At 46.7% G+C, this 71,762-nt stretch overlaps 1 protein-coding gene across 1 annotated transcript; it reads right to left on the bottom strand.

Annotated features, from left to right (window-relative positions):
- Positions 1–14,120: 14,120 nt before the first annotated feature.
- On the bottom strand, positions 14,121–65,720 carry Fam124a (family with sequence similarity 124 member A). Its single transcript, XM_075949524.1, has 4 exons — positions 65,362–65,720; positions 58,101–58,132; positions 38,339–39,072; positions 14,121–16,589 (listed from the first exon to the last, which is right to left on the bottom strand). Exons 1-4 carry the CDS (start codon positions 65,421–65,423, stop codon positions 15,795–15,797), a joined length of 1,623 nt encoding a protein of 540 aa, XP_075805639.1. The 5' UTR covers positions 65,424–65,720; the 3' UTR covers positions 14,121–15,794.
- Positions 65,721–71,762: the final 6,042 nt, after the last annotated feature.

The following is a 71,762-nucleotide window of genomic DNA, read 5'->3' as shown; positions in this document are numbered from 1 at the left end:
TTGCCTCATTTCCAGCTCTGTGCACTGCAGCTTCCTTAGAGCCTTAAAGCCACCAAGTACAAAGCGACCTCATTTTGCAGTAATGACAGCCCCCAGGAAGAGTGCAGATTGGATTAGCACACAGCACTGTTATTTCAGCACCCTGGGTAGTCACAGCTGTGGGTCACAGCTGTGAAAAGCTGCCTCAGCCCTGCTCACTTTCTTTAAACCAGCGATGACCTCAACCAATGAACCCCAATGCCTAGGAAAGGCAGCTGGAGTGGGGGCTCTGAAAACTGAAGGCACACAGGGCAGAACGAAAATTTTATGGCTGCCAACAGCTGAAGTTGCCCGGCAGAATTCATTGATTTGGCACTGCAGCCCTCCAGAGCTCAGATTCCTCCCAGAAGCCGCCAGATTGCTTCAATGGGAATGCAGTAGCTATCCAAATCCCCCTAACTTTCTCATGTGATTGAAGTTTGTGCATCTGTTTCTCATATACCATTTTCAAGTCAAACCAGCTCAATGCGAGGCAATGTAGAATTCCTGAGGAATTCATAGACTAGCAAAGAAGTCATATGCTTCCAGCAGCCGGTGAGAGGCATTGAGAAAACTGGAAGTATGGGGTAAGCAGATGAAAAGGAGACGCTAATTCTAACGAGTGTGGGGAGCCATCAGTGAGACATCATTTCTCTCCTGGAGAGAATTTGGGACCTGGGTCTTCTCAGGTTTTATTGCTTCTTTTGTTGGGATTGTGTGAGGCGAGAGAGGGGAACACAAGCAAAGGAAGCGCATTGCTGTCATACTTGAGAGCTGTGGTAAATGCTGCTGAGAAGACCTCCCGAGGCAAAGCTCCACACAGAGGGAGAAAGAAACGAAGCTGAGGTGAAACACAGCAGGATCTCCGTCTTCCTGGAGAATTAGGACTCACCTATGCCAACCACAAACCAGGAGCAGAGTACAGTGCTATGAGACAAACCGTAGTGGCATTTCATTTGTGTTTTAGTAAATAAAGCTTGCCTGGGGATCAGAAAAGTAAAACAGCCACATGGGCCAGCCTTACAGACCAGGCAGTGGTGACACACATCTTTAATCGCAGTAGCCACAATGACACATACACACCTTTAGTCTCAGTAGCCACCATGACACACACCTTTAATCCCAGTAGCCACACTACCTTGCCATAGAAATCAGGTGGTAGTGGTGCACCCCCTTAATCCCAGAACTAGAGAGGATTATGAAGTGGGAGGAGACAGCTCTCAGTCTCATTCTGAGATTCCTGGAAACAGGATCGCCATTTTTGAACTGAGGTTGAGGTATGAGTCAGCGGCTGCCTGCTTTGCTTTTCTGCTCTTCAGGTTGACCCCCAATATCTGTCTCTGAGTTTTTATTGCTTGTGCACCAACAAACCCTGCTAGATACGTGATCCTTGCAGTAACACACTGGCCAAATGGTGATTGGCAGAGACAAACAAATCTCATTTCAGATAGGAACAGTTTGTTTCTGCCAAACTGGGAAAAGCCAGGTGAGCCTCAGTATCCATCCATCTCTGCTTCCCGTCCTGTTCCTCTGAGATGAGAGAGACAAGCTAGCAACACATTCCTGCTGGATTGCCTCCTGCCGGGCCATCTCTAAAACGATGGACTGTCGCTCCTCAAACTGTGAGCTCAAACAAGCTTCATCTCCATGAAATTGTTTCTTGTCAGCTATTTAATCTTATGGGTGAGAAAAGAAATACAGCCCAGGACTGTCCCTATCTCCAAATCCACCCTGTCACCATTGCTATGGCGCTTTATACAAGCAAGGGACAAACTCTGACTGGATTAAAGCAGTGAGATGTCGTAATCTGAGATGAACGTCAGAGATGGTTCAATGTACATAAATCAGTAAATGCAAAACATCACATATACAGGGTGAAAAACTGAACCACATGATCATCTCAGAAAAGGTCTTTGACAAAGCTGTAAAACACCGTTGTAATATGTCACCGTTGTAATATATCTCATAGAGGCCATAAGATTGGAAGAAGCTGCCCAAAGCTCCTCTCCTGGGAGCACCGGTGCATATTACTGTGCACAGGGTGTGCGGGCTTCCCTCTCTGTGGCTTCTACTCACACTTCATAACTTACAAAACATTCTTACAAGGATATTCACTCAAGGAGAGGAAATTACTCAGAGTTCAGTTCCCTTGGGTGTAAAATTATTCTAACAGGATGGCTTTCTCTATTAAATTAACTCTTACAAATTGGAAAGAAGAGCCTTGTAGCTTCACTGAGGCCCATCGATTTGTACCAATAAAAGTGGTATTATTTGAGATACTAAGTCACCTGGTTAATTCTTTCCAAGCTGTCCTTTGGTGCATTGTGGCTCCTGGCAGCTGGGGGCATAAAATTAATATATACATTTAAATACATGTAAATAAATTTAAACATAAATTCAAATACAGTTTTTTTTTTTTATGAGCTATCACTGCTCTGCCTTATTCCCTGCCTAGATATCCTATTCTTCTCTTGGTTTTTCACAAGCCATAGGTCAATGGCCATTTGCTCTGGACGTCAGTGAGTCAGGATGCCTGGTGGGCAACTATAGTTCTCACAAGTTTGCTTGCACCCATAGGTAGCAGTTTTTAATCCAGTTATATTTTTGGAAGCTTAGTTTTCTCATGTGGTAAGTGATGGCTCTTCCCAGCATTTCTCTTCAATGTCTTCATAGTTTGACAGAGATTGAAAGTGCAGATAGTGAGTCTCCTTCTCAGTCTCTGCTGTTACTGGAGGCCCCAACCCCACACCAGGCTCTGTTTTGTCTTCCTGAGACCTGCCCTGAATTCAGAGGCCCATTCCTCCTGTGTGTCATGGGAACACTGGTTACAGTCAAGGAACAGTAAGGCCAGGAATGTGTCAATTTGGGCCTGCAGCAGTCTCATATCATCTGCTTTATGCTCCGTTTAAGGAAACATGATATCCAATCCCATGAAGCCCCGCTAATTTTGTTTAGTTCTCAAGTGAAATGTCTCTCATAGCCATTTTTGCCTCCTTCTTGTCAGTAATAGAGCAGTCTGAGTTTTAGCTAAGCACATGACCTCCAGAACTGAATTACATCTTTCAGTGTCCTTGCAGGCTATGAACAAGTGTGAAACGGGCAGTGTCTGGGCTTTTATTTAAAGCTGATAGTTGTCCTTCCTTGTCTCTTTCACCTCCTCCTAACTAGGGAGAGGTCAAAGACTGGAGCAGCAGGCTACCAGTTGAAGGTTGTGGTGCCCAGCCCCACTCCCCGTACTCCTGAGAGTTTCTTTATCGACTGGAGTCTGGTAAGCAGCTCCACCTATTCTGTGAATAACAAGTGATTATAAGAGTAGAAATGGGTGCCTTTCACTCTTAAAGAGCACAATAAGTTGCACTGATAGCTACATGTTAAGGCAGGAGTACTGTGGCTTGAGCATGAAACGTCCCCCATGGGCTTGTGTGTTGGGCTCACTGCCAAACAGGTAGTGCTGTTCTGGAGGCTTCTGGAACCTTTAAGAGTTGGGGTCTAGTTGAAGGAAGTAGGCCATCAGGTTGTGTCTTTTCAAGGTTATACTTGGTCCCCCATCCCCTCCTTGCCTTCTGTTTCCTGTCAACCATGAGGCCATCAGCTTCCTCCGCATGTTCTCCCCACTGTGGTATTTTGTCCAGATGTACCCTGGGGCCAGGCCACCATAGATTGAACCATTTGAAACCATGAACCTGAACAAATCACCCTTCCCTGAAATTGTTCACACCAGGTATTCTGTCAAGTGATGGAAAAGCAACTGATACAAGGGTCATGATGCCAATCTCCAGCGCATTCTCAAATGGCTTTCCGAGAGGCCAGACTGGGCTACTGGGAAGATGGTCCAGCAGGGGAAGCATGGGGCACTGAATTTGGATCCTCTTCCAGTTTTGTTTTGGTCGCCGTGATAAAAATAGCCTGACAGAAATAACTCTGGGTGGAACAGAGTTTATTTCGGCCTCAAGTTCCTGGTTACAGCCCCTCCTATCAGAGATATCAGAGTCAGAAGTTCAAAGCAACTGGTCACATGAGATTTACAGTTCAGAGCAGAGAGACCTGTTTGCTTTGTTTTTTTATCTCTTGTATAGTTGAGGGCCCTCTGCCTAGGCATGGTGCCACGGTAGGGTCTTCCCTCATCAGTAAACAACTGAGGCAATCCCCTGCATACACGCCCACAGTCAACCTGATCTAGACAGTTCCACAATTAAGTTCTTGCATCTCTATGCCCTCCAACATCTGGCAGAAGTGGAATCCTAACTCATCCCTGTCCCTATGCAAGGGACATGTTATTGATCCGTGCTCCATACATGCTGGGCCAGTTTTAGGGGAGGGTGACATATCCCTCCATGCCCTCCATGTTTGAGTTCCTGTTATGACTTCCTTCAAGGAGAAATGACAATGCATAGTTATAAGACAAATAAACCCTTCCTCCCCAACTTGTCTTTTTGGTCATGGTGCTTCATCATAGCAATAAAACCCTAACTAACACAAGTTGGTACCAGGAGTGAGGTGTTGCTGTGTCAGACCATATTGTTTTGAGGAGAATTGTGGAAGGACTTTAGAACTTTGGCTAGAAAAGCCATTGATTGTTGAGAGCTCAATGGGCTGTTCTGTGGGAGCTTGGAAGATAAGAATGTTAGAAAAATGCGGACAGTGGAGGTCTGGCTTGTGACATTTCAGAGGGAGGTGAAGGTTCTACCAGGCCATTTGTATGATGAATCTGTGGTGTTTTGTAGGAGCCTGCTTGATTCCTGACTGTTCAGCCCTGAGATAACCACATAGAAACTGTATTAATTAAATCACTGCTTGACCCATTAGCCCTAGCTTCTTATTGGCTAACTCTTACATCTTAATTTAACCCATTTCTATTCATCTGTGTATCACTACATGATTGTGGCTTGGGGCTACATAGCTTCTCACTAACTCCTCCTTCTTTCTCCCAGAACTCAGTTTAGTTTTCCCTGCCTACCTCTATTCCCTGTGCAGGCCCAAGACAGTTTCTTTATTAACCAATGGTATTCACAGCAAACAGAGGAAAATTCCACATTAGTGGTGTCTGGTCAGCTAGAGCTGAATTACTGAATGTGGTTAACAAGAGACCAGAAACAGTAAAGTAATGCCTTTGCTTTACTGGGATAATTGATGCTGGTCAGCTGGAGCTAAGAAATTAGCAGGGATTAACAAGAGACTAGCATCGTTAAGGTGAAATCTTTTGGGAAGTGTTTTCTCAGATTCATCACACAGAAGCTTTGTTCCAGAGGTGGTCAAGGTTGCCCCCTGTACTGGCAGCCACAGTTGGTCATGTGTAAGAGTTACCTAGATGGACCTGATTTGGAGGGCATGAAGGGATCATGGAGAGTGGCTGAGACTTGGCATTGGAATAGGTTAGGAGAGGCCATTAGAGAAGATGCTTGCCTCGATAAGAGTTGAAGCCCTAGGACTGAAGGGATCACAGAGAGAAGATGAAGCTTGGCACCACGAAGAAAGCCCAGGAGAGGCTATTGGTGAAAGTGCAGCTCAGCTGCAGCAGAAGACCCCAGAACTTTGAAGATGCCAGTACCATGGGATGGCCGCCTAGAACAGCAGAAGCTGTGGAGTAGAGCTTGACTGAGGGTAGAAGACAAACTGTGTGTGCTGTAGAGGACATTGCTGGGGAAGTGACCCAAGCCCATTGGAGGAGTCCAGAAGGTTGTGAGTGAATTCCAGACATTGGACATTGAATTATTTACACTGTTGAAGTTTGTTTGTTCTTCGTACAGATGTGGCTTTACTATGTGTCTTCCCTCTTGAAGTAAGCATATATTTAATGTATTTTTGATTTTACATAACCCATACTTGAGAGACTGAATTTTTGAGGATATTTTAGGTTTTATTTTTTTATTTTTATTTTTTTTTTTGGTTTTTTGAGACAGGGTTTCTCTGTGGCTTTGGAGCCTGTCCTGGAACTAGCTCTGTAGACCAGGCTGGTCTCGAACTCACAGAGATCCACCTGCCTCTGCCTCCCAAGTGCTGGGATTAAAGGCGTGCGCCACCACCGCCCGGCATATTTTAGGTTTTAAAAGAGACTTTGATTTTTTTTTTAAAAAGACTGAATTTAAAGTGTTTGAATTTGTAAAGACTGTGTAACTTATAAAGTTTGTGAAATGTTTTCTATTGGATATTGATATTAATGTGTCATCTTGGGGGTGAATAAGAAAAGAAAATTGTAGCTTAACAGTGTGTGTCAAGTTGACAAGGGGTCAGTCTGTGCCAGCTAGTTTTATGTCAACTTGACATAAGCTAGATTCATCTGAGAGGAGGGAACCTTGATTAAAAAAAAAATCTCCATATGGTCTAGCTGTTGACAAGCCTGTATTAATCTTTTTCTTAATTGGTGATTGAGTGGGGAGGGCCCAGCCTATTGTTTGTGGTACCATCCCTGGACTGGTGGTTCTGCGTTCTGTAAGAAAGTGGGCTGAGCAAGCCATGGAGAAGAAGCCAATAAGCAGCACCCCTCCATGGCTTCCGCCTGCAGATTCCTGCCCTGTTTGAGTTCCTGTCCTGACTTCCTTCAATGATGGATACAGGAGTAAGTATAAGCCAAATAAACCCTTTCCTCCTCAACTTGCTTTTTGGTCGTCATGTTTCACTGCAGCAATGGAAGTTCTAACTAAAACAGTTATCAAGAGGTCAGGGAAATGTCTCGGGAAAGAAGGTGTGCAAAATACAGACAGAAGTGGGTGGATGCCAGGACCATGACAGCTTGGCCCCACGGCCATGTACTAGGAGATCAAGAACACAGCTCCTAGTGGCGTGAGGTCGTGGGTAGACTCTCAAGCAACAGGCCAGAGGTTAAAGCACACCATGCGTCCTTGAAACCAAATTCATTCCGACCAAAAGTCACTGTCCTGTGTCACTGTGACACTCCACTGTAGTCACAATTATGGGCCCTCTCTCCCAGTGAGAACCTGGGAAGATTACCAAGGAGACATGGGGTGGAGACTCGGTCACTTTGTGTCCCTACTCTTGGCATGGTCATTGTTCCAACGCGGTGACTTCTCAGGTAGATTCTGCACCGTGAAGACACACGGCACAGTGAAGGGTCTGATGTCTTCAGCTGACAGATGAGGAGACTGAGTCGGAGAAGGTTGAGGAACTGGTTATGGTTAAAGACTTGAGGATCCAGGCTTTACCCACTAAGTCTGTGCTGTCTGTGTATCTAGGGTGGGAGGGTGAGGGAGGAACACAGACCTCAAAGTCTAAGAAGAACACAGACAAAAGCCAGGCAGATTTGGTGACGACATCAAGAATAGTTGAAGGGGGCAGGGTAAGTTTCTCCTATTTTACTATCTGTATTTTTAAAATATACAGGTAAAAAAAATGCTTATTATAGAAAATATGTCAAGTTTAAATAAGAAAGTGAATAGAAAAACAAATACTGCTCATGATTCCAGAAGCAGTTTCTACTTTGATGCAGTGCTTCTTGACACTGTGTCTGCCTCTGATTGCTTTTCTATAACCAAGGGACATCTTAGACAGTGTATGCTACTTCCTCTCTATTTGTTTATTAATTTATTCTGAGAAAAACTCTTATGTAGCCAAAGATGACCTCAAACTTGCTACGTAGCCAAGGCTGGCTTTGAACTCATGATCTTTCTACCTCCTCTCTCCAAGTGCTGGGATTGCAAGCAGGTACCACACCTGCATTATGCATTCTTTTTTTTTCCCTTCGAGACAGGGTTTCTCTAGCTTTGGAGCCTGTCCTAGAACTCGACCAGGCTGACCTCGAACTCACAGAGATCTACCTGCCTCTGCTGCCTGAGTGCTGGGATTAAAGACATGCACCACCACCACCAGGCAACATACTGATATTTTTTAACCTTAAAATTTTATCAGGCTTTCTTTTTTTGTTGTTAACATCCTTTGAGGCATTGTTTCTTGTATTTGTGCCCCTAATTTCCTTTTCTTTCCAAATGTGTGAGTCAAGCAATATTCAGGTTTAGCACCCTCCTCCCGCCTCTATGGCTTGATACTATAAACTGTTCTGTGATGAGTGTATATAAGCCTTTAGCTCTGTTTAGTTTCTTGGGATAGAGTCCTGGAAACAGAATAGTGGGGTATTCCAAAAACAGGGGTGATAATCAGTGCTGAAGCCACAGACACACATTAAATTGAGTATTTTTTTTAAAAAAAAAAACCTTGGCTAACTTGAAAGGCAGAGGAAAGCCGTGTCTGACTGGTGGAAAGGCCTTCATTTTTGAGCATATTTATCTGGATGGCGGAGGTTTCTGGCCCATTCTGGAAGCTTGCCCCTAATACAAGCACCACTCTTTCTTCACCGGAGTCCTGGCTGGATCCCCACAACTCAGCAAAGGAGGAAAGCAAGACCAAGGCCAGGGAGTGACTTAATGAGGGCCACACAACGAGTGAGTTCATCTCCTCTGGCTCCACAGCTCCATCAACTTCGCTGTCTTAGTGCTTCTTAGTATTTGAAGTGAATGAGGACCAGGAGGAGGAGCTGAGAGGGGCTGAGGGAGAACTCTTTGTGATTCATAGTTGGTGGTGGTGCTTGGTGGGGTGGATTTAGAGGCAGGGGAAAATGTCGTGACATGGGTGTGCGGCAGGCTGCTGAAAATGGAGGTGTAGCTCCCACAAAAGCGTGATGTGTGGGAAAGACGGAGGCAGGGACACAGGACCGCACAAGAAGACCGAGACGTACAGAGTGGGCAGAGTGGGAAATCTCAGAGCGCGGGCTGGGGTAGGTGCAGGACAGAACGGGATCGGTAGAGTTGCCTGGGATGATCAGTGTGACCCAGCTGCTAGGGCTAGGAGGGAGGGTGGCAAGGCTACTGGTTCTGGCAAGCGCAATACTGGGCAGAGGAGACAATTTTGATTGCAGGGTAGAGCCATGAACACTGAACCTCACCAGAAAGGCTAGTGGGTCCCCACAGGTCTGCAGAAACAGCTTGAATGATGAACACAGACCCAGGAAGTCACTGAGTTTTATGACCAAGGATACCTCCAGGGCCCCCCAGGCAGGGGCAAGCAGGCTGGTATTGGATAGAGGAGGGGGGTGAGCAGGCTGGTCTTGGGTAGAGGAGGCCCATTTCACAGCTTGTGGAATGTAACTTTTGGAGAAGGCAAGGAATCTGTGGCTCAAATCAGCTCCCTCTTCTCCACCAGCTTGTGTTTCCGGCTTCCAACCACTGGCAAAGATGAAGGCTTTAGCTGTAGACCCGATTTACTCATTATCCTTGTTCCTTCGTGTCTTTGTGTCTTATTCAACAATGAGGCACTTGGATGAAGGGATGGGCAATCCTCACCCTGGTTGAGTAGGGCTGGGTTAGCTTCTGAAAGTCAAGCAATGCTAGATGACTTGGGGCCATTTGGGGAGTAAAATAGGTTTGGATCATGGAAACCTGTAAGAGGCTGAAGATCAGAGACTCGAGTGAAGACTGAGCTCAGTGTTGCCTGAAGTTATGGGATGGGAACAAAACACCTTATGGGAGGGCTGGGAGCAGATGAAGGTCATAGGTCAGAGGGTTAAAGGTTGCTACAGGGCAGCAGACAATGGCACCTTAGGCCCCTAGCGGGTTAGGCAGGGAGATGGTTCAGAGATGGCAAACAGCTTCTATAGACAGGAGAGAGCAAGAAGGAAATGGTTAGAGGAGGAATGCTCAGAGGTGGGGGTTTGGGAAGGAACAGTATAGAAGAGCGGTGTCCCAGGGGCTGGCTTCACTTCTGACGGCTTGGGTGGTGAGGTGGTTATCACAGCTGCGACGTCCTGTCTGTAGGAAGGTGGAGCGGGGCGCTAGGAGAGCTGGCTTATGAGAACCTTGTTTACCCACATCCTCAAGCTTGGAAACGGGGGCCATTCTTTAGAAAAGAAACGCCACGTTTCTGAAACCCTTGTAGGTAAAACCTAGGGGCTTTGATACAAATTACATAGCTGAAGATTCAAAATGACCCACCGAGGTCCATATGTTACAGGTGATGGACCACTTCTGTTCACAGTGAACGACAGCTCGGATACGGGAGGCAGACGTTTTTGATACTAAAATTCTAGACTCCATTTGTGAATTAAACAGAGGTTAGTTATGTTAAATGTGTAAGGAGATGATTCTAAAACCTATGTTTACATGGTAAAGAGTGAATGAATGAAATAATCGAATACCCTCGTTGTTGAAGAAAGGAGTGTGGGGATTCGTGTTCCTCTGGACTTCCAGGTAGGTCAGCAAGGCAGTGGTGGGGATTTCCAACGCCCGTCTCTCTTCTAGCTGGGGGAGACTAGAGAATAACCGTGGGCAGCTGCAGAGGGGGGCTGGAGAGATGGGAGCCCTCCACCCACACAGGCTGAGACAGTGGCTCTTGGTAGAAGTTCAGCTGAAGGATGCACATCTGTCACAATAGAGAGGTGTTCCTCTGTGCTGGAGAGGCACACACGTTGTCCCCTGCCCCCGCGCCAGCCACTATCTTGGACCAATGCAGTAACCCAGGTGAGAAGGTGACTTTCGGAATCTTTTCTAAACATTTCTTGGTTTTCTCCGAGAGTCTGTACCACGGTGACAAATCGCCACTAGTTTCCTCAGTCATATATAAATGTGTGTGTGTGTGTGTATGTGTATAATGTGTATACTAAGATGTACGTGTATGCGTGTATATGTATGTGTCTATATATTTATTGTGAATGTATATATATATGTGTGTGTGTGTGTATAGTTACATTTATAGCTCTAGAAGCTGCTTACCTTTCTATTTTGCTGGCTTTCAGGACAATTCAATTAGAGCAGTTATAATTTCCTTTATATTGCTAGATATGTTTGTACACTTCTGTTTTGGTCCTAACTTTCTATTTCTATTTATATAATTTAACTTGTCCCAGTGATTCGTAGGAAAACAAACTAGAAAGTGACCCTCAGAAGAATAAATGAAAGAGGAACGCCTTCTCCCTATTGTGATAGATGGAATCTTCTTGCTTGAAAGGGGCACTGGGTTTGTTGTGCTTGGGAGCAGTGGCCACCAGGCGGCACCAGAGCCCTCCATAGTCTTCTTCATGGAGGCCCTTTGGCCTGAAGTGTCTCCCTGCAGGGGTCATTTCTGGCAGGCCATACATACATGGGGTGGCCTCAGCACAGCAGCTCTGGGCTCAGGGCTGGAGGCAGGCACATCTGACTTAAGGGGACTTCAGGGTTTTTGTCATAGATATTCCCAAAGGAATGGAACTGATGGGTGGGAGCTGATTCTGGTGCCTGGAGGTGTGGCTTTGTCCCTGTGCTGGTTAGGTTTATCAACTTCACACATACCGGTGCCACCTGGGAAGTGGGGACCTCAATGACAAAATGCCTCCATCAGATTGCCTGTAGGCAAGTCTGTGGGACACTTTCTTGGTTAATGATTAATGTAGGAGGCTCAGCCCACTGTGGGACCTGGGTGGTTTAAAAAAGGCTGAGTAAGCCATGGAGAGCAAGCCAGTAAGCAGCATCCCTCCATGGTCTCTGTATCAGCTCCTGCCTCCAGCTTCCTGCCTTGAGTTTCCACTCTGACTTCCCTTCATAATGGGCTGGGACTGGGACATGTAAGCTAAGTAAACCATATCCTCCCAAGCTGCTTTTGGTCATTGGTTATTACAGCAAGAGAATGCTAAGACAGCCCCAAATGGAGCACTCAGGGAGGGTGCCACGGGGCACAGGAGGAGCCTTTGCACTGTCACTGAGTGTTCCTTGGAAGTCTGTCTGAAAGGAATATACTACTCCACCTCTACAATAGAAAACAAGTGACTGGGGTCCTCCCTTAGAGATCCGAGGGTGCCAATGCCATAGCTCATGCTTGCCTGCATTATTTCCGAGGAGGGATTATGGCATTTAGAGCCATTTTGTAACTAGCCCTCTATGCCCCTAAACTAGAAGAAGCCTTTGGTAAAAATTAGAATAATATACTTATGTATAATTTTTATATTCAGGTTCCTGACCCTTCCTAAATCCATTTGTTGCAGTAACTAATGGTGACAAAGTGTATTTGCCCTGAGAATTTTTTTTCCAACATTAGCTTTGCCTGTTACTCTCTCAAGCGTTTCCAGGGTATCCAGAAGAGGGGAAACCCAGCAAAGAGCAGATACATGGAGCAACTATAGGACCCTGAGTAAGTGGGGGGCACTGTCCTCTTATTCCCAGAGCTCCCCTGACATCCAGGCCTGGAGTTCACCAGCAAGAACTATGATTGGTGCTATTGTCGGGGTTTGCAATGGAGGAGCACTCCACAGTTTGTTTAAATTTTTATTATTTTTAGATTTATTTATTTAATGTGCACGAGTATTTTGCCTGTGTGTATGTATGTATATCACATGCATGCCTGGTGCCTATGAAGGCCAGGGATGGCTTCTGATACCCTGGACCTGGAGTTATGGGTGGTTGCGAGCCACCATATGAGTGCTGGGAACCAAACCCAGGTCCTCTGAAAGAAGAAACCTGCCTCCCTTTTCTCATTTTTTGATGCTGTGATTGGTTCCTGTGCCCCATGTGTACGAGGTGAATGGGTACTACTGAGCTATGTCTACCGACCCCCATGGTTGGCTTCATTTGCCCTAATTTCCTTTTCCTGTATTTCTGTGAGTCTGCTTAGTTGTCTGATAGCTGATATACTAGAGAATTCATTCATGACAGAGAGAAGGGGCTAGAGAAACAGACATTTCTCCTCGTTTTCCTGGAATAAAGACGCCAGCCATGTACTTGAGGCATTCTTGGTGAAAAGCAGACATCTGGTCTCCCCTGGGACACCCTAGAAGAGGAGTGGGATCCTGTCCTGTGACGGCCCTGCTCTGTGGAGACTCAGGCGACACTAGCACCAAAGCCAGTTTGTTCCGACAAATATCACCCCCTTCCTCCTTCACAAAGGGGTCCAACAAATATCACCCCCTTCCTCCTTCCTCCTTCACAAAGGGGTCATCCCTGCCCCCACGAGTCCCTCTCTTGCACATTTAACCAACTGATGCAGCTCAAGTGACGTTTGTAGTTTCTCAGTTCAGCTGGGGACACAATGAGCAATATTTGATATTTAAAGCAGTCACTAGGTGTGCTTAGTGTCAGACAAGGCGACACCCTAAGCAGTAGCTAAGAATCAAGGCAAATAGGGCTGGAATGTAAACTTGACCGTAGCATTTACTAGTCAGGCTGGGGGTGGGGTGGTCTAAGGTCAAGAACACAAGAGATTGGGTCTCAGTGGGCCATGTAAAGCAAAGGATAAAATGGATACGTCTTACATCCGTAAGCCTAATTTAGAAGAGAAATGGCTTATGTGATCATCTCAGTATCTTTCAGCTGAACAAATTTGTCACTTGCATCCATACTGGATTCCAGTATGTATCCTAAGGTACAGTAACTCCAAGAACCGGGAGCCACTGGCGGGTGTCAGAAGGAAAGCACTTGTCAGCACAGCCCAAAGCCAAGGTTTGCCAGAATGAAACTGTGCCAGGGACTCCTCTGAAGCCTCCCTCCATCTCCCACGCCAGCTCACGGGAGCCTGGGAGTGGTCTGAAGCAGAAGGGTGGCATTCGCAAGCCTTTCTTCTATGTGGTATCTCTGACATATTTCAGGCGTCAGTCAGTTTGGGAGACAAGATTGTGCGGGGGGATGTTTCATGGAGAAAGAGTAGTCATGCTGACACTGGAGTTGGGCTCCAAAGCATCCCTCGTGGGGCAAGTATACTAAAGAGGGGTGCTGTGGAAAATGGGAACAAGCCACACAGGGATGTAGGGTGCTCACTTTTGCCTCACTGGCATTTGGCAGCGATGAGCTGACTTCCTGTCCCTGGAGACCTGCCATGACCCCAGTGTTATTTTTCCTCCTCTCTGATGTTAGCATGCTGTTTATCGTTGCCAGCTATTGACCTGAGAAGCACGTTTCTTGGTGTCATGCAGCAGCAGCAGCAGCAGCAGCAGCAGCAGCAGCAGCAGCAGCAGCAGCAGCAGCAGCAGCAGCAGCAGCAGCATAAGCTTGGAAAATCTAAGCTGACAGCCAGCTGGAATCTTGAATCAACCTACCACAGCCATCTTGAGGGCTCCCCAGTTGCCGCTTGAGCCAATACTTAGAAACGAATACTTAGAAATACTTAGAAACGAAGTTTGATTGCGACTCAGCCGCTCTCATTCATATACCTTTTATTTTTCATGCTACAATAGAAGCAACAGCAACATATTTGGATAAAATTTAAAACATGATGGACAAGGTTTAAAATATTTATTATCTAGCCCTTTTCAGAAGTTGGCTTACTCATGGTCCAGAATCAGAAGAGACCATGTTTTTATTTATTTACATTGGAGCAGAATTCAGAGTCCTAGGAAGTCCAAAGTGTTTGAGGCAAGGCAGAGCCTCAGGTTCTCCTTGCGAGGATGGCGAACCCGAGGCTGACCGATTGGTGATGGATGCTAAGGGAGCCTGAAGGTCCTGCTGGAAAGGCTCTGAGGCTGTGTCTGAGCTGGTGTAGGCCCTTCCGGAGAGGAGAAAACTCAGCCATGAGTAATTTAGTCAAGAAGCACCATACTAGGCAGGAAAAGTACACTCCCGTGCTTTTCTTTCCCAAGGAGAAACAGAATGTAGGGACAGTTTGGCATTGCCACCAACGCCAGCACTTGGCATTGGTGAGGTTGGGTTGTAGAAGTAGCCTCACCAGGAGGCTGAACCACCATTCACACAGTGGCAGCAATGGACAATGGACGGGGAAAGCGAGTGTGGCCACAGCGCCCACTTTCCCTAAGGCTTCTATGCACTGGAGGTTGGCTGTGTGGGGCAGCAAGGCGTGCAGTTTCCAGCTTTGGGGAGCGGGGCTTTTGCTCACAGGAACAGTCAAAAGGTGAGCCAAAAATGTCCCAAACACTTTAACCGTTTCCTGGAGACGGTGCTGCAAAAGATGGCTCTGGGCATTTATGGAGAGTGTGCTTTTATTAGAGTGTGCTTCTTAAAGTCAGAGAATCTCGCACGCTTCATAACCTATTACTTGCAGCTGCGGGCAATGAGTACGCTTACACGAATCAGTCCAGAAAGGAGGGTCTACAGGTTTGCTTACTCCCGTGAACCGGCTGTGGAAGAGCGTGCAAAACGAGTTTTCTTAACTCAGATTATTTTGGAAGTGTGTAAGGTGTTTGTTGCTCATGCTAAATCCTTCTAAGGCTTATCAGCCAGTTGTGTGTAAACCTGGATTTTCAAGTGCTGATGGCTTCAGAGCAAGCCATGCTGCTGTATGACGCAGCTTGACAGCTGCCCCACGAAGTTATCACAGCCACTGGAAGCAGGGCTTCAGGGTTCCAGGGTCTCTGGTCCCTGTGTGACTGTCTGTGGGGAGTGAGGAAGCCATGCATTCTGTATTGTACACTGAGCTCTGAGAGGAGTCACTTGGTGTCCTTGTCCTGTTCAACATTTTGGCTTTTGTTATTTTACTTTCACAGTATGAACAATGAATTGTCAAGTCAACTCTGGCTGGCTATGTCTTTTTTTCTTTAAATTTCAAATATTCATTTGAAGCATTAAATTGTATAATTGAGCATTCAAAAATAGATTTTATGAATTAAGTGTGTTGAAAATTTATTTCCATAAAATGTCAGTTTTTTTCTTTCTTTTTTTTTTTCTGAGACGTTAGAAATAATGTCACCTATCAGTTCTGGATAGGTGGCATGGCCAACATGCTAACCATCTTCCAAGATAGATAATTAAGTACTAGTCAGAGTTGGCAAACGGGACCGAGGTCACCCCGTGAACAAGAGCAGGGGGCAGTGGTGCCGGAGTTTCTGTGACCGAGCTTGCCTGAAAACCAGGACATGCTCAGATGTAGAACTCCTCCATGTCGTTATCTTCGGGGCTAGATGTTGTTGGGGGCGGTAGCGTTTCTTGGCCACTCTGTGTGGCTTTGGAGTCATGACAAGGGAGCTGTGGGGATGGCTGTGCAAGCGAGGAGACCCCAGAAGCAGAGAGGGCAGCAGTAGTTACGTCTGTGGGACTGGGAGACCCTTTGGTGAATTCAGGGTGGGAATCCCAGGAGGTAGCTGGGCTCACCTCACCGGCAGCAGGCAGTGGTCCTTCCTTGGGACTCTTGGGTGCTGGCCAGTGGCTGCTACATCTCTTGGTGGGGAGGGATGACTCCACTGTGTTGCAAAACCTACTGGGTGCAGAATATGCAGAGACCACAGACAGGTCTGAAGAGGACAGCCGCAGGCCCGTGTCCACATCTGTCTCCTGGGCCCCCTCTAAGTCATCAACAGACAGGAGGTGGCCGGGCCTCCATTCTGAGGCACTGTGTCTCTGGGAACCAGTCAGGAGCGGCTGTGGTTCAGCGGGGGAGGGGCCTCCACTGGGCAAACAAAACAAAGACTTGCTTCTCTGGAAAGACCGGGCAGGGCTGGAGGTGCTTGACTGTGGGGGACACTCCTGCTTGTTCCTCCTGGGAGGCAGGGCCACCTGGCTAGGTCCCAGGAACGGGCTGTTCTGCGGGGCTGTCTTGCTGCTGCCCTGGGCTGTGCTCGGCGTGTCGACGGTTGTGGATGGAGCGGAAGGAGGCTTCTTCTCGGAGGAGCGGTGGGCTCGGCTACACTTGGGGACCTTCTTGTGTGTCCTCTGTGCCTGCGGAGAGAGGGATTCATTACTCAGAGGATATACTGGGGCTCATTGTTAAATGTAGCATGAAACATATTGCCATTCATCAGAAACTTCCAGCTCTCTCTGAGAAATACAGGGCATCGCATTGTGTAGAGACCGAGGAATGGGGCCTGGAGAGGCAGACGAATAGAGATGAGGATCCTTACAAGTCTCCCTGCACTCCTCAAAGCTCTGCTACCCCTGTTTTTGCTCTTCGGCTTAGAGCACACAGCAAGGCTTTGGCAGAGGGAAAGATAAATGACACCTACACGCTTACATTTCTAAGGGATTCTTATTCTTCGCACTAGTCTGTTGGGTACATTCACCTGTTGACTTTAAGTAATTTGATTTCCTGTCACACCGAGGAATGAGTTGTAGTCCCCCCCCACCCCCACATTGAGATATGCTCAAACGATTTGAGATCACGTCAGCATGGGCCAGATGCCAACACGTGTGGTTTCCTAGGTGTCTTGTGACTCTTCCTCGAGAGACAAGAACAAACATCTAACCCAGATACGGCACTGATGACAGATTAAGGAAATGGTCCCACCCAAGTCCGGCGTGGTGAGCCACTGAGTTTACTGGGGTAATTTAGAGTAGCATAAGTCACTCTATGGTTGCGGAATCACCAAAGAAGCCCAGATCAGCATGGGCAGTGGATGACTCATGGAAAGCAGCATCCTTTGCAACCCCTACCCACATTGTAGGCAGCTCCCCAGAAGAGAATCTCTCCCCAGCAACTGTTTACTCTTTTTACAACCTTGGAAAGGGCCTTGTGACTCTTTTTAACTTTCTGAGTTTCCTGAGACTTTTAACTTTGTTTGGGTAACTTCCCGAGGCTCTCTGATTCTATTCAGAGAAAATAGTTCAACGCCAAGACACAATCTAGCGTGGACAGTACACAATCTAGCGTGGGCAGTAAGTATGCTTTCCACAAGAGATAGGGTGTTGTGTGTGTGTGTGGGGGGGGTCAGCACTTATTAACACACCGGTAGGAACTACGGGTTCCTTTCTCCTTTTTGCCTTTTAGGAATCAGGTACCAGAAGGGGACTTGTTACTTCCCGAGGAATCATGAGGATGTTTGGTAGAGAAGACAGGGTAGCTCTTCAATGCCTCAGTGCTCACTTTCCCACACCAGCCCTGCTCATCTGAGCAGTGCACCGGGATCCGGGGTGAGCAGTGCACCAGGATCCGGGGTGAGCCGGGCAACTCTGCTCACCCACGTCTCACCTCCTCTGCTTCTCTCCTCTGGCCCAGAACGCAGATGATAACACAGAGTTTCAATCAGGCAACAGATCTGAGGGCAGTGGGTCTGGATTTATTTAGGAAAGGCACACCTAATTTATGAATCCCTTAAAAACCAGAAAGTTTCTGCCAGGGTTTCTCGTGCCAGAGGCTGGCCTCAGACCTGTCTGCTGTCTCTTCTAGTAGCTAGAAGGGACAGGCCTTTCCTTCTAGAAGGTTGAGACACTCACCTTCACAACACACCCTCTCCCTCCCCCATTAATGAACCTGGTTCCCACAAGCCACCTAGCAGCTATTGTTCAGTGGAATATGTATCCATTGAGTACTTCTCAGGGACAAAGGAGAGGGAGCTACAGTGAAAACGATTCTGGTCTGACCACGTGAATTTAGTTGAAAGGAAAGAGACCAGAGGGTGTGATGGTTGGCACCTGAGGGGACTGGGGGAGCCTAGCCAGAAGCCACTGCACTGATGCTCCAGTTCTTATGTCCTGGGACACCTAAGCTCCACCTGCATGACACACACAGCCACCCCTTGGCCATTGGCTCAGAGGAGCAGAATCTCCGTCCGGGGACTGTCTGCCTGGCATTTCTCTCTGTATAGATATTCTCAGTCTGCGGCCTCTTTGGCTTTCGTCCCGATGGCTTGCTGATTCCATCCCGTCGCCTAGGCTCTGCATGCCAAAGTGGCAGCTCTCATTAAGGCTGTTTTTATTAAGTGTAGCTTAAGTCAGTCAGTCACAACAAGACCTCTGCAGGGCTGCAGAGATGGCGCAGGTGGCAAAGTGCTTGCTGCACAATTACGGGGACCTGAGTTAGGATCCTTGTCAGCCATATACAAAGACAAGCATGTGCCTGTCACCCTAGTGCTGGGGACGGAGATGGGAAGATCCCTGGAGCTCACTGGTTAGTCAGCCTAGCTGAACTGGTGAGCTCGAGGTTCAGTGAGAGACCCTGTCTCAAAAAATAAGGTGGGAAGTTTGTAGAAGACACTCAGCATTGACCTATGGTCTTCACATGCATGTGCACACACGGACATGCACCCTAATGCACATATACATACACACAACACACATACAAACACACATACATATACACTGCACGCACAACAAAAAATATTTTTCTTCAAGCCAAAATCATACAAGTCCCAAGTGCACGTGAGAAGGGTCATAGCTGGTGGCTGTTATGAGACAAACCAATTTTCACCATCACTTAAGTTTGGCTGAGTAAGAGAAGTCAGGATGAGCTTGTGGGGGAAGGAAGACCCAAGGGATGGAGACTTCTTCAAAGTCTGGAAAGGCATGGTTCCCCCGGGCTCCCGAGTGATGTTTGCTTACTAACCAGTATGAGTCACAGTACAGGCACAGTTTCAGTGCCTCTACAGTTCTTGGTGAGCCAGCCTGCAGTCTGGAACTGCTTGAGAAGGGAAGCCAGTGGACACTGTTTCAGGGGATACTGAAGATCAAGGTTCCTGGTCAAGTGACTGCTGAGGGATAAACAAATCTGTCACTCTTAAGAAGCAGGGTGGAGTTAAATTTGGCTTAAAGTCCAGCAGGCAGGTGGACCGTGGGCTTCAGCGGAGGAGTTCATGCTTCCACAAGCCCACGTGTGTTCTTGCTAGTTTCTGTGGCACCACGAAGGTGGGAGGCCAGAGAAATCCCACATCCTGCTGCTCCGAAGGAAGCTGGCAGCCGCTCTGGTTTGCTGGGGGGTGGACCGTGTACAGTGGAGGTGCCTGCAGGGCATGTGTAACTCAGGCTGGCACAGTGCTGTGGATAACAGCAGGCATCCTGGGGGAAGGAGGCTGCGGAGCCTCTCCCACGCCACCATCTCTAGAGCCAGGGCTGATGAACATGGTGTATCTAGCCGGCCTCAGAATTACCCAGTGGGATCTCATCTGACCGAGGACAGCTCACCCATACCAAGGATGGAGCTCTTGCTGTGCTCCCGCGGGACTGACTCTGTTTCCTGCCTCCCCTGTCTGCTTGACTGGAACAATAGGGGCTGACAGTGAATCCAGACACTCTGCCCTGGCGGGAGGTTTACCGGAGTGAAACGAGAGCTTGGGCCTTCAGTGCTTGGCTGCCAGCTCTCGGGGATGCCCCGGGGAGCCCCAGCAGTGACAGCAACGATGCTGTGAAGACAGCCTGCCTTCCTCCCCTCTGGAGCAGTGTGGGCTGGATGCCCCACTGGAATTCACAAGGTTCTTTCCTCGCTATTTAAGGAACTCTCCCAAAGAGCGGAACAGCATGCATAAATTCTCTGCCTGCCTGCCGAGGGCAACCAGCCAGGGAGACCTGGGTAGGCTTCTCCTGTCACTAGGAAATTGGAATCCAGCTGCGAGCTCATCCTGAGACCTCAGCACAGGCAAACAAAGCTGTCTCCTGAGGTGAAGCCCCTTTCTCAAAGGGTCTTAAGAGGCTCACTCCTACGTGGTTCCTTCTGTAAGCGCTAGCAGAGGTGATTGGGTCTCTCCCTGGGGCCTGGGACGTCTCCCAGGTTGTTCAAGGTCAGGGAGTCCTGCCTCTGCTTCCTCTTTCCGAATAAGACTCTCCTCTTCTGTCCTTGGCCAAAAACACGACCAGCATAGCACTGCCTGCTGCCTAATAAATCAGAGATAGACCTTTAAACTCAGGGATTAACAACAACGAGACACATCTCAGGGAAAGTGGGTAGCGGAGTCACGAGAATCTGAGACTTTCCTCTGCAGCATGGGTTCCACGGAAGGCGGCAGAGCTGTGCTCTCTCTTGGCTACCTTCTAGGAGGTGTCCATTTTCTTTCTAAGGGTATCGTCCATGGCCAAAGCCTAGGTCCCCTTTTGAATGGACAGGAGGAAAAGGCGGAGTCAGAGGAGAAGGACAAGGTCACCTTAGGTGGAGGCAGCCAGGTACAACTGGCAACCCATGGCATTTTGAGGGGGAGGCTGGAAGATTGTGGAGGGGATTATGGGCTATATAAGTAATTGGCACTTTAAGGGGACCGGGGAGATGACTCCACAGTTAAGAGCACAGGCTGCTCTCTCTAGGACCCACATCTGAAGCCTAGCACCCATATGGCAGCTAAGTACAGACCCAGGGGCTCAACACCCCCTCCTGGTCTCTGCAGCATCAGACACTCACGCAGTGCACAGACTTACATGCAGATGAAACACCCATGCCCATAAAATAAAAATTAAGAGAAAAAACTTGGTGGCTTAAGGCAATTTATCTGGAGTGTCATTCCCTACCCCTTTCCCACTCCACCATTATGGAACGGTGAAGCTTCCTGTAAAACCACGGATTCAAGCAATGGCGGTGGCAATGACTCAGGTCCAGAGAGAGGCGCGCACTCCCCAGCTTTGGTCAAATGTCATCAAAGTAGTGACAACTCACCCCAGCTGCACTCGGAACAGGCTCTGGCTTCCCCCACAGCTGACTGGACTCCTGAGAGTGGCCCTAGGCTACCGCCCTCCTTAGCAAGCGAGCTCTAAGACTCTGCCTTTCTATCAGCTGTGCTTTCTGAAATCCCTACCTGTGTGCTCTGGCCTTTGGGAATTTCCATTTCTATTCTGAAACACAACAGCTTCATTGCGTCTTCCCAAATGCTGCTTTCTATCTCTGCTTAGACGCCTGCCCATCCTCTGAGGCAAAGTGTAATGGGATATTAAGAAAACTGACCCGGCAACCTTTCTTCTGCAGAGTAGGAAGCACCCAGTCCCTGGGCACATTAATAGGGGCAGAATTTCTAGACACTGGGTGAGTATATTTTTAATTTTAATAGGTACTTTTAAACACTCCAGAATTGATGCTAAAAAATGTATAATTCTACCAGGAATTTAAATGTATTTCAATTACTTCACACTTCACAAAGATCTGGTATTATCATTGTATTTAGTTGTAGCCCTTCTGGTGGGCAACAGTACCTCATCATTACATTAATTTGTATTTCCCTGATGACCTCTCCACTCCTGTCTCCAGGGTCTTACTATGTAGTCCAGGCTGGCTTCAAATTCAGGGTCCTTCTGCTGCGGCCCCGTGGGGTTGGAATTACAGGCCTGTACCACCATGCCTGACTCCGGGCATCTTCCCATGCTCATCGGCTGTGAAGACAACTCTATGTGTGAAGTGCCTGCCCTTTGTATATGTTCTGGACTGAATACTTTAAAGAAGGTATAAGCACCACAGATATTCACCAATTGTTTTTACAATTAAACACTTCTATTTATTTTTAAGCACTTTTAGTTTTAATGAAGACATTTACATGCTTTTTTGCTGCTGCTACTGTGCTATGTTAAGAAGGAGTTGTTGCAGGTGCCAACGAGGCTACGATTTGCTATGCGAGCCTGAAGCCTAGGGCTCGTTCCCGGAACCTATAGTGAAAAGAGGCAACTGAGTCCTGAAAGGTGTCCTCCGACCCTCACCCCTGTGGCACCTGTGCAGCTGGGTGTGTAGGCATGCACGTGCACACACACACACACACACACACACTGACACACTTACACACTCACACGCTCAAGCATGCATGTAGGCACATGCTTCTGAAACTCGTATTAAGGTCATTTAAAATGATTTATATGTCTGCTAAAATAAACCATAAGACAGTTATTTTGTTTTTTGTTTGTTTTGTTTTTCAAGACAGAGTTTCTCTGTGTAGCCCTCAAACTCAGAGACCCACCTGCCTCTGCCTCCCCACTGCTGGGATTGAAGGTGTGCACCACCACACCTGGCCTGCCATTTGGTTTTGGGAGGGAAAAGTTGCAAAGCTTCTGGTATTTAAGAAAGACAGCAGGTATAACTAATGCTTGAGAACAATAATTTCTATGTGAGAAAGTTCTGCGAGTCACCTCAGGAACCTGCTTTATGTAACAATAGCTGGAACCAATGGGGAAATGGGGCAAGGGTCTGGGAGACACTAAAGGGGGAGAGAGCTTTTAGGAGCGCTGGGAACCATCTCACACACACACACACACACACACACACACACACACACACACACACACTCACGCATGCACCATGAATGTTCAGTATGCGCATATGGAGAGCAACCAGCCTTTCAATTGTCCCTGGGGCTCTTCTCTCTCTTGCCAGCACCAGTATAAGGAATCCTACTACTTGCATCTTGAAGCCTGTCAGGGGAGATGGGGCTTGTGGGATCACCGTGACTCCAGGAGTGGCATGTAGGCCTTGCCCTTCCTGGCTCAATGTGGCATTCCCACCCTTACCCATTTGCTTGAGCTTTCGGGTCTAGTGTGGCGGGGCCACATTTGTAGAGAACGAGCCTTTGCCTCTACCCCCTTGACTGTTAGTCTGTCTATCTGTTAGTGCCTATGTGTGTGGAGAAATATTTGCAAAATCAGTCAACAGTTTGGTTAGTCCAACTGCCTTGTGTGTATATGCATTGATATAACTTAATATTAGACAAATGACAATATGAGGGTTCCATTGTTGTGTGTATGTGTATTCTAATAAAAATTTACTCACAAAAGTAGACAGTGGGCCATATTTGGCCTATGGCCTTTAACTTGTTGACTTTGGCCGGTTGCATTTTCTATAAACTTTAAAATCAGTGTTCTAATTTTATCAGCCTCTCACCTACGCATGAATTAGGATTACTGTCTTCCTGTCTTCCTTTTAGTTTGGTCATCTTCCTCTGACCCCTCCTTAATGCCATGGCAACACCAGCCTGGAACACTGACTCTTGGCCATCTCATGGTTCACCATGGTAAAGGCACTAGGCAGTCAGCAAGGACAGGAAGGGGACACGGTTCACTCCTAAAGATATCCTGCCCACACAATGCATCCAGTTCCTCACGTGGAGCTGGGGTGGGAGGAGGGCAGGTTCTGTTCAACTTGACCAGTCAGGCTGCCTCAAAGAGGAAAGGGGCGAGTCTAATAGACAGAGCTTTGATCTCAGGGGGCTTCGTGTTGTTTGTTTGTTATTATTGTAGTAGGGTTTTCCTGGACTTGAAAGCATAAATTCATAGATAGCTGAGTTACTACCATCTTCTATAGATTATAAATATGCCATTAGAATTCCAAGGCAGCATTGCTGGAAGACTGAGCCAGCTGACCACACTGGAAAAGGAATACCAATGAAGCAGGCCAGCCAAACATCTTCTAAACCTCCCCTGGCCTTGGCCAGGCTTATAGCATGGCTTAGATGACAGCTGGTAAACTCTTTCCCTTCCTAACACCTTAAGCTTGGACAGCCCACAGCACCATTTGGAAACATGGCTCTATGTTTTTGCCAGAAATGATACTGAAGAAAATGTCTCAAGACTGAGGTTGTCACCAACACACGCTAGACGGAACAGAAATTACTAAAATTTATTCCATAAGGGTCAAGCGCTTCACAACCCTGAGTGCACCTGAGAGGCTTTTTAAAAGTACCCAACTCCTTGGCAGCAGAAACAGCCTCTTTGGGGGCCCAGGCAGGGCATATGGAGCTCCTTGGGTGACCTTAATGTCCAGCCAGAGCTGTGACTTCTTTGACTTGCTGACAGCCCCTCCTGCCTCACCTTTTTTTCTTGTAAAGGTTCCAAACCTGTTTCTATGGCCACTGAAAGTACTATTTTGAATGGCTACATGTTTTTGGGACTACAAATGACCTTATCAGAGCTGTAAGAACACTTCTGTTGATCTACATGAAGTAAGTGTTTGCAACTTGACAGCTCTAAAAGTTGGCTCTGGAACACTGAGACCCAGAGAGCAATGCGGAGGGGACCATACCTTTCCTCTTTGTCTAGTCTCCAATTGATCAGTCACTCCTCCGTTTTTATACAAGTATTTTGGCTAAGTCACAGGGAACTTGTCTTCTTCATTCACTGTCTGGGAAGCGATCTCACAATGGGAATTTCATTGCCACATCCCCTCTACCGTAACTTTATACTTTGTTCTTATCTATGAATCTGGTTTTACAACAAAAAGTACTTGTTGGCCCTGAGCCTCATCAGTTCCAACCATTTCTAGAGCTTTAGGAGTTTGTGGCTGTGATACCATCTGTTCATTCCCTTAAAACAGAGAGCCAGCGGATACATACACTTACAGTGTGGATGCCAGGAACACCAAGACTGCTTACTTCAGAGGAGGTCAATGGGTTCTCACAGAACAAAGAACTCTCCCAGAACTCTCCCAGCCCAAGCTAGACTGAAACTTCAGTGGCCTTCCTCAGAGCACAGGTAGCCATGGTTATTGGATAGATTGAAGAGTAAAGACAGACCTAATTTTCCCCATAAACCTGCTGGGAGAGAGTGCTGGCTATTGAACTCAGACTAATAACAGTGCCTCTATGCTACAGAATTGGGGTAAGCACCCCAAAGTTTCCTGTGTCAATATGAGGTGCCCCAGGAGTGTGTCAGGAACTCCCACCACTCCACCCTACGGTCCTCTCCTGACCAGAAACCTGTGTGGGATTTCCTAGGTGGTAAACTGTAAAGAAAAACATTAAATAACAACTTGGAACTCTCATCCCTGAGGGGCTCATTCTTTAAGATGTAGATGTAGAAACCGAAGGACCTAGAGATGGAAGAACTCGATACTCAGAAAGGATGGTAATTCTCACCAAGGACAAGGTCAAATGCAAGCAGCTTTGTATGGCACAAATGATGAATGCATTTTCAGTCGTGGTAATGATCTGACATTTGGTAAGTTGGCATTTGTCTGAAGACACATCAGCCATTTTTACCGCCTGAGGACATGAAGGCTGGAAGACCAATCTGGGCCTGGGGTCTCTGAGTGGAATTAGGACAATCCTGAAGTTGCAAATAACCTTCAAGGGGGGTGTGGCCGATACCCACTCTTAGAGACTCGCTTTGGGAACATGGTGAGTTAGAACAGGATGTGGGAGCTGTTCACTGATCCTAGTCACTGTGTTCTTAGACCTTCTCCAGGGCTGGGAACCAACCTTGGCTCTACCTGGACCAGTTCTAACTAGAATTTAAATTTATCTCTCATTTTCCAGAGTGAGGATTGATTTTAGATGATCAGTTCAGACTCTGGAGCATCAATGCAAGGGCTCTTGATCTGCTTATACACACACACACCGAACAAACAAACAAGCAAACAAAACACCCCTCAAAAACCCAAAGCTCCTTTTAATAGCATTGTGGTTGCTGTGTGTTTGTGCATGTGTGCGTGTGTGTGCATGTGTGTGTGTGTGTGTGCACATGCCACAGTACATGTGTGGAGAACAGTGGACAACTTCTCTCCTACTATGTGGGTCCCAACATCATCATGCTTGGTAGCAAGTGCCTTTATCGGCTATTTGAGTTAAGGTTTCTATTCCTGTGAGGAGACACCATGAACATGATAACTCTTGATAAAGAAGACATTTAATAGAGCTGGCTTACATTTTCAGAAGTTTAGTCCCTTATCATCAGGGTGGGAAACATGGCAGTATGCAGACAGCCACGGTGCTGAAGAAGGAGCTGAGAGTTCTACTGGTGCTGAAGGAGCTGAGAGTTCTACATCTTGATCCGGAGGCTTGAGCTTCTGAGACCTCAAAGCCCATCCCCTACCCCAACAAGGCCATCTAGTAGAGCCACTCTCTATGGGCCAAGTGTTCAAACACATGAGCCTATGGGGGCCATTCCTATTCAAACCACCACATCTGCTAAGTCATCTTGCCAGCCCTCAGAAGCCACTTTTAAAGCTGAATATCCAGAGCAAGGAACATAGCTCGGTGGTAGGGCATTTGCCTGGTGAGCATGAAGCCATGTGTTCACTCTCTAGTCCCGCAGAATAATAATGATCATGACATGGAGTTCATTAGAGCTGTCAGTTTTTATTGGCCGTGTCGTATCTGCATGTGGTGGTCAGAGCAGGGTTTTATATGTCTTTCTTTATCCTTGAGACAGGTCCTCCAAGTAACCAGAAGCTTGCTCTTTGTGCTAGGTTGGCTGACCGGCAAGCTCTAGGAATCCACCAGTCTCTATCTGCCAATCCTGGGGTTATAGACATATATGCAGCCATGCACAGCTTTTTATGTGAGTGCTGGGATTCAAACTCACATCTTCATGGTTGCACAGCAAGCGTTCTGAGCCCTCAGCCATCTCCCCAGCCCCCAAAGCTATCTATTTCCCTTGTAGTTAGTTTCAGTTCAATTTGCAAATCTTATTACATTATTAACAAGTCTGCAAATGTTAGCAATGATTGCTTTAAAAGGTCCTTTTGAGGCTGAGTTAATTTCCTTTAACACATTATAAATGCATTGGATGCATTTATATATTTAGTGGATTGGCTTGGTTGTTTTTTTCTTCTTCTCAGAGATGTTGGCGATGGAGCCCAGGGCCTCACGGATGCTAGGTAAGCAGTCTATTACTCAACTTACCCCCAGCAGTCCTATTAACAAAATCTACAATAAAAATGCTTCAATAACTTGTACGTTCAATCAACTAAACATTTAAACAAGTGATCATTATCCTCTTAAATGCTTTAATTTTATACATTTACTAAAATTCAACTCATATGCTCCAACTTAAACGTTCCTTTTTTTCCCCTAGGGTTTGGACAGAGGGGCTTACACCATGATAGGCAAGGAACCTATATTGATTGTAAATGACATTTTAAAATCAGAATAACAAGTTCTGGTTCCTGGTTTAAAGATTAAATTCTCTATGTGGTGGTCTGAATGAAAATGGCCCCCATAGAACTCATCGGGAGTGGTATTATTGGAGGTGTGGACTTGTTGGAGGAAATAGGTCACTGTCAGGCAGGCTTCGAGGTTTCAGAAGCTCAAACCTGACCTAGTGGTTCACTCTCTCTTCCTGCCGCCTGCCGATCCAGATGTAGAACTCTCAGCTCCTTCTCGGCATCATGTCTGCCTGCATGCTGCCATGCTCCCCACCACAAGGATGATGGACTAAACCTCTAAAACTGTAAGCCAGCCCCAATTAAAAAGTTTTCCTTATTAAGAGTTACCATGGCTATGGTGTCTTTTCACAGTGATAGAAACCCTAACCAAGATACTCCAAAATTCACCAAGTTCTTAAAATAACCAAACAAAAATATTTTTCTTTTTCTTCTTTCTTTCTTTTCCCTCTTCTTTCTTTCTTTCTTTCTTTCTTTCTTTCTTTCTTTCTTTCTTTCTTTCTTCCTTCCTTCCTTCCTTCCTTCCTTCCTTCCTTTCTTTCTTTCTTTCCTTCTTTTTTTCTTTCTTTTTGGTTTTTAGAGACAGGGCTTCTCTGTAGCTTTGGAGCCTGTCCTGTAACTCTTGTAGATCAGGCTGGCCTTGAACTCACAGAGATCCACTGGCCTCTACCTCCCTAGTGCTGGGATTTAAGGTGCGCGCCACCACTGCCCGGCTTCAAAAATATTTTTTAAATTACCATAAAAATGCCAATACTGTGAGTTTAATTCATCAGTCTTAATTCTAAATATCCTGTGGTCAGGCTAGAGTTCACCAGGTGTTTTCCTGTTCCATTCCAAGCAGTTTGGAATGCTTTTCTAGCTAACTGAGTGTGGGAGGTGTCCCAACAAGGAGGGGCAAGAATCCCTTTTATGGGAGCTGTAACTGGGAGTCCTCCAACATAGGGGGGGTTGGCTATATCGCCCATCTCCTTGACCTTACATCGGTATCTAATTCCACCCTCTTCAGACTCTGCAACCCTCACGGCTAATTCCCACCACTCCTTATCTGTGTTTCTCTACTGATACTTACATACTTCACTGAATTTTATAACTCTCAAAACTTCATTGCCTTTACAGCCCTCTGGTAACTGGGTGCTCTTAGGCTTGTGGGAGAAGAAGAAGGCATTGAATTTAGAAGATTTAGACATTTGGAATGTTCCCCTCAGGTGCAGTACTAAAGGCGTGATTTGTCCCCATTTTCTCATGTGAATTAGAGCCCTTCGTTTAAGAACATTGGGAGGTTGTAAAATTGTCTTTAAGAGTGACCAAGTTCCAACTTTCTCTTTGTTCTTATTAATATTTCTTCAACTGTTTGAATCCTTCCTCTTTGTGTGTGTGGGGCGGAGGGTGTATTTTACCTTACTGTTTTATAATAAATCATGAAGGGAAGTCAGGGCAGGAACCTGCTGAAGCAGAGGCCATGGAAGAATACTGCTTACTGGCTTTCTCTGTTTACTTTCTTATATACCCCACGACCACCTGCCCAGCGATAGCTCCACCCACAGTGGGCTGGGCTCTTCCAAATCAATTAATTAAGAAAATGCCCTAAAAAATTACCTAAGGCTACTTTGATGGGGAAATTTTCTCAATTGAGGTTCCCGTGTTTGAGAAGACTCCAGCTTCTGTCAAGTTGACACAAAGCTAACCAGTGCAGCAGGGAATCAGGCAAACCAGAACAAGGGCTATGTCTAAATCAAAGTCCATTAGACTCCCTTGATGGGCTCACAAGAGCGTCCATCTGCTTGTGCGCCCCACTGTTCTTGGTTTACAAGGCCGGACTCAGCAGAGATGAACCCAGAATCTGTTCTTAGTCACTTTGATAGCTCTTAAGATAGCTAGAGGGACCCTGTGATGTCCCTCCCAGATGGCTGCTACAGACGAAGGGAGAGAAGACACTGTCATTTTTTGTTGTTGTTGTTGTTGTTGTTTTGTTTTTAGGTTAGAAATGATAGTGGGCCCAGGAAGGTACTGCAGTATTGAAGTAAGCTCAGGTCTGAAGTATTATATCTAGGCAGCATTTCTCTTATCAAGAAGAAAAATCATAGGCCAGGCAGTGGTGGCACATGCCTTTAATGCCAGCACTTGGGAGGCTTTAGGCAGGCAGAACTCAGGGAGTTCAAGTTCAACCTGGTCTACAAAGAGAGTTCAGGACAGTCAAGACTGTTACACAGAGAAACTCTGTCTCAAAAAACCAAAATAGAAAAAAAGAAAAGAAAAATTATTAGTAAGACATGGTTGTCTGATAGTTGTCTAAATGACATCTTATATAGACTGATGTGTGATATCTGGGGAGTGCAGTCCATTGGACTATTAAAAAATATACTAATCATTTTAGCTTTGTTCATATTTTCCTGCTTGATGTTTAAGACCAGTAGGTGGCCATTAACTAACTTTGTTTTGTGAGACAAGATCTACGTCCCCTGGCTGTCCTGGAACTCTCTATCTAGACTAGGCTGTCCTTGAACTCAATGAGATCCACCTGCTTCTGCCTTTAGACTGTTGGGATTAAAGGCACGCGCCACTGCTTCTGGATGGCCACTGTTTTTCCTGCAAAGGCCAGTTTAGGATCAGGTCCTCGGTGGCCACTTGGGTTTGTGAGGGACCTTTGACTCCTCTGAACCTCCTTTTGCTAGCTATTCCCTGCATGTGGAGAAAAATCAAGGGCCTTGCTTGACCATGGTTTTGCTTGGAAGCACTGAGAACACATTCTTCTGTGGTGACCCTCTGCTTGTAGACTCTACACTGGTTAGAATCACCAGGTGGGGTCTCCTTGGCTCTTCTGAACAAGCAAATAGATGCAGCACCCCAGACACAGGACACTTGAGATGTGCTATAGTCCCCTGGGACCTCACTGAATCCCTCCTTCTGAATTCCTCTGACACATCAGCACAGCCTCCAGTTATGGCTGTGGACCACAGAGAAGATTACCTATTCCAATCTGGTACTCGTCACTTCTGTGCAATAGTTAGAGAAAGCTTGGGCCAAACAAACATTTTCAACTAAACTTGATTAAGCATATGTTTCCTGTGGGATGATCTTTCTGTGTGCTGTGAATATTCCTCTCATTGGTTAATACCAAAAGCTGTTTGACCATTATTCAGGCAGGATAAGGTTAGGTAGAACAATCAAGCTGAGAACTCAGAGGAGGAGGGGCAGAGCAGCTGCTAAACAAGCAGGACATGTAGAAGATGAGGTAGCAAGCCATGTGGCAAAACATAGGTAGAAATATGGGTTACTTTAAATGTAAGAGTTAACTACTAATAAGCCCGAGCTACTGGTTGGGCATTAATAATTAATATAAGCCTCTGAGTGATTATTTGGAAGTGGCTATGGGATGGGGCAGGACAGAGAAACCTCCATTTAGATATGTTTTTGTCTCAACAAGAAACAATCATCAGTAGCTCCACTGATTTGAGCACAGGTTTGACATCAGTACATTGGACTTTGACTTTAGAAATTTTAATACCATCTACATCAGCTCCAAGTCACATTTTTTTCACCCTTTGGCTTACTCAGACTTCTGTAACTTGCCTGTGTTTTCTCTATATACAAACCCACTTTTGCTAAAATCATTTACTTTTTTCCCCCCTTAACACCACAAGGCATAGTGGCATTAACAAATGCATTTATCACCTGCTGTGAGTCCTCCCCGGGGAGTGGAGAAGACTAGGCATTGTGTGTACTCTCCTCATGAAGTCCCAATGACAAGCCTAGGTTTGATTTCACCCTGGGGAACCAACAAGCTCACTGGACTTACTTCTAGAACATGGGCAAAAGGTTTCTGCAGAAGCCTGAGGGACCCCAAAGCTGCTGCACCAGAAAGTCTTTACACAGCGTGAATGGCGGCATCCTCACAGACATGGTGGATTCCCCGCTCCCTAGCCTATGTATTCTAACTGCTCCCCAAACCACAAGGCCGTGTGTAATTAGGGCACAATTACATACAACCGGCTAAGAAGAGCGGCTAGATATTGAGGTGGGATAATGACCCTGCCCAAACTATCATTTTATAAAGGAGCATCAACAGTCAGGACATCCAGCTGTGGAGACCTTCTGCAAGCTGATACAGCTGAGTCAGAAGATGGCAGTTTGGCTCACGGCAGTGATTTTCAACCTTCCTAGTGCTGTGACCCCTTAGTACAGTTCCTCCTGTTGTGGTGACCCCCAACTGTAAAACTTCGTGGCTACTTCATGGCTGTAATTTTGCTACTGTTATGAATCATAATGTAAATATCTGATATATGCTACCCTCAAAAGGCCGCTGCCCACAGGTTGAGAATCACTGGCTTAGAGGCTAAGGCTGTGCCATGTCAGCTTAATAAAAGAAAGCTGAGCCAAAACTAAACGCATAGGATAATGTAGTACGTTAATGTTATCTGTACACGTACATTTAGACTATGAGGCTGGGGAAGTTCCCAGGTAAACTTTATGGGCTTTCTAACTTTATATAGCAAGGTAGAGTCATTTACCTAACTGTGCTTTGGGCTTTGAAGGGAGTCTACGTAGCAGGTAGAAAGAAGCAGCAGAATAATAACAGAAATCATTAGACTGATGTTTGTAACATCCTGCAGAACTCAACCTAGAAAATACCGTGAAAACTGCAGTGTGGAGTCACTATAGAGATATTTGTTTAGGAAGAGGGTCCTCTCTCCCCTCCCCATGAGTGTGCATTCCATCAGTTGGTTTTACTGTAGACATCTTCATACCATGAGATAAATAATGATAACCTCTGTTGGAAATAATCTCTCCCTTAGGTGTTCTTGGGGCATAGTGTCTTCATTCTTGGGATGTTTGGTTAGTCTCCTTTTTTTAAAAAGCATTTTAAAAATATTTTTATGGTTTATTTAACTTTTTTATGTGCATTGGTGTGAAGGTGTCAAATCCCCTGCAACTGGATCTTCGGACAGTTGTGAGCTGCCATGTGGGTGCTGGGAATTGAACCCGGGTCCTCTGGAAGAACAGTTGGTGCTCTTAACCACTGAGCCATATCTCCAGCCCCCTGGTTAGTCTCCTTTATCTCTGTCTCTAACCCTTGTTCCAGAAGATCGAATGCCCTTCCCTGGCATCTGTGGGCACTTACATATGGGGTTCACAGACCTGAATCCAGGGAAAGCATCCAAACACACAAAAATACATAAAATTAAAAAATATTTAAAAATAAACCTTGACTTTTCAGGGTCATCTCTGATATCTCTACATGGTACAAGGTCCTGGGTGTGTGGCAGACAGCACACATGGCTTCTCTGAGGACCAGGTCAACAGAAGTATCTGCTTTCACTGAAATCTAGCTGAGACCTTCCCTGGCTAGATTTGGATGACTAGGTCGGAAGCCTGTACCTATAGTCATTTTTTAATGTGTCTGCATGTGGAGGCAAACACTTTGTAAAATTTAGTAAGAAGTTCCATTTCTCTTATCAGATTGTAGGACAATACAGTACATTGCTCTTTGTCCACAGAGACCACCTTTTAACCTGCAGTGTCCAGGCCAGGCCGATGTGTATTTTTTTTTTTAAATGCTCGCCATCCCTCCTCTCTTACAGATGGTTCTCTAGAAGCACTGAGTTTTGCCTATGAAAACTAAGGGCACTCCTCCTTTGGCTATCAAGAACAAATACCCTATACACACTACGAAGAAGGGAGATTTCCTTTATTTGAGATTAAACCACATTTGCACTGAGCATTGTGTTTTGAATGTGAAATGTCCCGGCAGGCTCATGTGTTTTCACACTTGGTCCCCAGCCGATGACAGTGTTTGGGATCGTTACAAAATGTTTAGGAGGTAAGGCCTCTTTGGATGAAGTGGGTCACTGGGCGTGGACTTTGAGGTCGAGACCCTTACTTCCCTTTCTGTTCATTCTCTGCTTTCTGACTGCGGAGGCAATGTCACCAGCCACTTCTTGATTTTGTCACCCCACCATGGCGGACTGTATCCCCTTGAACTGTAAGAATAAACCCTTCCTCCTCTACAAGTCACTTCTTGGCAGCACTCTGCCACAACCGTGACAAAAGCAGCCCATACACTGAGGGGACACCTAGAGCCACGAGATTGCAGCTCCAAGATATGAGGAGCTCCAGGTCTACAGGAGACCTTGTCTTACAATTCTCCAGCCTCTTCTCTGCAGGTCAGAGCCGTTCCCTCCGCTCAAAGTGGGACACTTTTCCCTCTTTGCTGGAAAATGCAGCTGCTGCCTCAGCCCAAGGTTTACATGTGGGGTTTTCAGCCACCAGAAAGGAGAGTAACTTTTCTTTCCAATTTTTAGTTCCAAATGTCTATACGATGCCAGGCCCACAGGTATCCGGAACACACCAGCTACAGCCAGGGAAGCCTGACTGGGTCAGCCCAACATGGTAGGTACATCCGTTACAGCCAAGGAGGCTGGATTAGATCAGCCTAACACAGCACAGAAGTTATAGTCAAATAGGCTGGGCTGGGTCAGCCTAACATGGTACAACAGCTATAGCCAGGGATGTCAGACTGGGTCCGTTCAACACTATAGGTTAGCTACAGCCAAGGAGGCTGGACTGAGTCAACCCAAAATAATATATCAACTATAGCTGTGAATGGTAGAGGGGTTTTCAGCCAAGGTCTGTTGAGGAGAAGATATCTCGGCAAAACATAGAACTGCCCAGCCCCTGCCACAAAAGGGGCGGCCTCACCTTTTTCAATCCCCTCCGTAGAAGCAGTTTCTTATAAACAGCTAAGTTCTATTTCTGTTACACGAACACCACCCATTCAGAGAAGGAGAACGCTGAAGCTATCTTGTTTACATGGAATTTATATAACAAGAAACGCGTGCAACTTCACACTTAGAAAGTCACAGGGAATAAACAGCAGCTCACGATGACTAAATGCAGCCTGGCCGTGAAGCTCCAGGTATTTTCTTTGCTTTTCAGGGAATTCTTCTCCTTTGTAGCAGTCTAAGCAGTTACAGATCGACTCAGCTTCCACAACAAAGATGGTTTCAGCTAAGCAATAAATACACTAGGTTCAGACACAAAGGACCTACATTTAGGAATTTTCAAAAGACTGTATTTTGTATAATAAATATATACTATGCACAGACAGAAAAGTGAAAAGGGCGTTTCATGGTGAAGGATGGTTATATGTGTTTCCCAAGTTTTTGGCATATGTCAGCAGGAAATCTTGGTGTACACAAGGATAGTTCTTGCTTGACTAACGTTAACTGAGAACTTTTAGACTCTGATGGATCAATAACCACTGCTTTTATGAATAGATTCAACCTCATAATGGAACTTTTAGAAGATAAGTAGAATCTCCAGTACCTCTTAACATATTCTATAATTTTTTATTATATTTCCTTCTTTTTGTTTGTTTTCTGCCTCCACTCCTAGAAGATAATTTTACCAAGGAAGGGACTTCTGGTTGGCTGCATTCAGAGATCACAGTGCCTGGCACGCAGAAGGTGGTCTATGAATTGTCTGAATGACCAATTAGTTAAAGTTAGGCATGATCTAATTTCCTCATGATTATATCCTAAAGATTCCAGGTGAGTGTGTTTCGAGCAATGCTGGGAAGGTCAGGTATAGTGTGGATGGTGTGGCTGGATTAGTACTCCAGGAGCGAGTGTCTAGTCAACGCGCAGGCTGAACGAAATTGACTCAAGAGCCACTGTGCCCATGATCGCATCTCTCAGGGAAGGCAGTCTCAGGACTCTGCCTCGAAGCTCATTTGGACATGCAGCAACTCTTGGTGGCAGGATGTCTTGCTTTTTAAATCTTAGAAACATTCATTCTTGTTTGTACGAGAATATGTTTGCACATGGATAGGAGCACGGGCGTGAAGATGCCCTCAGAAGTCAGAGGTGTTGGACTCACAGGAGCTGGACTTACAAGTTGTTATGAACCACCCGGTGTGGATGCTATGAGCCAAACTGGTGGTCCTTCGTAGGAGCAGCAAGGCCTCGTAACCACTGAGCCACGCCAACATTCCTCTCTACTTCAGATTCTTCTGTATCTAGTTGCTATTACTCTTCTTGCTAAGTGTGTATGTTTATCGGCATCTTAAGTCTTTTTAAAACTGTGATATCTACTTATGAGCATACAGAAAGGAAGACACTGTGCCATTCTGAACCTTGTTTTGACTAGATATCTTCCCTTCTGGAGTAATATAGAGTTTCAGGGAGGGGCTGAGTTATTTACAGCAGAAACAAAACCCAAATATTCTCTTCTCCTCTAGAAGACTGGTAAGAGGAAGAGGCTCCTATACAGAGTCTGGATAAAATGGAGGGAAGAAGGAAAAAGTGACCTCAATCTGAACAAGGCAACTGAAAAACAATGCAGTCGAGACTTTCCATGGTGTATCCACAGAACAAACGTTTTATCTTAAAAAGTATATTTGAAGAGTTTTAGGGAACTGTAATGGCTAATTTTGATTGTCAACTTGATTGGATTAAGAAATGCCTGGAGGGGGGCTGGGGAGATGGCTCAGTGGTTAAGAGCATTGCCTGCTCTTCCAAACGTCCTGAGTTCGATTCCCAGCAACCACATGGTGGCTCACAACCATCTTGTAAAGAGGTCTGGCGCCCTCTTCTGGCCTTCAGGCATACAGACAGAATATTGTATACATAATAAATAAATAAATATTTAAAAAAAATGCCTGGAGGTGCCTGTGGAGGTGTCTGTGAGAACATTTCTAGAGAGAGTTGACCGACGAGGGAAGACTCACGCTGAATGTGGTGGCACCGTTGTCTGTGATGGGGTACCATGCTAAAGGAAAAGAGGACAAGGAGAAAGCCACCTGAGCAACGGCCTTCACTTCTTGGTGCTTTCTGATCTGCCGAGGTGTGTGCGGGCAGCCTTGTGCTCCTGAGGCCACAGCTTCAAGCTCCTTGCTACCAGGCCCTCCCTGACATAGTCCTCTCACACCGCGCGGGTCAAACGAGTCCTCCCTTAAGCTGCTCTGTCACACCAATGAGAAAAGTAACTAATGTAGGAATAGTTGGTGCCAACCGAGCAAACAAACAAACTGTGCACAAGAGGTATTTTCTTCAGTGCCCGTCCCCTTGTGGCCTGAATATCTTACTTCTGTTGAAGACTGAAATATCTATTTTTACTTCGGAAAGTAACTTATAGAGATGGACAGTGTGTACCTTGTTTTAGAGCGGGAGGCTGTTCTCTCCACCAAAACAGGTCAACAGCGACCATTCTCCAAAACTGGGAGGGGCTTCTGCCTGTGGTAGTAACATTCTGCTACTAACCCGACTTAGAGAGAACTTCTGCATTCCTAAGTCCCAAGGTAAGAATCTCTTCTCTTTCTCTTTCAGCAATCCCTCCTCTTCGAAGCCTGCACTGAGAAGATTTTATAGTCGCTGACCCATGTAGATCACCTTTGACATCTCCTTTCGGTGTTTCCTTTGAGCCAGAGCCCAGGCCGAGCTTTCTACGCTGTTCTTTCATTTATACTATTAGAAGGCTCCAGAGAGGACAATTCATGACTCTGGAGAGGAAGCGATCTCTTCAGCAGCCATCTCTCTTTTAGTACAAATACAATCCTTTGCGCTTGGTTAACTTTTACTAGTGCAACCGTCACACTTTGCACAACTGGCAGTCTCCAGACGCAGAACTGTTTTTCACGCATCTCAAGGCAGGTTAGAGAGCAAAGGTTAACTTGCAGTTACTCGATAACAGAGCCACATTCCTTGATTTCTTCAAAAGGAAGTCTGAAAATCAAGGAGTTCCTATAAATGACAGCCATCTCAAGGTGACCCCCTCCCTTGAGCAAGGTGCCCTGGATGTAGTTTGGGCCAGTTAAGATGTACCATTTCACCTCATTGTGTGTGTGTGTGTGTGTGTGTGTGTGTGTAGATCTGGTGCTTAAAGTCAGTCCAAATGATGAAACTTTACCTGTGATCCCAGCAGGCATAATTTATCTCCAGGGTCACGGAGTCCCCGAATGGCTACTGGTTCTTTCTCTTCAGGTAGTCAAACATGAAAAGTGGGACCATAGCAGCTGAGGCCTTACTGGTGATAAGGACAGAGGCAGAGTCTGGAGCATGGAAGGAAGCATTCTAACCCTGAGCTACATCTCCAACCCAAAGCAGTGCCACAAACAGAGCTCCCTTCTCCTGGGACTGACTGACCTGCCGACTCAGGAGGCCTGGCTTTGAAAGCTGTGGTCGGGTAAAGCCAGGGGTAGGGCATTCTTTAACTTCTGTGTTCAGTTTCGAGTTTTAGACTGTAACCGCTTGTCCCTGATGAGCGTGGGACACACCATGCTGGGGTGCCGGACAAAGGAAGCTTGTGAGGTAAGCAGTCTGGAAAAGTTGGCGTCAATACAGGCTCACTAAAAGGCACCCACGTGGTGGTGGGGGCTACATCAAAGGCATTGCCCACTCCTTCAAATGCTGACAAGGGGCCACGGTCCAACACTGATCTTAACAACCTCCCATGGTAGCAATTGTGTAAAGTCGAGGGTGGGGGCAGCAGAAAGAAATCTGAAATCTTCTCTATAGACTCAGAACAATTTTCAAACACCGGGACTTCTCGAGTAGGAAAACCTCCCCAGGTGTGAAAGATCGGATTTAGGGCTATCAGCAAGTTCCCCAGGTGAGAAGCCTGTGTGTTTCCACCTCAGAGAGCTGTGAGTGTCAGGAGGGCTCAACCTTGGGTGACACCTGGAAGAACTGCGCATGCGTCTACAGAGGCCCGGACTGCTGCAGGGATGCTAAAGAAACCGGAGGAAGAGATCTTTCCACCTCTGCTCTCCCTCAGAAGAGTATGGGATGCCCCATCCTGGTCTAGGATGGACAAGGCCCTTGCACTCTTCTTTGCCCTAACTCATGGCTCTGTAACATCTACATGGCTTTCTGGCACAACCCGCAGACAGACAGACAGACAGACGACAGATGTCAGACGACCTCTGTACCTGCAGAAGGATCTTGTTGCCATCGTGGTCCTCAGTCTGCCAGCGCCCCTCGCTGATGGGGCTGCAGGGGTTGGGAAGGAGGGGCACCAGCTGCCCAATGTCCTTCACTCGGAACTCCAGCACGGAGGAGTCGGTGGGCACCGGGTTCTGGTCGCGGGGCAGTCTTTTCAAGGAGAACTGGATGTCCACATCCAGGTTGGAGAAGATGGGGAAGATGCAGAAGTCCGCTTTCCGCTGGCTGGGGCTCCGACGTAGGATCAGCTCATAGAAGCGGAGGCTGTCTGCATAGCTATCGTGGCGGCAGTAGATGGTGAAGCGCACAATCTCCTTCCCATAGTGCACCGGCCGAATGGCCCATAGAGGGGTCCCGGGAGCCAGAGTGAAGAAGTCCTGGCTGCAGGGCAGGTAGGGTAGAAAGCGGCCGTGCACACGTTCTGTGTGGTGATGGCGCCAAGGCGGCTGTTGCAGCACCCGGTGCACCTGCAGGATCTGCTCCTCTCCATACTCTTCCTGCAGGAACAGCACCACGGCCAGCGCCGGCTGAGCACTCTTGGGGGACTTCCGTCTTCGCCTGCTTGTGCGCCGCTCAGACACTCGGAACAGGGGGAGGTCAGGGTGAACCCACGCCAAAACCTTGTCGATGGCCTCCTGCAGTGGCTGGGATGCCCCTGGATCTGCGATGATGTGGATGCTGACCAGAAAAGGGTCCTGTGTCTCCTCCACAGAAAGCTCACCTGGGAGCACACAGGAATGAATGAATGGGTGAGTGGGTGGGTGGGCAGACAGATGGACGGACAGACAGATGGATGGGTGGGAAGATGGATGGATAGGTGGGCCAATGGTTGAGTGGATGGATGGGTGGGTGGGTGGACAAATGGGCGTGTGAGTGGACGGATAGATAAATGGGTACATGAATGAATAGACAGATGGATGAGCAGATGGAGGTGTGGATGAGTGAGTGGCTGGATGGCTGAGTGTATGAAGTGATAATTATTCCATTAAAAAACAGTAATGATATATATTGCCTTAACAAGAAGAGAAGCAAAATTCCAACTGAATGGAATCCATGATCTTAGATTTTGGGATTCCCATGTTCAAGAGAGGAAAAAAAGGGCTGTTGCTTTATCTTGGACAGTGTCAGAAAAACCTTGGTTCCATCCAGCAGGGTGCATAGTTTCTTCTAGATGGGGGGTGTCAAGCCTCTTGACTCAGAAAGCCCTAGTGGGCCCACGAGCCCCTTACACATGTGCCTGTTGTCGCAGGGCTTTGACAATGTTGGATCACAGCTTGTCTGAGTTCGTCATCTCAACTCTGCTATCTGTCTTGAGAACAGCTGAGTTCGCTGTTCCCACTCTCTCACCCTCACATTATTCGGGCAGCTAACATCTGCTAGGGAGTTGGTAGGGAGACAAGGAGGACTCGAGGGGTTGAGAAGACTCTGAGCAAACAGAGCTCCCTTAGAGGCATGTGATCTACAACCCGTGTCACCTCAGGCTGTGGCCTTCTAAACAACCATACCCATGGGTGAGAATGAAATGCTTTAGAGGGGAAATGCAGATATAAATATGTAAATTCAATGTGATATGTGTCCCCGATGAATGAAATAGAATTGCATCTTGGGGTGGGAGTCAACAAGAAGTTAGGGCTACCTATAGAAAATACAACCACTGGAATCTTTCTGAACTTCTTTTTAAATATATATATATATATATATATATATATATATATATATATATATATATATTTTGTGTGTGAGGTGAAGTCTAGGGGACAGTCTGCTGCATGCTGGAGAGTCGGTTCTCCCGTTCTACTATATGGGTCCCAGGAATCATATGCTGTCCTATGAGTCTGGCACCGAGTGGGCAAAGAGCACCCAGTATGTGTGGGATGGGGCATTCGCTCTAGCCTGCAGCTAAGACATTCAGCACATGGCCCACTCTCACTGGAAGAACTGGAACTGTGCTGTTGGAGATACAGAAAGGACCATTCAGAGGTGAGCACAGCACCCTGGGGTTGTGGGTAGGAGCCAGGTAAAGAGGCAAGGCAGGTATGCTCAGGCAAAGCTACTTCGCTACACCCAGAATTCCACAGATCTTGAATGGGTCAATCACCCTTCCTGTGTCCTCAGGCAGATACCTCTGGGGTGGTTTGAAGAATGGCCCCCTAGTCTCATATGTTTGGATGCTTGGTTCCCAGTTGGTGGAACTGTTTGGGAAGGATTAGGAGGTGTGTCCTTGGGAGGAGGTGTGTCACTGGGGGTGAGTTTGAGGTTTCAAAGCTTAAGCCCAATCCCAGCATGTGAGCTTTCTCTCCCCGCTTCTTGTCCCCCTTCCTTGTGCTTGTGTCAGACGTAAGCTCTCAGCTACTGCTCCAGTGTCATGCCTGCCTGCTGGCTGCCATGCTTCTAACTATGACGATCATGATAATGAACCCTCTAGAACCAAGAGCCCCCCAATTAAATGCTTTCTTTTATAAGTTGCCTTGGTTATGGTGTTTTGTCATGGCAACAGGAAAGTAAGAAAGACAACCCCCAACTCCAAGGATGAGAGTTTTAACCTGGCAATATGTTGCACTGGGGTGAGGCAGTTTGCTGGCAAAAGTGGTGTGTGCCCAGTTCAGAAACCATTCCTGAGAAAGTGGCTTGGCCATCAGAATGGACCGTGTGCCTTGGCTTAAATGAGATGGATCCTAGATGAACGTGCTATGTGTGCTTTACCTGTGTGGGATTGCTCTCAGGTGAATCCAGACATCTCTTGACCAAGTGTGAGGGGGATGGAGTGGGGTAGGCAGATTTATCTGGAATCAGACGTGTCCTTACAATGTCACCCGGTGTGAGGCCCAGAGTAAGCAGTGGCCTATGCTGTCCAAGCAATGCAGTGGGGTTTTAGGATGTTTTCTAGGAGAAAACACTTCACGGAGTCTGGGAAGGGAACGGGGCAGGGTTACCCTAGCTGAGCCCAGGCTAGACCAGACAAAGACAGATGGTAGGGGAGATATGGCTCAGTCGGGGTTAGATTGCTGACCCGAGACACACGGGAAGTAACAAAAGGGTGAGGTGTCAGGACACGGCAGTTGTGTAGCAGTACTGAAGATGCAGGTGGAACTGGAAAGTGGAAGAAGAGGTATTTTGTCACAGGCTGCTTTGGAGGCATGAGGAGTAAGTAGCCTTGGAGGCCATAGCCACAGAGCAGTACATGCGAAGCAGAGAGTGGAGCGCTCTCATGTTTCTGGGATGCTTTGTGTAACTGAGAGGCAACTGAAGAGCAGGGCAGGCTCAAGAAGGGAGAGGACCAAGAGCGCCATGAAGCCACCTGGCCTGGCATGGCAGTTCCTTCCAGGAGGCTGTCCCGTGGTTAGTGGACTTAGATGCTGCTGCAGTGGTGGCTGAAGCTAAGGGCAGACCTGCCACTTTTAGACAGTGTCTGGCCCCTGCATGGTTATCTGATGTGTGTGTTTCCATTCAGAGCTGAATTATGAAGATCCATCGTGATGGCTCAGGGAGCACTCAGGGGGGTTTTCTGGCCCGTTTTCCTGCCTAACTGGCTCCCTCCGGTCCATTTCACATTAGCACAGCCCGGGCAGCCAGCAGCTGCAGTGGAAGCAGGGAGGATGCAGCCAGTCCCTTCCCCCAGCTGAAGCTCTTCGAAAGAGGGATCTTCAGCTCCCAAAATGTGCACTTCCCTCTCCCAGGGGGCCCGAAACTCCTAACTCTAGAGACTTATGACTTTTCTAATCACCGGTCTTCAACATGAATGGGCAAAGACAGAAAGATTTTGAACAAGACAATGATGAAGAAGTCTGGTCAAGGAATTACAGCCTGTTTCCATCAGGGAAACCAGAGTAGGTGGAGCAGAAGGGATATCGGGAAAAGAAGTTGTCTGAGAAGTGAGGTGTCCCCTTTAAGATCCAGACCCCTCACAGGGTTCACACACGTCCAAAGGCCCTGAGAGATGAGTGAACCTGTAGGTTCTCTTTTAAAGATCTGAGCACGCGCGAGCTCATTCAGTGCTGGTACAACCCTTGAAGTGGCTAAGATCATTGCCTCCATTTTAGACAGCAGGAAATCAAGGCACAGAAGCTGGTTAACCACTAAGAGCAGCAGAGACGGAGGCAGAACCCTCTCTCCAGGACAGGGGTCTGTGAGCCCCTGTACCCTCCTCTCTATTGCATTTCCTTCCCAGTAGGACAGTCAGCAGCCATTCCCACCCTCACCTCCATCTGGCTTTGCTGCCCTACCTTCCCCTCTCCCTCTCAGTGGCCCCTTCCCAGCCACCACCTTCCTGTCCCTGATAATCATTTGCATTTCTTTCCTCTGGCCCTGGATCTCCTAAGTACAAGCATTAAGAGAAGCCACCTCCCTCTTGGCTCCTGCTGAAGTTTTACATCTCAGCAAGGGCCTGGAGGCCAACACAGGCCACAGTGGGTGGTGCCTAGGAAATACTAACAGAGCAGAGAATTCAGGGAAGCTCGCAGGTGGGCAGGAGAGGCTGGGCATGAAGAAGCCAGAGGAGCAGGGGCTAAATTTCCCAAACACTCTAGAGTTGTCAGGGCCCTCGGCTTATGCAACCTCCACATAAAGGTTTCCCAGAGAGCAGGCACAAAGGCGGAAGCCCGCATGTGTGTTTACAGCTCTGCAAAGGGCAGGCTGCCCAGCCCGGGAGAATGAGCTGGGCTGAAAAGCACTGCACTCGGCCCCTGAGTGCTGGCAACCAGGATGCAGCGGAGCTCAAGCAGGTGGAAGACAAGGCCAGGGCCTGAATTGCACTTGAGCTGTCTGAGCGTGGAGTCAGGAGAAGCCGAAGCCCTGCCCCAGCCCAGCTCAGAAGAACACTGGGCGACATAAGCCTGCTTGCTGGTATTCACTGCGTGTGACCCCGGCGCAGCTCTAACCTGTCATTGGGCACCTAGGGTTACATGTGCCTCTCTATGGCGCTGATCAGGAAACCAAGTATTTGAGGTGAAGGAGAGAAACTGTGAACAATTAATTGTCATGGAAAGCCTCCAGACTTCCCTGGAGAAGCAGAGATGCAGCTGCGCCAGGATATACGCCGCCTTTATCGTATCTGTTGTTTGTCTTTTCCCAGGACCCCACAGGGCACCTGCTTCATCAGGGCGGAACGCAGCAGAAGCAACACCACAAGGACTGCCTCAGATAGCGTGAGAGGCTCGAAGCTGCCACAGGGACAGGCCTGGCTTCCAACTAGCCCAAGTCTCCAAAGAGGGGAAGGAGGGCTCCTCTTGGGGTTACAGAATCAGCTCCAGTGGTGGTAAGGAGAGCAGGGTTAAGGCCAAGCCTTCTACGAGAAAGGAAATGTAGCCAACCCAAGCTTTCTATACGGCCCCCAACATTCTTCTGTCTTGTAGATGCCCCCAGTTTTTTTGGCTAACAAAACTCAAGAGAAAAAAATAGACAATAACAAACATTTATTAAGGGCTTATTATTCGTCAACAACTGTCCTAAAACCTTATCTGTGTGATCTCATTTCATCTTGGAAACAAAATGCCAGAGGTGTATCTTTCCTACTCGGTGGCTGAAATGATGAGTTGCTCCAGGTCCTTTGGCTAGAGAAGGGCAGGGGCCACCAGCCACTATGCTGTCACCTCATAAACTCTGTCTTTGTCCCAAGCCTTAGTTTCCCTGGCTGGAGGAGCTCTAGACCTGCTCCCCAGCGTCTTTAGTTACTCTGAGTGCACGATCCTGTTACGAACCAGCTGACCACTTCACGTTGTATTTTTGTGCTATGGAGGAGAGGGCAGGGGACCATGGCCTTGCTGCTTGTCGAGGGACTTTGGGATGCTAGACGGCCACTTGGCTGTCTCTGTGTTTCCTGCACAGGGACCCTCACCACCTCACTCTCCAAACCAGGGCCACACGCTAAGCTTTGTCTGCACGAGCTCCCAACATCTGGTTGCTGCGGCATTAGACCATCTTTCAGGACAGATGAGAAGTCTCCGTAGCACCTACTTCCTGGTAGTGGGTCTGTCTAGCTGAATGCTAAGATCTAACCTTCCAAAGTGACCCTCTTAACTAATCTTAGCATATGACAAAACTCAGACCTGCTTTCCTGGATGTTTGAACGACAGTTGATCTCACTGTTACAGCATTCTCGGCTGGTCACTGACAAGTGGCAATTCGTTTATGTAGTCAAGGAATGCTTACTGAGCAGCTACTATGTGCTAGGTACTATATAATAGAGAGTAAGATAGGTATTGCCGTCAGTGAGCCTATACTCATGGGGGGACAGGGGAAATATACAATAAATAATGACATACGCAGTGACAGCTACTTTACTTCGCAAACACGAGTTCTATGTCCACATAGGAAGAGGTAACCAAGGCAGCAGCCAGAACCAGGTGCTGTCAGCTGAACAAACCACCCAGTACCCTTCCAGTGCCAAAATGTCCACCACCGAGCTCGGGACTCTGAGTTAGAGCACCTCCAGCTGTCTTAGGAAACTCGCAGGAGGGTGAGTGAATCTGTTGGCCTCTCTAAAGCCTCACTTGGGTGACGAAGGGCTCCAGGAATCGATGTGACTGCCATGTTAACTAGATACATAGAACCCAGTAGTAGAAAACGTGGGTCAGATCTGCAATAAACTCAGCCAGGGCACAGAATTGATGCTGAATTAACAACCGGCCAGAAGGCAGGAGGGACAGTTCCCAATGACAAGGAACACAAAATCCACAGAGGGCCACCCTCTTCCACTAAGCAGCATCGGAAAGGGGTACAAATTCCTTCCTGGGAGAGCCATTCCTCCAGAACACAATGGCTAACCCGCTTTCTTTGCTTCTAGCCTGTTTTGAAGAGACAATTATTTGCATCTCTGAACTCATCAGAAAATCGTGAGCAATTCCCTCAAGTGTCCAAGATTTAGGATAAAATCTCAGACTTCCTCAGTTTTTGGTGATTTTATAATCTCAATATTAAATTGGCAGGGAAGTGACTGGGTAATTCCTAGCTGCATTCATAGCTAAAGTAATATGGCTCCTCCCTTCATCTCAGGCCTTACAACGTCCTGCAGTTCAGGATGGAGCAGAGGCTGCAGTGGCTGAGCTGAGACCTCCACTTTCTCTTGGCGGAAAACAACAAGGACTCTGTGTTTCCTGGGCCCTTTGAAGCTTTTGTAAGGAAGATGCTTTGGCTACAGCTGCAGTCTCTTGGGCTCTCTCAGTTTTCACTGCGCAGAGATGACATCAGGGACCTGGACTTCTACACGCTGAGCTCTTCTAAAAGTAGGACATTACTGGGAAGAGGAAAGAACACAGCCAGTGAGGTGGACAACACGGCACGTTTCTCCACTTGGAAGCAGGATTTCTATTTTACCTTCGACGTATATAGCCAAGCCTCATCCGGGCTGCATTCTGAAACATCCCACAGGATGGGGAGAAGAGCAAAGGCAACCACCAAACAGTGAGAAAAGACACTTGAGGTGGACGCAGCCTGACACAGATGCTGAGAGGGCCTTTAATCAGTCTGAGGAGATACAAACACAACCAGAGACAAACGTTCTAGAGGATGTGCATCTAATCAGTGCAATGGTTTTCAAAGAGTCTGAGCAGGAGCACATCACTAGGCAGAGGACATCAGTGTGCCAGCACCCAGCTTTCTCAGGTTCCTTCCCCAAAGATGGCGCCCCTCCCAAAAAAGCAGGAAGCAGTCTTGAGAATCTGCAGCTCCAAATCCTTTAATTTGTGATGCCTAACCTCCCGCCTTTTTATTATAAAAAAAGAGATGGAAATGTAATGGTCTGTCCTTCTCTTTAAGTAACCAGCCACACCCACCCCCTCCCCCATCCTCTGAGGCAAGCTGATCTTCAGCTTCCAGCCTAAGTTTCTTCCTTTTCTGTCTCTCTCTTGAAGAAGCAGCTTTTGTTGTCTCCCCTTTCTCTCTCTCTCTCTCTCTCTCTCTCTCTCTCTCTCTCTCTCTCTGGCTCTCTGATCTTCTCCCTTCTCCCCTTTCCCCTCCATAACCAACTAAATAAATATTCAACCTCACTCTGCATGGTATGCCTATCCACATCTCTGTCTCTTGCCTGCTGCCGTGTGGCTCCCTGCCTGGGACCAGCCGCCTTCGGAGACCTGTGGCATGGTCTTGTGGCATGCCCATCTGTCTGTCTGTCTGTCCTCGTGGCCTGCTGCAGCCACTTGGGGAGCTGCACTGTCCCTGCCTGGGACTGGCTGCTCTTGGGACCCCTGCCCACTGCCATTGCTAGGGATCTGCCGTGTTTCTGCTGCTGCAGCTGCAGGGAATCTGTAGCATTTTTAATTGATCCATTACAATGTCTAAATACCGTCTCTATATGTGTCTACGTGCATGTGCGTCTTTCTTCTGCACATTAAATCACAATGTTTATGAGACTTCTGGTTATTCTTCAGTGTTTGTGAGAGCGAAACAGTCCACAGTGATAAGAAGAAGAGGTTGTGGGCTTTACAAACAGCTCACCTTTATCTTGGTCATTCTACCTGTAGGTGTTCACCCTCATTATGGAGGTATGCAAATAAGTTACAAGCTCCTCACCACTTAGTAGGGATGTTCCTGGCAAGGGTGTTTATAATAGTGAAAGTGGAACACAACCCGTAGGGTCTACTTTAGGCACTGGTGACTGTGGCTGAGACACAACACAGAAACACAATGAGGGTAAATGGGTGTTCAAACTGCTGTAGAAGGATGCTCCTGGAGACAGTCATTTACAGTGTCTACAGTGAGGACATAAGAAGACACCTTCCACCTGTCATCCGTCTCTACCATCCTAACAAATATATCTATGATAATGTAGGTGGTCATTAAAATATGCAAAGGCAGACATCAAATGACAAACAATGGGTTTTCTGGGTGGGAGTCTAGGTTTTAATCTCTTTATGAACTTGCACTTTCTGACTTAAAATTTTTTTAAAAAGCCAATGACTATGAAGTATTTGGGCAATAACATTCTTTTTAAAATGAGAACTGTCATAGTCTCATCAAGGGCAGGTGCAAATGGTGTCAGCTATTCCCTTTTGTTCTCTCCCTCCGGGTCCTGACAATGCTTGCAGAGACCATATCATCCTGAGGGACCACTTGGTCTTCTCTGAGAGAATTTAAGCAAGAGAGCCAGGTTCCATTTTTCTTTTACTTCTTTGGTAGAAACTTTGTATAGCTGCAGCTAGTTCAGAATGAAAACCCTGAAGTCATATCTCATGCTTTTGAAGTCAGAAGGATTCCACTGTATTTTTAAAATTAGATCTGAGCATAGAGAAGTGGTCTCTGTACTGATATCATTACCTTTCAGCCTCCTGATACACAGCTTGGCTCGTGGCCTGTTCCCGGCCAGCTATCAAACAGGAATAGTGGCTAGCTTTCAGCTCTCATACAGAGAACATAGGAACCCTACACTGTCAAATACAAACACTTTGGGTTGTGTTTCACTATCTTAGAGATTTTGCTTATCACTTCCATCACTGCTCAAGTAAATGCTGCAGCCATTTGTCAAAAAGAACTCTAAAGTGGAAGGGGTGGGCTCCGTGTTTTAAAGCAAACCATTGTCGGTAGAAGAATGTAGTGATTTATTTATAAAGTTCAAACAAATAATTCAAGTATTTATCAAGTGAGCACATTCCCTAAGCAGATGGTCTATAATTCAGACACCCACAAAGCCACAGTCCAAGTACAGGAAACATTAGTATAAGTCACTGGACTAGCTCAGGCTGATAAAATATGGAACCAAATGGGCTGCCCCAATCTGCTAGCTGGGGCCAAGCCTCCATGTGAATCATTGCAAGGCCCAGATCTATTGAAGAATGTTATCTATGAGCTACTAAATGACTCTATCCTAAAAGGAAGGTGTGGAAACGTGACAAATGTCTCCAAACTTGAGGCCATACTTGTTATATGAAGGCCTGGTGTGTGGGGGTGTGGGAAAAGCTGATGGAGGAAGGTCATTGGTTAATTATAATAGAGAAACTGCTTGGCCCTCATAGGCTAAAACATAGGTGGGAGGAGTAAACAGAACAGAATGCTGGGAGGAAGAGGAAGTGAGCTCAGACGCTATACTTCCCTCTCCCGGGCAGACCCGATGAAGCAAACCGCCAGGTCAGACATGTTGAATCTTTCCTGGTAAGACTGGTGCTACACAGATTACTAAAAATGGGTTAGGCAAAATAAGAGAATTAGCCCGTAAGAGGCTAGAGCTAGTGGGCCAAGCAGTGTTTAAATGAATACAGTTTGTATGTTGTTATTTCGGGTAAAGCTAGCCAGTGGCGGGAGCTGGGTGGCAGGATGCAGCCCGCTGCTCCCACAACAGAAGGAGCCAGGATGTGGGAAGAGGCCTGCAGCTCCTACTACAAAAAGCTGCAGCCAGACTGAGGCTGTTGCTTTCGGGAGGGGAATAGAATAACACACTGCCATTGCTAGGTACAGGGGCAGCAACTTTAAGCATCCCAGATGGTAACATCACTATATGCAGCAGAACCTTCTACATAAAATCTTTAAATAGACAGCTTTTGTGGAGTTAAGAGAAAACAAGATGGCTTTTTCTATGAGACAGCGCATCGAAGCAGTTTCTTACTACTGTCTGCAGCCATTACCCCACCCAAGAAGAACCATGCTATTCCTAACATCATTGCTAACACCAGCTGTGCATTAGATAGCCCTGTCTAGGCCTGCAGTCATCCAGCCAGGCAGTAACTCACCATATCACTCTCTTGCAAAGAGACCTGTATATCAACATCATCATTACACCAGAGCAAGATCTAAAATATCAGAACGGAGACAGTCTTATTTGGGGTTCATTTACTGAAAGCTGTTAAATTAACCTTGCCCCACAGTAGAGTAGAAATTCAAAACCCTAAGAATTGCCTCCATTCAGAAATGAATACACCTTCTCCCTAGTGTTATAATGTGGCTTATGACATCCATAAGGTTACAACCATACAACAGTGTTGTTATTGTAGGGGCCCACAGATGTGGGTCCACCCCACCTTGACTAAAGGTCAGAGAGTTTAAGTCCACTCTTGCTCCTTCAAGGTCATTGACAGGAGGTTTGACTTAAGGTGTGGCTACAAACAAAATAGCCTCACCTAGGATGTGGTTACTTGGTGTTTTGGGTATTGAGATGGCCCACAGAGATGGGTCCATTCCACCTTGACCAAAGATCAGAGAATTCAAGCCTATTCCTGCTCCTTCAACGATATGATAAGAGGTTTGGCCTAGAGAGTGGCTGCCTACAGGATGCTTGGTCTAAGGTGTGGTGGCTGCATGTCCTGCCTAAACAACAGAATGCTTAACCCAGGATATAGTTGCTTGATGTTTCAGATACTGAAGAGGTAATTGCTCTGTTTCTTCTTTCTATCATGTTAAATCAGTTTTTTTTGCCTCCACCCCCCTTTTGGATTGGGGTGTATAAGCATATGGAAAATAAACACAGGCGAATTCAGTATTTACTGGATTGTCCTCCTGGTTCTATTTTGCTTCTCTGTTCATTTTCTTTTGTATCCCTCTTCCTCCTGCCTAATATTTCTAATCCTCATGCCCCTGCCCTAGAATGTGTGGACCCCGTCAAGACTGGACGCTGATAGTTAAGCAGCCGGCAGTACATAAGACAGCACCGTTCATGTTGTTAATCAGTTCCTCAGAAACTGAGGAAGAAGGAAATCAAGGAAAGTGTGATAGACTGAACGGAGGCACAGAAGTCCCACGGTGAACTTCATCTAGGTGGGGGACACTAGAGGGTTTCCTTTCGATGCTTTCCTTGTGTTAGGGATGGGCATGAGTTTTCATCTAACTCTGTGCACCGCTGTCCTTTGCTGATCGTGAAGTCAGCAAATTCAACGGCTCAAATAATCCTCCATGAGGATAATGAACAGATTCGGGTGGGTGAGCATTTACAGACCAGGACTCTAAAGAACATGTGTCCCGAGAATCACAGTCATGTGCTAAAGACACGAGGGAAATGGGATGATAACGTTTCCAAACAGATCAGAGTTGAATTCCATGCTTCCAAAATACTGATCTTCCTTTGGAGGAGTGACATAGTAAAAACTGACTCTAAGGAAGAGAAATCTGCCAATAAGTGACCACCTCTAATAAACAGGAAGAAAATGATAACTCTCGTGCTGTGGGGTCTGTGTGGAGCTCCTACAACACGACACAGTAGCTGTCTGCCACCTCCTCCTTACAGACGCAGTTAAGCGAGTGATTCAACCACAGTGAGCTCACTTCTCTCCAACAAGCTATGGGATTCACGAAGCTAACCAGTGTAAAATGCCCATCTTTGATGCTCTGGTGAGTATCCTGGAACTGCAGGAGGAAGCAGAAACCCCTGAGAAAGAAAAGATGGTCTCAGGACAGGAGGCATGCTCAGTATGGCCCTGCAGCATGGCAGGAATGATAAGCCTGGCTGTGGCTCCTGGCCAGCTTCAGTGCCTTGCGGCCAGCCAAGATGCCTAGACTTCCTAATGGGAAAATACCCATAACTCTTTTGATTCCTCTTGTGGTAAGGAGCCAGGAAAGCTCCTTGAGCTTGTAGCTGGGGCCACTTTAGGCCCAAATTGGGAGAGTCATGTACAGCTAGTTCTTCGTCTGCTTCCTACACGCATTATGCTGGGGTTAGAGAGCCTTAAGAGATGTCACGTGCTCCTAAAAATGTAATTTTTAAGCTCCTAGTGCCTTCTAAGAGTAATTCCCAAGTGTGCTTATAATCTCTATGTGAATGGAAATACCCAATCACACGGGCTCAGATCTCAGCAGCATTACGTGGTACACTTAAATTTTTCCCTAGTATAATTATTGTTTTCCTCTCATCCTGTTTATAAAATTTGCCCCTTTTATTCAAACCACTTAAGAATGCAAATCGTGCCTCATGGCTTGATGATCTCACCAGAGTTTCTGAAACACCGCTTAAAATTCTGAGAGTGAATGGAATTCCTCTTTCTTTATTTCAGTGAAATTCTCTCAGGGCCACAGTGCTCTGAGCATTTCAGAAAGCACTAAAGTGGAGCTGAGCCCAGCAACCTATAAAGGACAAGGGAACCACTCGTAACTGGGAAAAGTTCACCCCCCCCCCCCCAAGAAGCCACGTGTTAAAGAAACCCCCCAGTCACGCACCCTCCCTGGTTGGAAGGGATCACAAGTGCAAGTGAGACTCCAGATCATGAAAAGGAGCTTTACCCATCGACTCAATCGTCCTTGCCTCAGAGATGGACAATGAGGGGAATATCACCATCCTTGGTTTGCAGTCTGCAAACAGTGTGGAGAAGCTGAGGGTTGTCTAGTAACAAGAAATTCCTTTCCCCAAAGTCTGGCACTTAGACAAAAGCCAGCATTCCCTCGGGGGAATAGAGAAAATAATCCCTACCTGCCTAAAAGGAATCATTCTTTTATCTGGAGCAAAGGGGACCTGTGGCTCTCAACCCAGGCCTGTGGTACCTATTAGCATATCAAGGTCTAGGCTAGCCTCTAGGCTCCTTCAGTTTGTACTCATGATGTTTCAAATCCCTCCACCCCTTCTCCCAGACACCTGTTCCCTTAAAACCCCAGGAATTTCCCCTCATTGCTTCCTTCTGTTTTCCCAAGAGACAGCCTTGCCAGTCTGGAATAAACTTTCCCCCTCCCCTCCATTCTAGTTTGTAAAGTTCACTGGTTTCCTTCATCTGGTGCTGAAACCCAGGACTGGCGTATATGACCTCTCCTCCAAGGAACTTGGCCTCGCTGAACCAGGCAGCTGATTGGACTTCCCTAAGGTATGTATGGATCATTTGCTGGCTCCTGCTGTCCATCAGATTTGACCCCCAATTCTTGACCCCCACCTCTCCACCTCTCTCAGTCTCTCTGGCTCCTGGAGCCGACTATACCCACACAGCCAGATCTCTCTTTAGATAAGTGTCGCCACCGAGCTGCCTGCTTTGTCTACTACTACAAAAGTCACACCGGTGAGCCAGGAAGCTCCTCTTACCTCCACTGGCCCGAGTCACACGGACAAAGGATGCCTTTCCTCTGGTTTGAAACATTTTTCTTTCTGACAAGTTTCCCATTCCACATGGAGAAGCCCCTGATGGAAATTCTCTTCAAATGGACACTTTGTCTCCTCCACCCCGCCAGCTACTATTTCTTGCCTCCTCCTAGGAGGTGCAGTCCACGGCTGATGCCTGTGACATTTTCCTTGTGTCCTCCTCCAGGGCACTGCCTGCAGTCCCGAAACTCCTGGCGTCTGTGACACTTTGCTGCCCTATCTTCCCTCAGCTCCCTCCTGCTATACAACCCTTTTCCTCTTCTGCTAGGAGCTGCCTGCAATCCTGCAGCTTCCTGCCTGGCCCTGGCCTGTGGGACCCTGTTCTCTGTCCCTGGGCTCCTACCTGCAATCCTGCAGCTTCCTGCCTGGCCCTGGCCTGTGGGACCCTGTTCTCTGTCCCTGGGCTCCTACCTGCAATCCTGCAGCTTCCTGCCTGGCCCGGGCCTGTGGGACCCTGTTCTCTGTCCCTGGGCTCCTACCTGCAGTCCTACAGCTTCCTGCCTGGCCCTGGCCTGTGGGACCCTGTTCTCTGTCCCTGGGCTCCTACCTGCAATCCTGCAGCTTCCTGCCTGGCCCTGGCCTGTGGGACCCTGTTCTCTGTCCCTGGGCTCCTACCTGCAGTCCTGCAGCTTCCTGCCTGGCCCTGGCCTGTGGGACCCTGTTCTCTGTCCCTGGGCTCCTACCTGCCGTCCTGCAGCTCCTGCTTTAACCCCCCCCCCCTAAAGTTCCCTCTCCCTGCTCAGAGCTGTCTCTTCCTTCTGCTCTCCTCCTGAAGCTTCTCAAAGCCGGAGCCCATTTGGGTCACTAGGCTTTCTGCCTCACCCCTCCAAGCTCTCTTCTCTCTCTTGGAGCTTATAGAAATTCCCTCCAGCGAAATTTCATTCTGCGACTCTCACTCCTCCTTGGGTTGCATACAGCTTGGCCTCAGTACAGATCAATGGCCAAAAACTGACCCAATTGACTTCTAAATCCTCATAAATGTTGGCAGCTGCCAATGCACCAAACAGACGATCCCCAAATCTCTTGTAGCTAAACTTGCTCTGCTCTTCCAAAAGTCTCTTATCACTAATGTTCTTTCAAAATCTTTTATTACTACAATTTCTGTCATCTGTTCTAATAAAAGAAAAAAACTCTTAAGACTATGCTGTAAACTCTATCACAGGATTTATAAATTTATTTGGTATGGTTAAAAAAAATCTTTAATCTGTAACACAATTCGGCTTAAAGTTTATAACCCAGTGGTGGTGCACACTTTTAATCCCAGCACTAGGGAGGCAGAGGCAGGCGGATCTCTGTGAATTTGAGGTCAGCCTGGTCTACAGAGTGAGTTCCAGGACAGGCTCCAAAGCTACACAATGACACACTTGACATCCTGCCCCTACTCTGCCCTTTGAGTATGATTATTTAGGTCACGGGAGATGTAACTTTAGCAATCTACTTGGAAGAGCATATTGCATCACGGAGATAATATTTGTTTTTGATGGTAGACTTTAAAAAAAATCTTATCAGAAAGTGTACTCTTTTTCAATGACTGCCCAAGGGGCTTTCAGCATGTGTGTGTATGGGGAGGGGGGCAAGATTTATGTTCCTGGATAGGAGTAGTCAGGCCAGGTGCTGAGCTGAGGAAGGGCAGCTGTGACCCACCATTACTCTTCAGTATCAGGAGAGGGTTGCTGACCCCTCAGACCTAGAGATAAACATTTGATGAAGATCTGGCTCAAAGGATAAGAAAATGACCAGGTAATTAATGTCTTTGGGAAAACTTTAAAAGCCAGAGCCGGGCCAGGAATGCAGTTCAACAGTCCCTTGGTTTTGGAAACGATTGACCCGACAGTTGAAGACATCAGAATTCCCCCAGGAGTCTTGTACTGGAGGGGCCATGGTGGGGTGGGGGAACACAGAAAAGCTGAAGCCTGGTGACAGGGGAGGAACTGGCTTCCCAGGAAGAAAGTCCACACAGTCCTGTAACCACTACAGTAGAGACTGGAGCCATGACAACGATGGGCAGGACAGCACATTGACCCCGTTGCTTAGTTACGCTTACCTCTGGTCCTCGGTTTTAACCTAAAACTTTTGAGAGTGTAGACTTTCTCATCCCAGTGTTGCCACACTGGAAAAAAAAAACAAAAACAAAAACAAAACCACACCCCTCTCTGGGTGGCCAAGCCTGGCTTGTTAGGGCTGTCGGGCTTTGACCCTAAACACTTTGGCAACACTCTGTCCCTTCTCTTCTCTTTCTCTTGTTGAGAATAAGGATGTAAAGGTGGTTGTGTTGGCAGTAGCCATATTGCCGCCCTCAGGCAACCTTAAGGATGGAAGCCAAGAGCATGATGTGGTGGTTTGAAAATGTTCTCCATGTTTGCGCTGCCTCCTCGGCTATGGTCATTGTCACGACAGAGGAGAAGAAATCTTTATGTGCTTAGCGCTTATTTTTCTTCATCATTTGTAGGCAAGCACAGTTCCCGATAGAAGCACACGCTGTGTATGAGGTCTCAACTCCAGGGGAAAGGAAGAACGGTGACTTAGTACTGATCCCAGCTGCCCCAGAGGGATCGCAACTCCAGACTGTGACTAAAGACAACTGAGCGGAGGGAAAGATTCCAAACCAAATGACCAGGCTTGCTGTTGTGACCTGGAGGACAGCAACGAGAGCTCCAAATTCAGCAATGGTGGTAGGCAGCTATTTTTGAGACAAACTATTCTCGAGGCAGTGTCGGGTCTGGGTCAAACAGGGATGAAAACGGCAGTCTGGAGAACAGCTCAGGAGGTTTGGCTGTACAGCAGCTAAGTACTGTTCTCATGATTATAATGGCTTGCCTTTCAGAGCCAATGGGCCTTCAGCTGGCTAGAACACCAGAAAGTGCTCACTGCTGTCTCCCTAATAACCAAGTTTAATTTGACACTAGATCACAATTCCAGACGCTCAGCTTTTCTCACGGTCCCTATTGCAGAGGAAAACCCAGCCAGAACATCAATAAACATAATGATCCAATTAAGGGTCTATCCAGTTGGGAATTAGAGCTGAGAGTTTAACAGGACTGTGAGGGAGGGCAGAGCAACCCAGTATTTATCAACTCAAAAAGTCAAGGCTTTTATTGTAAGACAATTGTTTTGGGTAATTCTAAAACAAATGTTCAACCAACATGAAGAGCTTTGATGTAATGCTTTTAATCACTAAAAATCCTGTCTAGACATCAGGCATCACTCCTTGTGCATACACTTACTTATATTTCGATATTAAGTATAAGTACCTCTCAATGTTCAGAGTATCCATATAAAAACTATTTCTACTCATATCTTTATTACATTAATGGTCACTTATAAGCCAGGAATTACAAAATAGGAAGATGGGCTAATAAAAATGTCTACATCCAAGTTCGAGGCCAGCCTGGTCTACAAGAGTTAGTTCCAGGACAGCTAGGGCTGTGATGACGACATTTCTACCCAAAGCCATTTACAGATTCAGTCCGATCCTAATCAAAAGCCCCAGGGCAACCTTCACAGAAAGAGAGAAAAGCATGCTAAAATTTATATGGGACAGCAACAAGAAAGGACCCCAAAGCAGTCGGAATAGCAAAGATCACCAGAACCACTGCCTGCAAATGCTGGTAAGGAGGTGGAGAAAGGGACCCTCATTCGCTGTTGGTGCAATTGCAAACGGGGGCAGCTACTCTGGAAATCAGTGTGGAGAACACTCAAAAAGCTGAAACTAAACCTACCACATAACCCAACTACACTACTTCTTGGCAAATACCCAAAGGCCTCTACCTCCCACTCCACGGATTCTTGACCAGCCATTCCATTACAGCTTTTGTTCACAAGAGCCATGAAATGGAGACAACCTCAATGTCCTCCAGCCAATGAATGGATAATGAGAACATTGTACACATTTACAATGAAATATTACTTACATGTAGAGAAAAATGAAAGAATTAATTTTGTAGGTAAATGGATGGAGCTAGAAAATATTACACTGAGTGATGTAACCCAGACCCAGAAAGACAAACGTCACGTGTTCTCTCTTATCTGTGGTTCCTAGCTCCAAACCTTCAGGTGTCAATATACAGTCTGGAGTAACTGCAGAAGCCAGGAGAGAGGGGCTAGCAGGATACAGGTGATATGAAGGGGGAAATGGGGAAAGCAGGGGCGGGGTCTGTAGCTGGGGTGGGGGGCATCAATACAGAAGAGGGAGGGAGGAGGAATACATAACACTCAGGATGTTTGAAAAGGACACAAGGATTTTTTAGTTTTTTTGCTTGTGTTTTCAAGGCAGGGTTTCTCTGTGTAGCCTTGGCTGTCCTAGAACTCACTCTGTAGACCAGACAGGCCTTGAACTCACAGAGATTTGGGGAATTATTATTTTAATATAATAAATATTATAAGCATACGAGCATACATAAATATAAATACACAGACAGTATAAATGCAGTTACACCACTTTGGGCTAGCTATAATACTCTACCCAAGAACTATAGACTATGTAACAAAAATTCTAGTACCAGGCATGGGAAACTTCCTTTTGAGTTAGTAGGCAGGGGAGTTCAAAGGCTCCTAAAACACTATAGACTAGTGCTGTTGCCTCTGGTTGCCTCCCAGAAGCTACAGGCAAATCCCTATTGCTGGAGACTCTACATATTTGGACATAGGACCCAGTGGATCTGAGATCAAATTGACCTGAGCACCTCCTCCCAGAAACCACCTTTCTTTCTTTTTTATTAAGCATAAACAATTGATATATTCCCAATATACAAATGAGCCGATATTTCAATTTCAACAGAAAGGAGCGGGTACTAGAAACCACCATGAAAGCCGCTGAGGGGTGTAAGCAATCACCAGCCCTACCCAGCTTTGACACCTGTGAGCCACAGCAATGACCAGTGTGACAAGAGATTCTCTAAAGGTGCAAGAGTGGCATTCAATCTTAGCAGTAGCCAACAGCTGTCTCACTGGACTCCAGGCCTACTGAACAGGACAACTACACGTGGCTAAGGAGATGGTGGATCTTAGAGGAGAACCTACAAATGCCCCGTTCCTAAATTAGCGTAATTCCTAACTTACTCTAAATACCTAGCTTTATACACACAGTTAAGTGTAGCTCTTACCCTAAGCAAAGGAGATTCTTTTTTGCAGCCGGAGACTATTTCAGAAGGTCCAACTCGTCAAAATGCAGAAAACGATTGTCTGTGGGGTGCCCGGTCCCAAGTAATAAATACATCTACTACACAACTCCCGTGTCTACGGCCCAGGGATCATCATGGACGTGGGGTAGACAGATTCTGAGAGCCAGAAGAGCTGGGAGACTGAGCCTTCTAATTATGGCAGGGAGGCTGCACCCATGGAATCTCAACCACATGACTGCCTCTCAAGACCCGAACAATTCCGTCAGCAGTTGACAACCCAACATAGATGGGGGAAATCTCACATATCCCCCCACCCCTAGATAGGGAGCCACATGCAATTAACAACTGCTAAGAGAGGGAGAATTAATATTTTCCAGGATGAGTCGTGCCCCCCTCCCCCGTGGTTGGTTATCCAATACTGAGTCGTCAGCCCTAAAAACTCACACATGCAGCAACACCGCATGGACTGAGCAGGCTCTATTTATGTTTCTTGTCTATATGAATATGCAACAATGATGGTTAAAGAGGAGGTTATGGATTTGGAAGGGACTTGTGGGTTTGTGGGAGGGAAGGGGGTGGAGAGCAAGCCGGAAAATGATGTAACTATATTTAAAAAATTTAAAAGACAACTTAGAAGGACGTTCAAAGAATACTTACTGCTGGTTGAGGACAGATGGCTGTAGTCGGACCTGAAACATAAGATGTAGGGAGGCTTAGATATCATTTTTCTTTTACCCAAATGAACCACTTGATCTAAGAGCTCTGTTAGTGGTGATGTGGTAGCTAGTAGCATTTGCCTGCTGAAGCTGTCACTGGCGAGAACGGTGTTGAGGCTTCTTTCGTGCAAATCAGTTCTATGTCTGGATTCTGAAAGCGACACTGGGGCCTTCACACGGGCTCCATGAGTCACCCTACGAGGGTCTCAGGCCTCTGAATTTGCCGGAAAGTTTTGGAACGTTTGTTTATTTTTCTGATGAGAAAGCCTCCAAGTCTTCAACAGCTTCACAAGTCCCTGGGGTTGCATTCTCACTAAGGAGCCCTTTGCCAGTGTTCACACAACATCTCTGGATGCTTCTTTGATGACGTGATGGAAGGGACCCTGAGGAAGGAGGACAGCATTGGGCTGGGAAGTAGGGGCTGACCAGCAGGGACCTTCAGCACAGAGCACTTCAGTGAATTTCCCTTCCTGATCCTGCTAGATAGGAGAGTCGCTGGGTGTGGACTGTGATGGGGAAGGAGGGTTGGGAAGTGGTCCATATGGGTCTTATCCTGAGGACTCAGTGGCTGGCAGTCAGTCACTATGAGAATGGGAATCCCGCCAAGTTCCTGCCCCATGGGCAGGGCTGTAGAGGCTTTTCTCCTTGGCAAGGAATTTGGTATAGAAGCTGTTTATCCTCTTGCACCCCAAAGTCATTTTCAGTAGGAAATTAATGCCTTAGGGATGCAGGGATTCACAGCGCCTGGCAGTTAGCAGAGGTAGTTAGGCAAATAAACCTCCACATTAGGCTTAATTTTATAGGCATATACTCCTTTTATCACCTTAGCCTCCAGTTGCCTTTCTTGAATGATCCAATTTCCACTCCATTTATAGCATTTAAAAAGTGCATCTAAAACCTTTTAAAAATTGGCTTTTGTGTGTTAAAATTACTACACTTCACAGACCATAATGCCATGATTTATTGGGAAGGAATAAAATGAAAGGCAATGGACATTGTTTTTCTCTTTTTTTAAATGAAATATTTTAGCAATTACAGTCATTGTTGTTTCAAACTGGAAAGAATAAAAACGGCAAAAGGGATTTGCATATCTTTATAAACTGCACTCCCTCGCGCCAAATTCAATTTTATTTCCCCTGTTGTTGTATTAGTCACGACGACAAAATGCCTGACAAGCGCAACTTAAGGAAGGGAGGAAGGGTTTGTCTGAGGTGGGAGAGCGTGTGAGGCAACTGGTCAACCTGTGTGCAGGCAGGAAGTGGAGAGGGATGGATGCTGCTGCTCAGCTCACTTCCGCTTTCTCTTTTCATTCAGTCCAGGACCTCAGCCTGTGGGATGGTGCCACCCACATTCAAGATGGGTCTTCCCTGCTCAAGAGAGCCTCTCTGGTAGCATCTTCACTGAGATGTCCAGAGCTGTGTCTCCAAGGTGATTCTAAGTCTAGTCCATTGGTCTGGTCAGTGGAAAGCGGAAGTGGGACTTTATGTATGGAGACCAGGAAGTGAGGAGCGACAGGAAGTAGACTCACTAGGCAGAGTGGATGGGTAATGAGCAAGCTAAGAAGTAGGACAAGTTGGGCTGAGGCACAGTGCCATCTTGGCTGAGGGAAGTAAAAGCATCAAGGATTGGTAACATACTGAAACCCAGGATTTCCGTACCCAGCCTTGGCACCTTAAATTCCTTCTGGAGCCAGACAGAGTAGAAACAACACACAAGGACGACACTGAGAAATCTAGCTCTATCTAGCTCTATAAAATACCGTGAATGACCAGCAAGCATCCACTATACCAGATCAGTAGCAAAGACCTTCCGACCCATGACAATTATGGCCAGACTTTGCAGAGACTGCACAGTTATCCATGTCTGCCCATCTGACACGGAGAGTGTAATATTATTATGTCTCCTATAGCAAGAATGTGCCAGTCTTTCCAGCCAGGGTTTGCCAAAGATGAGGTTCACACTGGCAGGCGTTGTACAGATCTGCGCACAGATGGATATGAACACAGACTGAGAATTACACTGAAACCATAATTCAAGAATCCTAAAGTGCATTTGGTAGTATTTTAGGATAAGTGCTAACATAAAGGACACTTCTCCTTGAGGTCCCCCGAAATCTCTCAAGGCTTTCGCGGCAATGTTGGGGCTAGCCTTGCCAGTTGGCCAGTCTCTGGCAGACTTGTGAACCCCAACTCCTTCACACAGCAGCCAATTTGCACAGCACCAATCTAATCATGTCTGACTTTCAAGGACATTCATGTTCACTGATTAAAACACAGACCCCTTTCTCCATGGAGGGTGGTCTCTGCCCAGTTCTGTGGCCTTCATCCCATTAAAACACGTCAAACAGAAGCGGCATCTAAGATTTCCCCTTGCTCTCCAGCTTTCTGGCTCTACGTTTATGTAATCTGCATCTCAACACAATGATAGAGACAACGGCTCTGAACTGCTCTTTTTAGTTTAAACCATTTGAGCTTGCTGCTTGGCAGCTCCTGTAGTTACCACTGCAGATAAATTCAGATGCACTGCAATTTATCCAACCCCTTCTCTTCAGGAATGACTGCGTGATTGCTCTTGGTTCATGTTTACAAGATACAGGGTGATGGGATATTTATGAATAAAGTTTTATATTTATTTACGTCCTGTCCTTGGAAAAACGACCATGTTTGGGGAATACAGGCCAAGTGAAGGTATGCCCACGTCTGCGGCTCATATTCTAAATAAGATGATTTAGTGGCATTGCCAGTGAGAGGCAAACTGTAAAGCTTAAGACAACTTCATGAATAAACAGGTTAAAATAATTTCATAAAAACAATCAGGTATTTGACCAGACTGCTCTGAAGGACTTGGTGTTCCTCAAATGTATTCAGGGTGGGTAGGGACAGCTTGAGATTTCTGTTTATTGGCCTCAGATCACAAAGTGTTCCCCTGCTATCTCTGCACATAGCATGCAAGTCTTTCAGCATGGAGCGTGAAAGGGAAACAGGAATTTTCAGATGTCAAACTCTTGAACCTATACAGTGGACGGCATATACTAACACAAGGATTATTCTCTCACCTGATACACACACACATATGTAAAATTTCTAAATATTGTTTTTAATATTTGTATGCTAATTGCTGCATCAGGATTATATGGGAAGGTATTCTGTAATTAAGATTGTTCACTGCTGCTGGAGGTCTCACCAGGCAATTGCATATATATTCATTTTATAAAAGGAATATCTTTCTAGATTCTCTTTTCCAGGAAACCACGGCCTAAGAACAGAACTTGACCTCTCTATAAAACTGACCTTTTATTGCAAACCCAGGGCTCCCTGTGCCATGGACTTCCCCTGCTGATTCTCAGTACACTACATTGAAGGTCATGGTTACAGAGCTCACTAGCCTTGGGCACCAACTCCATACAGGGCTACAAAGTCATTTGTCTTCTGTGTAAGATTTCCTTTAAAAATTGCCAGCCCATTTAAAATGTTCTTGTACCTATTCTTTCCCATCTACCTGTTTCACTTCTCAGTGCCTGCCTCTCCTCATAGGCTGCAGCAAAGCACTGGGTGTAGTTCTCTGAAAGGCGTGACGTTGCCTTGAGCCAAAAGGTCAGTGGCAGCTGGCACACAGGTAGAATTCCACGAATGTCAGACCAAACTACCGAAGGAAAACAATTCACTAGGTATGGCCACACGGGAAAGAGCAGTGTGGAGGCCATGCCTTGGAGATTCATTCATGAAATTGTCATTGCTGGCACTGGCTTTTATTTGTATTTTCAAGAACTGCCTGTCCCTCTGTTAAGAAATTCCGTGTCCAAAGCTACTTTGCCAAAAGTGGCTTGCTAGTTTCTCCTAACAGCACACAGAAGCGCAGGCTCGTTTCCCAGTGGAGCTTCCTTCCAAATGACATCAATTGCCACAGAACACTGAGTCTGCCTTTGGTCTTGGCCCAGGTTAGGTGTAGGTAGGTTGGAAAAGGCAGCATTTCCCCTGAAAGAAAACAAGGACTAATTATAGAGGAAATGGTTCCTTGACAATGGTTGCTAGGTGGGAAGCATGCAGAAGCCTAGGGCTGCAGACCAACAAGCCATACACCCATTGACTTGCTACAACCTATACGTGAAATAACAACAATACCAAGGCATGGGCTGGGTGCTCTGAATGATGATGTCTGGCCTCCTTAAGGTGTCTAAAAGCAACTTTGTGTCTATTGTGTTGGGTATAAATAATATATGGAGCTTGGTATCGGCTGAAGCAGGGGTATTCTAACTTGGATGCCTTTCTTCTCCTCATTTTTCTGGATAACTTTCTAGACACATGGCTCAGCCCTCACCCTTTCCTCACCTTCTACCCCTTTCTAGAGACAATCTCATCTGACTTCACACCACCACTCCAGTGTCAAAGCCTCCCTTCGCTATCTCCACTAATAAAAGGGCTCCACAGTCCTTATCTTAAAGAGATTTTCAGCCAGACATTATTGACCTGGGTTTCTCAACAACGTAACCCTCTCTGGGCTTCCTGGACAGCCTGTTCCTCCTTCTGGAGCTTCACCATCAGTTTATCTGCCTTTGCCTGACATTTCAACGCAATGGCTTCTCAAGCTAGGCTTAAGGACAGCAGGCTGCACTGAGCTGGCTAAGGACTCAGTGAGCCAATGAGGCATGCAGAGGTTTAGATCAGCGCAGGCAGCACACGGTGGATGCTGGGTAGATGTTCACCACAACATCAGTTGAGTTCATCTCTCCCAGGGCTTCAAGGGCAGTTCCAAAGACACTGTCATGTTAGATCTCCACACTGAACTCCAAATACACCCGGTGTCTGACGGCCCATCTTAATGTTTCTGCAGACTGCCTCTGCTGACCCTGAAACATCCCCCATTCTCCCCTAACTTGGGTTAGAAGGGATCATGGCCTAGTTTGAGAACTCAATTCAATTTTTTTTCTCTTCTCACAAAACTTTACTGAGTCTATTATTTTGTATACGTCTCAAAGCCAGTTATGGACCCCAAGTTAAGGACTGACATCCTAGTGGATATGTCATTTGAGCCGGATTTTGAGAGAGAGAGAGAGAGAGAGAGAGAGACAGAGAGACAGAGAGACAGAGAGACAGAGAGAGAGAAAGAGAGAGAGAGAATAGGATGTCACCTGATAGATAGGCATGCCAGGCAGAAAAGGTAGAGCTGGCAGAAAGGGTAGGTGACAAAAGGGAGGCATCAGAAAAGCAGGCCAGGATGCCGGGTCAAAGAGCGAAGAGAGACCTGAGGACAACTGGCCAGCATGGGAGGAACTCGCAGTCCAAGACCATGTTCAGTTTTTGCCCTCCATAGACAAAAGAGCTATAAACACTTGGAATGGAGAGGGACACAATTAACAAAATCCTGGCAAGGAGTAAATTCCTATAATCCCAGCACTTGGGAAGGCAGGCAGGAAGATCAGAGCTTAAGGTTGTCATTGACTACTTGGTGATTTCAAGTCCAACCCGGACTACAGGAGACCCTGCTTCCAACAACAACAACAACAGTAGCAGCAGCAACAACAACAGCAAGTAGCAAACATTTTGAGTTCTGTGTGCTTTATGCTTGGCTAGACTAGAAAGGGAAAACACCAGAAAAATGAGCCGACTATTAATAGCACATTTGATAGCTAAACTAAAATTCAAAGCATACAGGGGTAGATTAGCAAATACAAGACTAGGGGACATGAAACTTCTGTTTCAAATAATATCATTTTACATTTTAATTTAAGTTTGCTAGTGATGTAATAAGAATTCTTTAAACAGTTCTGTCCTTTACAGCAACACTCTAGTGATAAGCAGAAAAGAGAAGCTTGGGAGTCTCCACATTAACCAACCCTTCCCAGGAGGCCATGGTAGTTCTCTGGCTAGCCTGCCTCCTGGAGTGAAGACACCCCTCAAAATCAATGCTTATTCCCTCTTCTCCAAGGCTAGGCCCTTCTGGCAAGCATCTGCTTTAGAAGAGCCCTGCGAGTTAAAAATTAGTGGGACAGTGACTGCTTCACACTAAAAATAAAAGAGCTGGCAACTTTTGCTTTGTTTCCTCTATACATGGTCCAGCTAATGGAGGAGGAGAGAGGAACCAAGCATGGTCAACTAAGTGACATATTGAAATTGTCTATTGTGCATGAGGCCTTAGGTTGGCACCCTGAGCGCCACAAAAACCAGGAAAGAAACTAAATTGGCAAGTTTCACACAAACAAAATTGAAGCAAAAACGAGGGTGGGGGGCTTCAAATCAAGTTACTCTTCCACCATGGACAACACCGTTGAGTAACAGGGAAAGACCACTGTAGGGAAGAATGCAAGTCCAGATTTAGGGTAGGGGTGACAGAGGCAGGGTGGGGGTTGGAGGCAGGAAGAGTTTGAGGGACTCTTTCTTGAGTTAGGTCAGAACCGAGGTCCATTCTGGGACAGGCCTCTCTCTGTGTCCTCAGCAGATTGCCAAATCCTAAAATTAGCTTGAACCCTCTCTACCTTCCAGGAATTCCGAGGTCTTCTGTAGTCTGGGTAGCCCCTGACCTCTAGCAGAATTTCTCTAGATCGGAGAAGACACTCCTTCCTACCGGGCATCCTGGATGTAGCGCTGACTGTGCAAAGGGAAATCCTCTAGATAGAGCCTGGGTGGAAACCATTAGGGGACATTCGTTTCTGAAAACGCATTCTTTTGTCCTACACAAGAAAACTGCTGTTGGGAGAGGGCTAATTAGCCTCCAAAGGTTTGAGCTAATTACTTGAGTCCTTTGAAGCATACAAGACCCCCGATCACACCATCCTGCGGGTACCCAAGACTGGCGGGGTGGAGAGGCTCAGTAACACAGTATAAGTGAGCTATGCAGTCCTCTTAGTTGGTTTCGGAGAGTCTTTTCCGTGCCCGGCTTCCCACCCTTTCCACCTGCTTTCCTCGTCTACAGGGCCGTACTCCCTGGGGCTCTCGAGCTACCAGAGTTCCCCAGCTAGTGGGAACAAGTGCAGGCGCATCTCTATCTGACAGCGAATACTGGCTGAGCCTGGCACCAAAGGCCACAGGGCTGCGAGGGGTGACGCCGAGCCTCGGGTCCCACCACCTTCCAGTCCCGGGTGGGGCCCTTTCCAGGGACCACGCCGCTGGCCCGCAAGACACTTGAGTCCCAGCCCCAATACTACCACAGTGGCTCGGGTTCCCGAGCGCGAGTCCTTAGCGCCCGCCCCGCCTAATCCGGCTCACCCTCCGGTCTCGGCGCCCGAGTCCACGCAGTCCTCCTCCTCACCGCCCGCCTTCGAGTTCATGGCGCGCGTGCCCGCCGCTCTCCCTCCGCCTCGGGTCGCTCCAAGCACCTCGTACCCGGGCCCGGCAACGACCCGGCCCGCGTGCCAGCCGCTCGCCGCGCCCTCTCGCGGCCGCGCCCTCCGCACCCTCCGTTCTGCTGCGCGGGCGCGCCCGGGTGCCACCCGGCGAGGATCCGAGCGTGTGCACGGGCGGCGCGCGTGTGCACGAGCGCAAGCGTGAGTGGGGGAGGTGTGAGATGGCCTATCTCTATGAGCGTGGGGTGTAGTGGGCGTGCAGGGTTTAATCTTGCATGCACCTGGGGAAATGCCCAGCGGCTGTGTTTTCTATTGTGACTGGTGCGGGCAGAATGGGAGTATAGGCAACAAAGCTGCCCTCCCCTGGGCCCACAGTGACGAATCCGGAGTCCCCGGGCTTACCCAGAGATTTTCGGGCCTCAGTCGGCTAGCAGCACCAGGAGATGGAATGCCTCCATTTGAGGACCAGTTAAAACACCGGAGTGTTTTCTTCCAGGTTCCTCAGAACTGCCGAAACTGAGTTCGTTATCACCTTGTTCAGAGCACAAACACAACGCACATTCTTTTGTTATGTTTTAAAATGACACGAAGAGAGTTGGATGCGCCTGCATTCAAGGAAGCTGGCAGCAAGAGGGTGGTGGATGTTTTTAAACCTCGCCATCCCTCAGGTTGAGTTAATGATTGAGGTAGCAGGAGGTCATCTTCACTCTAGGAGGCAACTTGGTGGTGGTGTGGTTAAAACATTTTAGACTTAATTCTAGCAGTGTTGCTATTAGAAGACATGAAAGTCACACGTGTATTCTATTCTTTTCTGAAGGGTAGTGCTGAGGATGGAATCGGTTGCCCTGCGCATGCTCTGCCACCCAGCTATTAGCCAGCCACCTTTTATTTGCAGACAAGTTATTTAACCTCCTTGAGCCTTAATTTCTTCACCTATTAGGCTACTGTTATCTTCCCTGTACCTCCGTTGTGGGTTATATGAGGTCATGTCTGTAAAACAGTTTCTGTGAGCCCTGATACGTGCCAGGTAGTAGTTACAGGTAGCTGTCGGTGTCACAGGCAAAGCCTAGCTAGCTGAAGTCCCTCCCACTCTCAGCTTGCACGGTAGTGTGATAGAGGAAGGTCATTGGTTAATTAAATAAAGAAACTGCTTGCCCTGATAGGTTAGAACATAGGTGGGTGGAGTAAACAGAACAGAATGCTGGGAGGAAGAGGAAGTGAGCTCCGAGAGATGCCATGCTCCCCTCTCCCCGGCAGACGCTATAGCTCTGCTCTCTGAGGCAGATGCATGAAGCTAGGACCCAGGATAGACGTAGGCTAGAATCTTTCCCGGTAAGACTGATGCTACACAGATTACTAGAGATGGGTTGATCGGAATATGAGAATTAGCCTGTAAGGGCTAGAGTTAATGGGCCAAGCAGTGTTTAAAAGAATACAGTGTCCGTGTAATTATTTCAAGGCATAAGCTAGCAGGCGGCTGGGGTGCTGGGGATGCAGCCTCGCCGCTCCTATTACTACAGCAGTGTCTTTCCAGTGTGACAAGTGATGAAGAGCAATACTGTCTCTTTCCTTTATTCCTTTCTCCTTCCCTGCTCTTTCTTCCCACTTGACATAATTGTCATTGCTTTCTGATTCTTATTTTAAACATGCTATATGAAAGAGAAAGGCAGTAAACAAAAGCAGAGTTGATTTGCAATCTCACAATCCGGAAAAAGATATAGGTGAGTGTGTGCCCACCACAAATCTGAATAACCTTTCCTAAATCTAAAATTCTTTTCCCCAAACAAGCAAAAATGGATATGTTATATTCAATTTGGTGCTCTTTAAACAAAAAAGCGGTTCTTTAAGGGAGATACATGCAAAGACATGTTACATTTGTTTATTCTGCAGAATATTTAACTATGTAAAGGCGTGTTACATGTGTTTATGCTGTATTTATTTAATGATGTAAAGATGGGTTACATTTATTTTACCTTGCCTGCTGCCTAAGGCACCTGTTTGGAATAATCAAAAGCTGAACGGCCAATAGCTGGGCAGGAGGGGGATAGGTGGGGCTGGTGGGCAGAGAGAATAAGTAGGAGGAAGAATCTAGAGAGAAGAGAACAGAACAAGGGAGAAAGAGAGGGGCACAACGTGGGGCCAGAAGCCAGGCAACTGCCGTTCAGACATGGAGATAGCAGAAAGTAAGATATATAGAAAGAAAAGAAGGAAGGAAGGAAGGAAGGAAAGAAAGAAGGAAGGAGAAAAAAGGTAAAAAAAAGGCCCCAAGGCAAAAGAGAAACAGATTAAAATAAGAGCTAAACTAGGCCAAACATTCAAAACTAATAATAAATCTCAGTGTCATGATTTGGGAGCTGGTTGGTGGTTCAAACAAAAAAGCCTGGTACAGAGACAGATCCAATTTGCTGTGTTGTGGGTCTAATCTAAAAAATGTCCCCGGAAACCTCATGTGTTAAGAACCTGGTGACCAGTTAATGGGCTTTTTGAGAAGTGGTTGGCTCTTTAAGTCCCTACTCTCATCAATAGACCATTCCCTGGATGAATTCATAATTAATTGGACTACTAAGAGGCGGGGTCTAGTTGGAGGAAGTAGGTCACCGGGGGATGTACCTGTGCACACTGGGTGAGAGCCTGTACCCTGCCATACCCTCTGTGAAATGAGGCTGGAAAACATGGAGCCAAGCAACCACAAACTGAAACTTCTGAACCTGTGAGCCAAATTAAATCTTTCCTCTGTTTTTTTTTTATTCCAATAAAGAATCAAAGTGCAATGCTTAACACATTGAAGATAACAAGCTCTGAGGCACCAAAGCACACTGGATTATGAAAAAGACCCGACCCTGTATTAATTTGGGGTCAAGGATATGTTTGTGCTTTTTTTCGGGGGAAGAAAATAAAGCCGGATGAGATGACTGCGTTTACAGCGGAGAAGTACCAGCCCTGATGACATCGCAGTCAGTGATGACTCCATGGGAGAAGCAGAAAGAGGTTCCTGAACGTGCGATCCTGACCTCCTCATAACATCATGCTGCAGGTTGAGGAAAAGGGTCCCTGAACCAATGTTCCTGACTCACTACAACCTGCTGCAGTCTAAGAAGGGAGAAAAGATCATGGTGATGACTGGTGATTCCCAGCCTCTTGATGGACTTGCTGCGCAGACTTCCAGACCAAGTGAGTCCTGTTGACCTTGGAGCCGGACCAAAAACACAGACTAAATATTTGACTGTTTTACTCTTCGGGACATGGAACTCATTTTGACAGTATGGTATTCAATCTACTGTTAAAATATTGGAACTGAGAACTGAGAACTCATTTTCCCCTCAGGGGAAAAAGTACTCATTGCAAGGAGTGTGAAGCCCTCTTCAATATGAGGAGGGGTAGCTTAAGGATTTTTGCTGCTGCTCAGAGACTGGGACAATTATTTAAAAGTAGCAATGCAGCTGGACTCTCACCCATCAGAAAAACCTTTCCTTGTCTTTTGATTAGAATGGATTTAACAGAATTGTGACGTGACAAATTATATGTTTATTGTTAATTTCCCATCAAAAATTATGGGTATTGAATGGTTGATGTTTGAAACTGCTTTAGTTCCCCATAAGATGTTATGAAAAGTTAGACATTTCCTATGAATACTTGGATTTAACGTATTTGATAATTTTTTTTGATATGACAAAAAAAATTGTTAAGAAGCACTCTAGATGAACTGAAAAGGGCATTCCAAACCCTGGTGATCCTTTCTCCTTTAATTAGAAGACTGTAGCCATTAGGAGCATGTTTATTCACAAAATATTATCTAATTGCACATGAACTCTCTTGACAAAAAATTGGCTCAGAGCCACAGAGCCCAAAAATATTTTCTCCCTTAATCCTTTGTTTACAGAGGTTGGCAGTCATTGATGGGTTTGATCCTTTTTCCCCCCAGGCTCCTAAGACATGGCCTTGTATGATTAAAATACAGATACTGAAGACGGATAAGTCTGGGAAATGGGAAAGTGTTCACCTAAGGCAGACCCGATTATCTGTTGCAGAAGCACAGGCTTTATTAAAATTAATAAAAGGGGAGGGATTGTGGAGACCAAAAAATGCAGGCCCATTTCCAGCTTGTCTAATGGTTAGAGAGTTTAGAGACTGACAAGCATAGTTGCATGCCCCAACTCAGGATGTGATTGCTTGGTTATTTTGAAGTTAGATAAGTAAGTCCATGCCATCCTGACAGATGGTCAGGATATGCAAACATGCTTCTGCTCCTTCTTTGGTAACTATGAGGTCACCTGGGAAGGGGAGGTCTTTAGAATACATGATCTAGAGCAGCTTTGCTACCTAGACTACAGAATGCTATAAATACTTGACACTTCTATTGCACTTAAAGTGGAGTTATTGATCTGAAATTCAAAAGGAGCTCCAGGTCCTTTAAAACTACAGAAATTAGGAACACAAGATATCACTCAGCTTCCCATCACCATGTATCATAATGGTCGCATGTCACTTGCACTGTTCCATCCCACCTCTCCTGATGGTGCTGCACGGTTAATTCACACACTTACTCAGTGTACGCTCAGTGTGCGAGACAGTGACTGGTGCCTGGGGCCCACTGGGAAACAGTCAGACCTCATGTCTGGCTTTGCGAAGTTCTGTAGTTAGGAGAGCACATTTACTAGGCTTCAGAGCCTGCAGGCAAGGCCGGCATTCTCACCAAGTCTATCCTTCTTGACCTTCTACCCACTTGACAGGCACACGATGGGGCTGGCCAGGAGAGTAGGTCTAAAGAATAAAGAAAGCTTTTTGGTTGGATCATCAGCTTTGGATAAAAGAGACAGATTTGGGATCAGCAGGGCAAAAAGCAATTGGGAAAGGTGAAAGTTCTAAACACCAGAACCTTGAATCCAGTGATGGCAAACAAACTTTACTATCACTTGGGAGGCAGAAGTGGGAGGATTGTCTCAAGTTTGAGGCCAGCCTAGACTGTCACAAGACCTTGTCTCAAAACAAAAGAAAGAAAAAAAGGAAAGAATAAAAGAAATAAAAAGAAAAGAGATAAGGAGAGAGAGAAAGAGAGAGACAGAGAAGAGAAGAAAAGGAAAGAAAGGTAAAGAAAGATGGGCCAGTGAGGCAGTTTAGTAGTTGGATCCACTGCCATTCACGGCTGACAACCTGAGTTTTATTCCTGGAACCTACACCTGTGTAGGTAGGGGAGGAACAACTCCCACAGTTTATCCTCTGACCTCTACATGCTATGATATGTAGGCACCCCATAGTTTACAAACACACAATAATGTTAAATTAAAAGAATAGAAACAGGAGAGAGAGACAGAGACAGAGAGAGAGAGACAGAAAGAGAGAGACAGAGATCCAAGACATGGGATTTTCTTGATTTGGAATTTGAGAGAGATGATGTCACTTCCAGCACATGCCCCTGTATCACCATTAAAGCTAATCTGATCTAATGAAGATATTTAAATAAAATATATGTTTAGATTATCCAGCATCAAATATAACTGTAGAATTATATTGGCTTAGAAAGTTTGGGTCATTTATTTTAACTAATTGATTTAAAAAGCCCACATTTATCAGAATTTTGGGTTAAAGAGAAACGTGGGGAAAAGTCATTTTCTTCCAAGTTTCCAATAAATATTTTGATCATGACAAGAGAAATTATAAACTATTGACAAATGTACTTAGACAAAGAAGCCACTGGCCCTGCGTGGAAGCATAAGGGGACCAGATGGCAGAGGCAGGGCGAAAAAAGGGTGACTGTGAGCTGTAAAACAATCCTATCGAGATTCAAATGGCTGCTCGGACAGGGACAGCAGAGATGGCGGTCCCACCTCGGAATCTTCCGAGGACTCCCCACTTGCAGCTTACACTCCCCCACCTGCCCACTGTGCCCCCAGTGCCTGGCAGCCTGATGGGCACACAATGAGACCAGAACACAAAGGAATCATGGGAACGTGCCATGGGATATAAGAGTGTGAGGAAACTCCAATCGAGGGCACTGGCCCCTGAGAGCATAGAGCGGTCCTCTGGGCACTGGGGCAGAACCATCTATTCACTGCGCTACCAAGAGCCTCCATCTGGGAGGAGCTGGCCTGCTCCCCTCAGACTCACTCTCCCCTTGCTTCTATAGCTCAGCTGTATGTGACTCACTCAAGCAGGACAGCCTCTAGGGTCACATGACTGTCTGAGTTCAGGAGGTCAGACATTCAAGGCCAAGGTGTGTGGGCAGGGTTGGTTTCTGCTGAGGCCTCTGACCTTGTCTTCAAGACCGCTGTCTTCTGTCAACACAAGACACGTCCTCTGCATACATACTCCTGTCTCTTCGTATGC

The sequence above is a fragment of the Microtus pennsylvanicus genome, chromosome 15 (genome assembly GCF_037038515.1).
Source record: "Microtus pennsylvanicus isolate mMicPen1 chromosome 15, mMicPen1.hap1, whole genome shotgun sequence".
Classification (NCBI taxonomy): domain Eukaryota; kingdom Metazoa; phylum Chordata; class Mammalia; order Rodentia; family Cricetidae; genus Microtus; species Microtus pennsylvanicus.
The sequence above is the reverse complement of the archived record's forward strand: the minus strand, read 5'-3'. Positions and strand labels throughout refer to the sequence as shown.

Bases quoted from the DNA above. Each gene is read 5' to 3' on its own strand.
- Fam124a (XM_075949524.1), bottom strand. From the start codon at position 65,423: ATGAACTCGAAGGCGGGCGGTGAGGAGGAGGACTGCGTGGACTCGGGC. The intron at 58,133-65,361 runs GTGAGCCGGATT...CTTATGTTTCAG, and splicing joins TCGGGCGCCGAGACCGGAGG to GTCCGACTACAGCCATCTGT. The intron at 39,073-58,100 runs GTAAGTATTCTT...GTGTGCTCCCAG, and splicing joins CCATCTGTCCTCAACCAGCA to GTGAGCTTTCTGTGGAGGAG.